Source organism: Thermobia domestica, chromosome 7 (assembly GCF_964235325.1).
Source record: "Thermobia domestica chromosome 7, izTheDome1.hap1.1, whole genome shotgun sequence".
NCBI lineage: Eukaryota > Metazoa > Arthropoda > Insecta > Zygentoma > Lepismatidae > Thermobia > Thermobia domestica.
In genome coordinates this window covers 263,474,368-263,546,456 of record NC_137460.1, presented here as the reverse complement: position 1 = coordinate 263,546,456, position 72,089 = coordinate 263,474,368, and the positions used below count along the sequence as shown (strand labels likewise).

At 35.9% G+C, this 72,089-nt stretch overlaps 1 protein-coding gene across 2 annotated transcripts; it reads right to left on the bottom strand.

The window, feature by feature from the left end:
• Positions 1 to 28,214: 28,214 nt before the first annotated feature.
• Positions 28,215 to 66,080, bottom strand: LOC145690878 (uncharacterized). 2 transcript variants are annotated; one of them, XM_081766278.1, is made up of 2 exons: positions 65,526 to 66,080; positions 28,215 to 39,799 (listed from the first exon to the last, which is right to left on the bottom strand). In XM_081766278.1, the coding sequence occupies exons 1-2, from the start codon at positions 65,888 to 65,890 to the stop codon at positions 38,542 to 38,544; spliced, it is 1,623 nt and encodes a 540-aa protein (XP_081622404.1). In that variant the 5' UTR covers positions 65,891 to 66,080; the 3' UTR covers positions 28,215 to 38,541. The 2 variants fall into 2 exon arrangements, with proteins under 2 accessions (XP_081622404.1, XP_081622405.1); XM_081766279.1 differs by lacking the exon at positions 28,215 to 39,799 and adding an exon at positions 60,447 to 61,012.
• Between the last annotated feature and the right edge of the window lie 6,009 nt (positions 66,081 to 72,089).

Genomic DNA, 72,089 nt, shown 5'->3' with positions numbered 1-72,089 from the left:
TTTTCATTCATTCTGGGACTTGGCTGATTATGCAACACAAAACACCTACCTCATGCAAAATATGAGAATTCAGAATACGAAACGTTCCTACACAAAAGGACAATCTTCGAGGAGATCATTCACGTTTTCTTATAATTTGAAAATTAATGGTGTAGATGTTAGTGTGTGCAAGAAGGCCTTTCTTGCAGTTCATGGACTTCACCGCAGCAGAAAACGAATACAGCTACTTCAGGAACAAATCAAGGGTGGAAACATCACAGCCAAAAGTGATGGAAGGGGTAGGCATCACAACCGGCCAAATGCTTTTACAGAAGCCAGTTTGGAATCTGCAAGGAAGTTTATAACATCCATACCGAAATATGCCAGTCACTACAGCCGGAGCCAAAACGCGAACAAGCAGTACCTGGACTGCGATCTCACGATAAATTCTCTATATGAGACAAAGTATATTCCGTGGTGTGCATCTCAGCAGACAACGTCCATTAGTTCTGACAGATTCCGAAGGCTTTTTTGTGAGGAATTTTGTATAGGGTTTAAATTACCTAAGTCAGACACTTGTTCCTTTTGCGACTCGAATAAAATAAATTTGGATCATGCTAAATCTGTACATGACGAAAACGAAGCCAAACAGTTAGAAGCCAGTAGAGCGCTACACCTAGCTAGGGCAGAAGCCGCTAAGGAGAAACTCACCTATCTCTCACAGCTTGCTTCTTCAGATCCTACGAAATATCATGTAATCTGCGTTGATTTACAAAAGACCCTCCCAACTCCAAAATAAACGGTTGGTCCTGCTTTCTACAAAAGAAAACTCTGGAGTTATAATTTCGCAGTTCATTGATTGTGGCTCGGACATTGGCTTTATGTTTCTCTGGAGTGAAAATATAGCTAAACGCGGTTCCTCTGAAATTTCTAGTTGCATACTTAAATACATTATGGGAAATAACGTGCAAAGTGAAGAACTTCATATTATTAGTGACAATTGCAAAGGGCAAAATAAGAATTGGACCTTGATTGCCTTATATGAAGCACTGCTTCGGTGTGGACGATTTAAGAAAATTTTTCATCATTTTCCAGTCGTAGGCCACACACAACTGCCATGCGATCGTGATTTTGGCCGCATAGAACTGTACGCACGTAGGCATCACCCCATTGTGTATACAACAGATGAGTGGGCACATGTAATCAGCAGTGCCAACAGAAAGAAGAAATTTCATGTAACTCGCATGCAGCAAACCGACTTCAAGGATTTCACACCACTTGTGTCATCAATTTCCAAGAAAATAACCACAGACACCAAACAGCCTCTCAAGTTTTCAGATGCAGCCGTGTTTAAGATGGAATCAGCTACTCCCTATGTTTTGCATGTAAGCTATTCGTACCAGAAGGAAGCACCTGTATGGACTACGTGCAACCTAAAGAAACGAGGCCGCCCACAGCCAGAAGTGAACCTCAACGATTTGCCATGCAAGTACCAGGAAGGAATTCCTATAGATATCCGGAAATACTCTGATCTAATGTCTTTGTTGGAATGGATCCCCCCAATATACCATACTTTTTATCGTAGCCTTGTTCCGACGGAAGTAGCTGGAGAAGAGTGTGTAGAAATGTTGGATGGACTTGATGATTGATGCATAAGAAGGGTCAACCTTGGTTGAATTCAATGTAATTTGTGACCTGCAATAATATGCCACTATTTCATGTCAGCGCTAAGAGCATTGTGACTGACTTACATATTCATTAAACTTGTAAAGTATTTAGTTTTCCTTACATACTTCAGTTTGATTTTTCATTATTATGTATATTTTTTGTTCACAATATAATTCTTGTGCATTTATGTTAGTTGTTATCCCACAGAACTGACTCCTAAAATTCTGATGCAATAAGGAGCTAACCAACAATGAGTAATATTGAATTACAAAAAGAACAAATTCAACCTCTTTTCATTTTAATTGTACATAATTGTATGTCTTTATATAAACTAGAAACTTTAGTGAAGCTTTTCGAATGAACTGCACAACATAAAATAATAATTCCGATTTATGGATTTTTTCAAACTTTCAAAAGCTATTATCTCGGAAACAATTTTTTGAGGGTTAGCTCCTTATTGCACCGAGCCCTTCAATTAATTTCCTGGGTTAAAATTAAATTTTCGGGAAAATGGCATATCAATTATTTATATACTCGTTAATACGAATCGAATGATACCCATCTCGTCCCTGTCGACAACTCGTCCCTATTGCTCAAAGTTCCGAATTTTTATTAGTTCCTCGGATTAAAATTGGATTTTCGGGAAAATGGCATATCAATTATTTATATACTCGCTAATACGAATCGAATGATACACATCACGTCCCTGTCGACAACTCGTCCCCATTTCTCAAAGTACCGAATTTTTATTAATTTTCCGAATTAAAATTGAACTTTGGGAAAATGGCATATCAATTTTTTAACTACTCGTTAATATGAATCGAACAATACCCATCTCGTCTCTGTCGACAACTGATCCCCATTGCCCAAAATCCTGAATTTTAATTAATTTCCTGAGTTAAAATTGAATTTTCGGAAATATTGCATATCAATTATTGATCTACTCGTTAATAATAATCTAATGAACCCATCTCGTCCCTGTCGACAACTGGTCCCCATTGCTCAAAATCCCGAATTTTTGCTAATTTCCCGGGTTAAAATTGGATTTTCGGGAAAATGGCATATCAATTATTTATATACTCGCTAATACGAATCGAATGATACACATCTCGTCCCTGTCGACAACTCGTCCCTATTGCTCAAAGTCCCGAATTGTTATCAGTTCGTCGGGTTAAAATTGGATATTCTGGAAAATGGCATATCAATTATTGATCTACTCGTTAAAACCAATTGAACGATACCCATCTCGTCCCTGTCGACAACTGGTCCCCATTGCCAAAAATCCGTAATTTTTATTAATTTCCCGGGTTAAAATTGGATTTTCGGGAAAATGGCATATCAATTATTGATCTACTCGTTAATACGAATCGAATGATACCTATCTAATCCCTGTCGACTACTGCTCCCCATTGCCCAAAATCCCGAATTTTTACTAATTTTTCGGGTTAAAAGTGGATTTTCAGGCAAATGGTATATCAATTAATGATCTACTGGTTAATACGAATCGAATGATACCCATCTCGTTCCTGTCGACAACTGGTCTCCATTCCCAAAATCCCGAATTATTAATTTCCCGGGTTAAAATTGGATTTTTGAAAAAAATTGCATATCAATTATTGATCTACTTGTTATACGAATTGAATGATTATTATCTCGTCGCTGTCGACAACTGGTCGCCATTGCCCAAAATCGCAAAATTTTATTATTTTCCCGAGTTAAAATTGCATTTTCGGGAAAATGGCATATCAATTATTGATCTACTGATTAATACAAATCGAATAATACCCATCTCGTCCCTGTCGACAACTGGTCCACATTGCCCAAGATCCGCAATTTTTATAAATTTTCCGGTTAAAATTGGATTTTCGGGAAAATGGCATATCAATTATTGATCTACTGGCTAATACGAATCGAACGATACTCATCTCGACTCTATCGAAAATTGGTCGTCACTCCCGAAAATGCTAAATTTTTATTAATTTCCCGGTTTGAATTAAATTTTCGGGAAAATGGCATTTCAATTGTTGATATACTCTTTAATACGAATCGAATGATTCCCATCTCGTCCCTGTCGGCAACAGGTTCCCATTGCTCAGACTCGAATTTTTATTAATTCCCAGGTTTAAAATTGGATATTCCGAAAAATGGCATATCAATTATTGATCTACTCGTTAATGCGAATTGAATGAAACCCATCTCGTCCCTGTCTACAAATAATCCCCATTTCCCATAATCCCGAAATGTTATTAATTTCCCGGGTTAAATTGGATTTTCGGGAAAATGGCATATCAATTATTGATCTACTCGTTAATACGAGTCGAATGGTACCCATCTCTTCCCTGTCGACAACTGGTCTCCATTGCCGAAAATCCGGAATTTTTATTAATTTCCCGGGTTAAAATTGGATTTTCGGGATAATGGCATATCAATTATTGATCTACTCATTAATACAAAACGAAGGATACTCATCTCGGATCTGTCGACAACTCGTCCCTATTGCTCAAAGTCCCGAATTTTTATCAGTTCGTCGGTTTAAAATTGGATTTTCTGGAAAATGGCATATCAATTATTGATCTACTCGTTAATACCAATTGAACGATACAAATCTCGTCCCTGTCGACAACTGGTCCACATTGTCCAAAATCCGGATATTTTATTATTTTCCCGGGTTAAAATTGAATTTTCGGAAAAATGGCATATCAATTATTGATCTACTAGTTAATACGAATCGAATAATACCTATCTCGTCCCTGTCGACTACTGGCCCCCATTGCCCAAAATCCCGAATTTTTACTAATTTTTCGGGTTAAAGTGGATTTTCAGGAAAATGGTATATCAATTAATGATCTACTGGTTAATACAAATCGAATGATTCCCATCTCGTCCATGTCGAAAACTTGTCCCCACTGCCCAAAATCCCGAAGTTTAATTAATTTCCCGGGTTAAAATTAAATTTTCGGGAAAATGGCATATCAATTATTTATATACTCGTTAATACGAATCGAATGATACCCATCTCGTCCCTGTCGACAACTCGTCCCTATTGCTCAAAGTTCCGAATTTTTATTAGTTCCTCGGATTAAAATGGGATTTTCGGGAAAATGGCATATCAATTATTGATCTACTTATTAATACGAATCGAATGATTCCCATCTCGTCCCTGTCGACAACAGGTTCCCATTGCTCAGTCTCGAATTTTTATTAATTCCCAGGTTTAATATTAGATATTCCGAAAAATGACATATCAATTATTGATCTACTCGTTAATGCGAATTGAATGAAACCCATCTCGATCCTGTCTACAACTGGTTCCACTCCCCGAAATCCGGAATTTGTATTATTTTCCCAGATTAAAATTGGATTTTCTGCAAAACGGCATATCAATTATTTATTTACTCGTTAATTCGAATCGAATGATACCCATCTTGTCCCTGTCAACAACTGGTCCCCATTTCCCATAATCCCGAAATGTTATTAATTTCCCGGGTTAAATTGGATTTTCGGGAAAATGGCATATCAATTATTGATCTACTGGCTAATACGAATCGAATGATACTCATCTCGACTCTATCGAAAACAGGTCGTCACGCCCGAAAATGCTCAATTTTTATTAATTTTCCCGGGTTGAAATTAAATTTTAGGAAAAGTGGCATTTCAATTGTTGGTATACTCTTTAATACGAATCGAATGATTCCCATCTCGTCCCTGTCGACAACAGGTTCCCATTGCTCAGTCTCGAATTTTTATTAATTCCCAGGTTTAATATTAGATATTCCGAAAAATGGCATATCAATTATTGATCTACTCGTTAATGCGAATTGAATGAAACCCATCTCGTCCCTGTCTACAACTGGTTCCATTCCCCGAAATCCGGAATTTGTATTATTTTCCCAGATTAAAATTGGATTTTCTGCAAAACGGCATATCAATTATTTATTTACTCGTTAATTCGAATCGAATGATACCCATCTTGTCCCTGTCAACAACTGGTCTCCATTTCCCATAATCCCGAAATGTTATTAATTTCCCGGGTTAAATTGGATTTTCGGGAAAATGGCATATCAATTATTGATCTACTCGTTAATACGAGTCGAATGGTACCCATCTCTTCCCTGTCGACAACTGGTCTCCATTGCCGAAAATCCGGAATTTTTATTAATTTCCCGGGTTAAAATTGGATTTTCGGGATAATGTCATATCAATTATTGATCTACTCATTAATACAAAACGAATGATACCCATCTCGTCTCTGTCGACAACTCGTCCCTATTGCTCAAAGTCCCGAATTTTTATCAGTTCGTCGGGTTAAAATTGGATTTTCTGGAAAATGGCATATCAATTATTGATCTACTCGTTAATACCAATTGAACGATACCTATCTCGTCCCTGTCGGCAACTGGTCCACATTGTCCAAAATCCGGATATTGTATTATTTTCCCGGGTTAAAATTGAATTTTCGGGAAAATGGCATATCAATTATTGATCTACTCGTTAATACAAATCGAATAATACCTATCTCGTCCCTATCGACTACTGGCCCCCATTGCCCAAAAATCCCGAATTTTTACTAATATTTCGGGTTAAAGTGGATTTTCAGGAAAATGGTATGTCAATTAATGATCTACTGGTTAATAAAATTCGAATGATTCCCATCTCGTCCATGTCGAAAACTTGTCCCCACTGCCCAAAATCCCGAAGTTTAATTAATTTCCCGGGTTAAAATTAAATTTTCGGGAAAATGGCATATCAATTATTTATATACTCGTTAATACGAATCGAATGATACCCATCTCGTCTCTGTCGACAACGGGTCATCATTGCCCAAAATCATGAATTTTTATTAATTTCCTGAGATAAAATTGAATTTTCGGAAATATTGCATATCAATTATTGATCTGCTCGTTAATACGAATCTATTGAACCCATCTCGTCCCTGTCGACAACAGGTCCCCATTGCTCAAAATCCCCAATTTTTATTAATTTCCCGGGATAAAATTGGATTTTCGGGAAAAGGGCATATCAATTATTCATCTACTCGCTAATACGAATCGAATGATACCCATCTCGTCTCTGTCGACAACTGGTCCCCATTTCCCATAATTTTGAAATGTTATTAATTTCCCGGGTTAAATTGGATTTTCGGGAAAATGGCATATCAATTATTCATCTACTCGTTAATACGAATCGAATGATACGCATCCCGTCCCTGTCGACAATTGGTCCCCATTGCCCAAAATCCCGAGTTTTTATTAATTTCCGGGTTAAAATTGGATTTTCTGGAAAATGGCATATCAATTATTGATTTACTCGTTAATACCAATTGAACGATACCCATCTCGTCCCTGTCGGCAACTGGTCCACATTGTCCAAAATCCGGATATTGTATTATTTTCCCGGGTTAAAATTGAATTTTCGGGAAAATGGTATATCAATTATTGATCTACTCGTTAATACGAATCGAATAATACCTATCTCGTCCCTGTCGACTTCTAGCAACCATTGCCCAAAATCCCGAATTTTTACTAATTTTTCGGGTTAAAATTGGATTTTCAGGAAAATGGCATATCAATTAATGATCTACTCGCTAATACAAATCGAATGATTCCCATCTCGTCCATGTCGACAACTTGTCCCCACTGCCCAAAATCCCGAATTTTTATAAATTTCCCGGGTTAAAATTAAATTTTCGGGAAAAGAGTATATCAGTTATTTATATACTCGTTAATACGAATCGAATGATACCCATCTCGTCCCTGTCGACAACTCGTCCCTATTGCTCAAAGTTCCGAATTTTTATTAGTTCCTCGGATTAAAATTGGATTTTCGGGAAAGTGGCATATCAATTATTGATCTACTCGTTAGTACGAATCGAATGACACCCATCTCGTATCTGTCGACAACAGGTCTCCATTGCCCTAAATCCCGAATTTTTATTAATTTCCCGGGTTAAAATTTAATTTTCAGGAAAAAGGCATATCAATTATTGATCTACTGGTTAATACGAATCAAATGATACCCATCTCGTTCCTGTCGACAACTGGTCTCCATTCCCAAAATCCCGAATTATTAATTTCCCAGATTAAAATTGGATTTTTGAAAAAAAATTGCATATCAATTATTGATCTACTTATTATACGAATCGAATAATACCCATCTCGTCCCTGTCGACAACTGGTCCACATTGCCCAAAATTCGGAATTTTTATAACTTTCCCGGGTTAAAATTGGATTTTCGAGAAAATGGCATATCAATTATTGATCTACTGCCTAATACTAATCGAACGATACTCATCTCGACTCTATCGAAAACTGGTCGTACTCCCGAAAATGCCAAATTTTTATTAATTTCCCGGGTTGAAATTAAATTTTCGGGAAAATGGCATTTCAATTGTTGACATACTCTTTAATACGAATCGAATGATTCCCATCGCGTCCCTATCGACAACAGGTTCCCATTGCTCAGTCTCGAATTTTTTTAAATTCCCAGGTTTAAAATTGGATATTCCGAAAAATGGCATATCAATTATTGATCTACTCGTTAATACGAATTGAATGAAACCCATCTCGTCTCTGTCGACAGCTGGTCATCATTGCCCAAAATCATGAATTTTTATTAATTTCCTGAGTTAAAATTGAATTTTTTGAAATATTGCATATCAATTATTGATCTACTCGTTAATACGAATCTAATGAACCCATCTCGTCCCTGTCGACAACAGGTCCCCATTGCTAAAAATCCCGAATTTTTATTAATTTCCCGTGTTAAAATTGGAATTTGGGGAAAAGGGCATATCAATTATTTAACTACTCGTTAATACGAATCGAATGATACCCATCTCGTCCCTGTCGACAACTGGTCCCCATTTCCCATAATCGTGAAATGCTATTAATTTCCCGGGTTAAATTGGATTTTCGGGAAAATGGCATATCAATTATTGATCTACTCGTTAATACGAGTCGAATGGTACCCATCTCTTCCCTGTCGACAACTGCTCCCCATTTCCGAAAATCCGGATTTTTTATTAACTTCCCGGGTTAAAATTGGATTTTCGGGATAATGGCATATCAATTATTGATCTACTCGTTAATACCAATTGAACGTTACCCATCTCGTCCCTGTCGGAAACTGGTCCACATTGTCCAAAATCCGGATATTGTATTATTTTCCTGGGTTAAAATTGAATTTTTGGGGAAAATGGCATATCAATTATTGATCTACTCGTTAATACGAATCGAATAATACCTATCTCGTCCCTGTCGACTACTGGTCCCCATTGCCCAAAATCCCGAATTTTTACTAATTTTTCGGGTTAAAATTGGATTTTCAGGAAAATGGCATATCAATTAATGATCTACTCGCTAATACGAATCGAATGGTTCCCAGCTCGTCCATGTCGACAACTTGTCCCCACTGCCCAAAATCCCGAATTTTTATTAATTTCCCGGGTTAGAATTAAATTTTCGGGGAAATGGCATATGAATTATTTATATACTCGCTAATACGAATCGAATGATACCCATCTCGTCCGTGTCGACAACTCGTCCCTATTGCTCAAAAATCCCGAATTTTTTCAGTTCGTCGGGTTAAAATTGGATTTTCTGTAAAATGGCTTATCAATTATTGATCTACTCGTTAATACCAATTGGACGATACCCATCTCGTCCCTGTCGGCAACTTGTCCACATTGTCCAAAATCCGGATATTGTATTATTTTCCCGGGTTAAAAATGAAATTTCGGGAAAATGGCATATCAATTATTGATCTACTCGTTAATACGAATCGAATGATACTTATCTCGTCCCTGTCGACTACTGGTCCCCATTGCCCAAAATCCCGAATTTTTACTAATTTTTCGGGTTAAAAGTGGATTTTCAGGAAAATGGTATATCAATTAATTATCTACTCGCTAATACAAATCGAATGATTCCCATCTCGCCCATGTCGACAACTTGTCCCCACTGCCCAAAATCCCGAATTTTTATTAATTTCCCGGGTTAAAATTGCATTTTCAGGAAAGTGGCATATCAATTATTGATCTACTCGCTAACACGAATAAAATGACAGCCATCTCGTATCTGTCGACAACAGGTCCTCATTGCTCTAAAGCCCGTATTTTTATTAATTTCCCGGGTTAAAATTTAATTTTCAGGAAAAAGGCATATCAATTATTGATCTACTTGTTAATACGAATCGAATAATACCCATCTCGTCCCTGTCGGCAACTTGTCCACATTGTCCAAAATCCGGATATTGTATTATTTTTCCGGGTTAAAATTGAATTTTCGGGAAAATGGCATATCAATTATTGATCTACTCGTTAATACGAATAGAATAATACCTATGTCGTCCCTGTCGACTACTGGCCCCCATTGCCCAAAATCCCGAATTTTTACAAGTTTTTCGGGTTAAAGTGGATTTTCATAAAAATGGCATATCAATTAATGATCTACTCGCTAATACAAATCGAATGATTCCCATCTCGTCCCTTTCGACTACTTTTCCCCATTGCCGAAAATCCCGAGTTTTTACTAATTTTTCGGGTTAAAAGTGGATTTTCAGGAAAATGGTATATCAATAATGATCTACTGGTTAAAACAAATCGAATGATTCCCATCTCGTCCATGTCGAAAACTTGTCCCCACTGCCCAAAATCCCGAAGTTTAATTAATTTCCCGGGTTAAAATTAAATTTTCGGGAAAATGGCATATCAATTATTTATATACTCGTTAATACGAATCGAATGATACCTATCTCGTCCCGGTCGACAACTGGTCCACATTGCCCAAAATCAGGAATTTTTATAAATTTCCCAGGTTAAAATTGGATTTACGGGAAAATGGCATATCAATTATTGATCTACTGGCTAATACGAATCGAATGATACTCATCTCGACTCTATCGAAAACAGGTCGTCACTCCCGAAAATGCTCAATTTTTATTAATTTCCCCGGGTTGAAATTAAATTTTAGGAAAAATGGCACTTCAATTGTTGATATACTCTTTAATACGAATCGAATGATTCCCATCTCGTCCCTGTCGACAACAGGTTCCTATTGCTTAGTCTCGAACTTTTATTAATTCCCAGGTTTAAAATTAGATATTCCGAAAAATGGCATATCAATTATTGATTTACTCGTTAATGCGAATTGAATGAAACCCATCTTGTCCCTGTCTACAACTGGTTCCATTCCCCGAAATCCGGAATTTGTATTATTTTCCCAGATTAAAATTGGATTTTCTCCAAAACGGCATATCAATTATTTATTTACTCGTTAATTCGAATCGAATGATACCCATCTTGTCCCTATCGACAACTGGTCCCCATTTCTCAAAGTACCGAATTTTTTTTTAATTTTCCGAATTAAAATGGAACTTTGGGAAAATGGCATTTCAATTTTTGAACTACTCGTTAATACGAATCGAACAATATCCATCTCGTCTTTGTCGACAACTGGTCATCATTGTCCAAAATCATGAATTTTTATTAATTTCCTGAGTTAAAATTGAATTTTCGGAAATATTGCATATCAATTATTGATCTGCTCGTTAATACGAATCTAATGAACCCATCTCGTCCCTGTCGACAACAGGTCCCCATTGCTCAAAATCACGAATTTTTATTAATTTCCCGGGTTAAAATTGGATTTTCGGGAAAAGGGCATATCAATTATTCATCTGCTCGTTAATACGAATCTAATGAACCCATCTCGTCCCTGTCGACAACTCGTCCTTATTGCTCAAAGTCCCGAATTTTTATCAGTTCGCCGGTTAAAATTGGATTTTCTGGAAAATGGCATATCAATTATTGATCTACTCGTTAATACCAGTTGAACGATACCTATCTCGTCCCTGTCGGAAACTGGTTCGCATTGTCCAAAATCCGGATATTGTATTATTTTCCCGGGTTAAAATTGAATTTTCGGGAAAATGGCATATCAATTAATTATCTACTCACTAATACAAATCGGATGATTCCCATCTCGTCCGTGGCGACAACTTGTCCCCACTGCCCAAAATCCCGAATTTTTATTAATTTTCCGGGTTAAAATTTAATTTTCAGGAAAAAGGCATATCAATTATTGATATACTGGTTAATACGAATCAAATGATACCCATCTCGTTCCTGTCGACAACTGGTCTCCATTCCCAAAATCCCGAATTATTAATTTCCCAGATTAAAATTGGATTTTTGAAAAAAAAATGCATATCAATTATTGATCTACTTATTATACGAATCGAATAATACCCATCTCGTCCCTGTCGACAACTGGTCCACATTGCCCAAAATCCGGAATTTTTACAACTTTCCCGGGTTAAAATTGGATTTTCGGGAAAATGGCATATCAATTATTGATCTACTGGCTAATACTAATCGAACGATACTCATCTCGACTCTATCGAAAACTGGTCGTACTCCCGAAAATGCCAAATTTTTATTAATTTCCCGGGTTGAAATTAAATTTTCGGGAAAATGGCATTTCAATTGTTGAATTACTCTTTAATACGAATCGAATGATTCCCATCGCGTCCCTATCGACAACAGGTTCCCATTGCTCAGTCTCGAATTTTTATTAATTCCCAGGTTTAAAATTGGATATTCCGAAAAATGGCATATCAATTATTGATCTACTCGTTAATACGAATTGAATGAAACCCATCTCGTCTCTGTCGACAGCTGGTCATCATTGCCCAAAATCATGAATTTTTATTAATTTCCTGAGTTAAAATTGAATTTTTTGAAATATTGCATATCAATTATTGATCTACTCGTTAATACGAATCTAATGAACCCATCTCGTCCCTGTCGACAACAGGTCCCCATTGCTAAAAATCCCGAATTTTTATTAATTTCCCGTGTTAAAATTGGAATTTGGGGAAAAGGGCATATCAATTATTTAACTACTCGTTAATACGAATCGAATGATACCCATCTCGTCCCTGTCGACAACTGGTCCCCATTTCCCATAATCATGAAATGCTATTAATTTCCCGGGTTAAATTGGATTTTCGGGAAAATGGCATATCAATTATTGATCTACTCGTTAATACGAGTCGAATAGTACCCATCTCTTCCCTGTCGACAACTGCTCTCCATTTCCGAAAATCCGGAATTTTTATTAATTTCCCGGGTTAAAATTGGATTTTCGGGATAATGGCATATCAATTATTGATCTACTCCTTAGTACCAATTGAACGATACCCATCTCGTCCCTGTCGGAAACTGGTCCACATTGTCCAAAATCCGGATATTGTATTATTTTCCTTGGTTAAAATTGAATTTTCGGGAAAATGGCATATCAATTATTGATCTAGTCGTTAATACGAATCGAATAATACCTATCTCGTCCCTGTCGACTACTCGTCCCCATTGCACAAAATCCCGAATTTTTACTAATTTTTCGGGTTAAAATTGGATTTTCAGGAAAATGGCATATCAATTAATGATCTACTCGCTAATACAAATCGAATGATTCCCAGCTCGTCCATGTCGACAACATGTCCCCACTGATCGAAAATCCCGAATTTTTATTAATTTCCAGGGTTAGAATTAAATTTTCGGGGAAATGGCATATCAATTATTTATATACTCGCTAATACGAATCGAATGATACCCATCTCGTCCGTGTCGACAACTCGTCCCTATTGCTCAAAAATCCCGAATTTTTATCAGTTCGTCGGGTTAAAATTGGATTTTCTGTAAAATGGCTTATCAATTATTGATCTACTCGTTAATACCAATTGGACGATACCCATCTCGTCCCTGTCGGCAACTGGTCCACATTGTCCAAAATCCGGATATTGTATTATTTTCCCGGGTTAAAAATGAAATTTCGGGAAAATGGCATATCAATTATTGATCTACTCGTTAATATGAATCGAATGATACTTATCTCGTCCCTGTCGACTACTGGTCCCCATTGCCCAAAATCCCGAATTTTTACTAATTTTTCGGGTTAAAAGTGGATTTTCAGGAAAATGGTATATCAATTAATTATCTACTCGCTAATACAAATCGAATGATTCCCATCTCGCCCATGTCGACAACTTGTCCCCACTGCCCAAAATCCCGAATTTTTATTAATTTTCCGGGTTAAAATTGCATTTTTAGGAAAGTGGCATATCAATTATTGATCTACTCGCTAACAGGAATAAAATGAAAGCCATCTCGTATCTGTCGACAACAGGTCCTCGTTGCTCTAAATCCCGTATTTTTATTAATTTCTCGGGTTAAAATTTAATTTTCAGGAAAAAGGCATATCAATTATTGATCTACTTGTTAATACGAATCGAATAATACCCATCTCGTCCCTGTCGACAACTGGTCTCCATTCCCAAAATCCCGAATTATTAATTTCCCGGGTTAAAATTGGATTTTCAGGAAAAAGGCATATCAATTATTGATCTACTTGTTAATACGAATCGAATGATTCTCATCTCGTCCCTGTCGACAACTGGTCCCCATTGCCCAAAATCCCGAAATTTTATTATTTTTCCGAGTTAAAATTTGATTTTCGGGAAAATGGCATATCAATTACTGATCTACTGGTTAATACGAATCGAATAATTCCCATCTCGTCTCTGTCGACAACTCGTCCCTATTGCTCAAAGTCCCGAATTTTTATCAGTTCGTCGGGTTGAAATTGGATTTTCTGGAAAATGCCATATCAATTATTGATCTACTCGTTAATACCAATTGAACGATACCCATCTCGTCCCTGTCGGCAACTGGTCCACATTGTCCAAAATCCGGATATTGTATTATTTTTCCGGGTTAAAATTGAATTTTCGGGAAAATGGCATAGCAATTATTGATCTACTCGATAATACGAATAGAATAATACCTATCTCGTCCCTGTCGACTACTGGCCCCCATTGCCCAAAATCCCGAATTTTTACAAGTTTTTCGGGTTAAAGTGGATTTTCATAAAAATGGCATATCAATTAATGATCTACTCGCTAATACAAATCGAATGATTCCCATCTCGTCCCTTTCGACTACTTTTCCCCATTGCCGAAAATCCCGAGTTTTTACTAATTTTTCGGGTTAAAATGGATTTTCAGGAAAATGGTATATCAATTAATGATCTACTGGTTAATACAAATCGAATGATTCCCATCTCGTCCATGTCGAAAACTTGTCCCCACTGCCCAAAATCCCGAAGTTTAATTAATTTCCCGGCTTAAAATTAAATTTTCGGGAAAATGGCATATGAATTATTTATATACTCGTTAATACGAATCGAATGATACCTATCTCGTCCCTGTCGACAACAGGTCTTAATTGCACTAAATCCCGAATTTTTATTAATTTCCCGGTTTAAAATTATATTTTAAGGAAAAAGTCATATAAATTATTGATCTACTGGTTAATACGAATCGAATGATACCCATCTCGTTCCTGTCGACAACTGGTCTCCATTCCCAAAATCCCGAAATATTAATTTCCCGGGTTAAAATTGGATTTTTGAAAAAAATTGCATATCAATTATTGATCTACTTGTTATACGAATCGAATGATTATTATCTCGTCCCTGTCGACAACTGGTCCCCATTGCCCAAAATCCCGAAATTTTATTATTTTCCCGCGTTAAATTTGGATTTTCGGGAAAATGGCATATCAATTATTGATCCACTTATTAATACGAATCGAGTAATACCCGTCTCGTCCCGGTTGACAACTGGTCCACATTGCCCAAAATCAGGAATTTTTATAAATTTCCCAGGTTAAAATTGGATATACGGGAAAATGGCATATCAATTATTGATCTACTGGCTAATACGAATCGAATGATACTCATCTCGACTCTATCGAAAACAGGTCGTCACTCCCGAAAATGCTCAATTTTTATTAATTTCCCCGGGTTGAAATTAAATTTTAGGAAAAATGGCATTTCAATTGTTGATATACTCTTTAATACGAATCGAATGATTCCCATCTCGTCCCTGTCGACAACAGGTTCCCATTGCTCAGTCTCGAACTTTTATTAATTCCCAGGTTTAAAATTAGATATTCCGAAAAATGGCATATCACTTATTGATTTACTCGTTAATGCGAATTGAATGAAACCCATCTTGTCCCTGTCTACAACTGGTTCCATTCCACGAAATCCGGAATTTGTATTATTTTCCCAGATTAAAATTGGATTTTCTCCAAAACGGCATATCAATTATTTATTTACTCGTTAATTCGATCGAATGATACCCATCTTGTCCCTATCGACAACTGGTCCCCATTTCTCAAAGTACCGAATTTTTATTAATTTTCCGAATTAAAATGGAACTTTGGGAAAATGGCATTTCAATTTTTGAACTACTCGTTAATACGAATCGAACAATACCCATATCGTCTTTGTCGACAACTGGTCATCATTGTCCAAAATCATGAATTTTTATTAATTTCCTGAGTTAAAATTGAATTTTCGGAAATATTGCATATCAATTATTGATCTGCTCGTTAATACGAATCTAATGAACCCATCTCGTCCCTGTCGACAACAGGTCCCCATTGCTCAAAATCACGAATTTTTATTAATTTCCCGGGTTAAAATTGGATTTTCGGGAAAAGGGCATATCAATTATTCATCTGCTCGTTAATACGAATCTAATGAACCCATCTCGTCCCTGTCGACAATTGGTCCCCATTGCCTAAAATCCCGAGTTTTTATTAATTTCCGGGTTAAAATTGGATTTTCGGGAAAATGGCATATCAATTATTGATCTACTCGTTAATACGAGTCGAATGGTACCCATCTCTTTCCTGTCGACAACTGGTCTCCATTGCCGAAAATCCGGAATTTTTATTAATTTTCCAGGTTAAGATTGTATTTTCGGGATAATGGCATATCAATTATTGATCTACTCATTAATAAAAAACGAATGATACCCATCTCGTCTCTGTCGACAACTCGTCCCTATTGCTCAAAGTCCCGAATTTTTATCAGTTCGCCGGTTAAAATTGGATTTTCTGGAAAATGGCATATCAATTATTGATCTACTCGTTAATACCAGTTGAACGATACCTATCTCGTCCCTGTCGGAAACGGGTCCGCATTGTCCAAAATCCGGATATTGTATTATTTTCCCGGGTTAAAATTGAATTTTCGGGAAAATGGCATATCAATTAATGGTCTACTCACTAATACAAATCGGATGATTCCCATCTCGTCCATGTCGACAACTTGTCCCCACTGCCCAAAATCCCGAATTTTTATTAATTTCCTGGGTTAAAATTAAATTTTCGGAAAAATGGCTTATCAATTATTTATATACTCGCCAATACGAATCGAATGATACCCATATCGTCCCTGTCGACAACTCGTCCCTATTGCTCAAAGTCCCGAATTTTTATCAGTTCGTCGGGTTAAAATTGGATTTTGTGGAAAATGGCATATCAATTGTTGATCTACTCGTTAATACCAATTGAACGATACCCATCTCGTCCCTGCCGACGACAGGTCCCCATTGCCAAAAATCCGTGATTTTTATTAAATTCCCGGGTTAAAATTGGATTTTCGGGAAAATGGCATACCAATTATTGATCTACTCGTTAATACGAATCGAATGATACCCATCTCGTCACTGTCGACAACTGGTCTCCATTGCCGAAAATCCGGAATTTTTTTAAGTTTTACGGGTAAAAATTGGATTTTCGGGATAATGGCATATCAATTATTGATCTACTCGTTAATACGAAACGAATGATACCCATCTCGTCCCTGTCGACAACTCGTCCTTATTGCTCAAAGTCCCGAATTTTTATCAGTTCGCCGGTTAAAATTGGATTTTCTGGAAAATGGCATATCAATTATTGATCTACTCGTTAATACCAGTTGAACGATACCTATCTCGTCCCTGTCGGAAACTGGTCCGCATTGTCCAAAATCCGGATATTGTATTATTTTCCCGGGTTAAAATTGAATTTTCAGGAAAATGGCATATCAATTAATGATCTACTCACTAATACAAATCGGATGATTCCCATCTCGTCCATGTCGACAACTTGTCCCCACTGCCCAAAATCCCGAATTTTTATTAATTTCCCGGGTTAAAATTAAATTTTCGGGAAAATGGCTTATCAATTATTTATATACTCGCCAATACGAATCGAATGATACCCATATCGTCCCTGTCGACAACTCGTCCCTATTGCTCAAAGTCCCGAATTTTTATCAGTTCGTCGGGTTAAAATTGGATTTTCTGGAAAATGGCATATCAATTATTGATCAACTCGTTAATACCAATTAAACGATACCCATCTCGTCCCTGTCGGCAACTGGTCCACATTGTCCAAAATCCGGATATTGTATTATTTTCCCGGGTTAAAATTGAATTTTCGGGAAAATGGCATATCAATTATTGATCTACTCGTTAATACGAATCGAATGATACCTATCTCGTCCCTGTAGGCTACTGGCCCCATTGCACAAAATCCCGAATTTTTACTAATTTTTCGGGTTAAAAGTGGATTTTCAGAAAAATGGTATATCAATTAATGATATACTCGCTAATACAAATCGAATGATTCCCATCTCGTCCATGTCGACAACTTGTCCCCACTGCACAAAATCTCGAATTTTTACTAATTTTTCGGGTTAAAGGTGGATTTTCGGGAAAATGCCATACCAATTATTGATCTTCTCGTTAATATGAATCGAATGATACCCATCTCGTCACTGTCGACAACAGGTCTCTATTGCGGAAAATCCGGAATTTTTATTAATTTCCCGGGTTAAAATTGGATTTTCGGGATAGTGGCATATCAATTATTGATCTACTCGTTAATACGAATCGAATGATACCCATCTCGTCCCTGTCGACAACTCGTTCCTATTGCTCAAAGTTCCGAATTTTTATTAGTTCCTCGGATTAAAATTGGATTTTCTGGAAAATTGCATATCAATTATTGATCTACTCGTTAATACAAATCGAATGATACCTATCTCGTCCCTGTCAACAACTGGTCCCCATTGCCCAAAATCCCGAATTTTTACTAATTTTTCGGGTTAAAATTGGATTTTCGAGAAAATGTCATATCAATTATTGATCTACTCGTTAATACGAATCGAATGACACCCATCTCGTATCTGTCGACAACAGGTCCCAATTGCCCTAAATCCTGAATTTTTATTAATTTCCCGGGCTAAAATTGAATTTTCAGGAAAAAGGCATATCAATTATTGATCTACTGGTTAATACCAATCGAATGATACCCATCTCGTTCCTGTCGACAACTGGTCTCCATTCCCAAAATCCCGAATTATTAATTTCCCGGGTTAAATTGGATTTTTGACAAAAATGCATATTAATTATTGATCTACTTGTTAATACGAATCGAATGATTATTATCTCGTAGCTGTCAACAACTGGTCCCCATTGCCCAAAATCCCAAAATATTATTATTTTCCCGAGTTAAAATTGGATTTTCGGGAAAATGGCATATCAATTATTGATCTACTGATTAATACGAATCGAATAATACCCATCTTGTCCCTGTCGACAACTGGTCCCCATTGCCCAAAACCCGGAATTTTTATAAATTTCCTGGGTTAAAATTAGATTTTTGGGAAAATGGCATATCAATTATTGATCTACTGGCTAATACGAATCGAACGATACTCATCTCGACTGTCGAAAACTGGTCGTCACTCCCGAAATTGCTCAATTTTTATTAATTTCCCGGGTTGAAATTAAATTTTCGGGAAAATGGCATTTCAATTGTTGATATACTCTTTTATACGAATCGAATGATTCCCATCTCGTCCCTGTCTACAACTGGTTCCATTCCCCGAAATCCGGAATTGGTATTATTTTCCCAGATTAAAATTGGATTTTCGGGAAAATGGCAAATCAATTATTAATCTACTAGTTGATACGATTTGAATGATACCCATCTCGTTTCTATCGACAACAGGTCCCCATTGCCCTAAATCCCGAATTTTTATTAGTTCCTCGGATTAAAATTGAATTTTCGGGAAAATGGCATATCAATTATATATCTACTCGTTAATACGAATCGAATGATACCTATCTCGTCCCTGTCGACTACTGGTCCCCATTGCCAAAATCCCGAATTTTTACTAATTTTTCGGGTTAAAATTGGATTTTCAGAAAAATGGCATATCAATAATGATCTACTCGCTAACACAAATCGAATGATTTCCATCTCGTCCATGTCGACAACTCTTCCCCACTGCCCAAAATCCCGAATTTTTATTAATTTCCTGGCTTAAAATTAAATTTTCGGGAAAATGGCATATCAATTATTTATATACTCGTTAATACGAATCGAATGATACCCATCTCGTCCCTGTCGACAACTCGTCCCTATTGCTCAAAGTTCCGAATTTTTATTAGTTCCTCGGATTAAAATTGGATTTTCTGGAAAATGGCAAATCAATTATTGATCTACTAGTTAATACGATTTGAATGACACCCATCTCGTTTCTATCGACAACAGGTCCCCATTGCCCTAAATCCCGATTTTTTATTAAATTCCCGGGTTAAAATTGGATTTTCAGGAAAATGGCATATCAATTAATGATCTACTCGCTAACGCAAATCGAATGATTCCCATCTCGTCCATGTCGACAACTTGTCCCCACTGCCCAAAATCCCGAATTTTTATTAATTTCCCGGGTTAAAATTAAATTTTCGGGAAAATGGCATATCAATTATTTATATACTCGTTAATACGAATCGAATGATACCCATCTCGTACCTGTCGACAACTCGTCCCTATTGCTCAAAGTTCCGAATTTTTATTAGTTCCTCGGATTAAAATTAGATTTTCTGGAAAATGGCACATCAATTATTAATCTACACGTTAATACGATTCGAATGACATCCATCTCGTATCTGTCGACAACAGGTCCCCATTGCCCTAAATCCCGAATTTTTATTAATTTCCCGGGTTAAAATTGAATTTTCAGGAAAAAGGCATATCAATTACTGATCTACTGGTTAATACAAATCGAACGATACCAATACCGTCCCTGTCGACAACAGGCCCCCATTGCCCAAAATCCGGAATTTTTATTAATTTCCCGGTTTAAAATTGGATTTTCAGGAAAATGGCATACCAATTATTGATCTACTTGTTATACAAATCGAATGATTATTATCCAGTCCCTGTCGACAACTGGTCCCCATTGCCCAAAATTCCGAAATTTTATTATTTTCCCGAATTAAAATTGCATTTTCGGGAAAATGGCATATCAATTATTGATCTACTGATTAATACGAATCGAATAATACACATCTCGTCCCTGTCTACAACTGGTTCCATTCCCCGAAATCCGGAATTTGTATTATTTTCCCAGATTAAAATTGGATTTTCTGGAAAACGGCATATCAATTATTTACTTACTCCTTAATACGAATCGAATGATACCCATCTTGTCCCTATCGACAACTAGTCCCCATTTCTCAAAGTACCAAATTTTTATTAATTTTCCGAATTAAAACTGAACTTTCGGAAAATGGCATATCAATTTTTGAACTACTCGTAAATACGAATCGAACAATACCCATCTCGTCTCTGTCGACAACTGGACATCATTGCCCAAAATCATGAATTATTAATTTCCTGAATTAAAATTGAATTTTCAGAAATATTGCATATCAATTATTTATATACTCGTTAATACGAATCGAATGATTCCCATCTCGTCCCTGTCGACAACTCGTCCCTATTCCTCAAAGTTCCGAATTTTTATTAGATCCTCGGATTAAAATTGAATTATCGGGAAAGTGGCATATCAATTATTGATCTACTCGTTATACGATTCGAATGACACCCATCTCGTATCTGTCGACAACAGGTCCCCATTGCCCTAAATCCCGAATTTTTATTAATTTCCAGGGTTAAAATTGAATTTTCAGGAAAAAGGCATATCAATTATTGATCTACTGGTTAATACAAAAAGAACGATACCAATCCCGTCCCTGTCGATAGCAGGCCCCCATTGCCCCAAGTCCGGAATTTTTATTAATTTCCCGGGTTAAAATTGAATTTTTGGGGAAAATGGCATACCAATTATTGATCTACTCGTTCATACGAATCGAATGATACCCATCTCGTCACTGTCGAAAACTGGTCTTCATTGTCCAAAATCCGGAATTTTTATTAATTTCCCGGGTTAAAATTGGATTTTCGGGAAAAGGGTATATCAATTATTGTTCTACTGGTTAATTTGAATCGAACGGTACCGATCTCGTCCCTGTCGACAACTGGTCCCCATTGCCAAAAATCCATATATTTTATTAATTTCCCGGATTAAAATTGGATTTTCGGGAAAATGGCGTACCAATTATTGATCTACTCGTTAATACCAATTGAACGATACCCATCACGTCCCTGTCGGCAACTGGTCCGTATTGTCCAAAATCCAGATATTGTATTACTTTCCCGGGATAAATTGGATTTTCAGGAAAATGGCATATCAATTATTGATCTACTCGTTAATACGAATCGAATGATACTTATCTCGTCCCTGTCGACTACTGCACCCCATTGCCCAAAATCCCGAATTTTTACTAATTTTTTAGGTTAAAATTGGATTTTCAGGAAAATGGCATATCATTTAATGATCTACTCGCTAATACAAATCGAATGATCCCCATCTCGTCCATGTCGACAACTTGTCCCCACTGCCCAAAATCCCGAATTTTTTATTAATTTCCCGGGTTAAAATTAAATTTTCTGGAAAATGGCATATCAGTTATTTATATACTCGTTAATACGAATCGAATGATACCCATCTCGTACCTGTCGACAACTCGTCCCTTTTGCTCAAAGTTTCGAATTTTATTTAGTTCCTCGGATTAAAATTGGATTTTCGGGAAAATGGCGTATCAATTATTGATCTACTCGTTAATACGAATCGAATGACACCCATCTCGTATCTGTCGACAACAGGTCCCCATTGCCCTAAATCCCGAATTTTTATTAATTTCCCGGGTTAAAATTGAATTTTCAGGAAAAAGGCATATCAATTATTGATCTACTGGTTAATACGAATCGAACGATACCCATCTCGTTCCTGTCGAAAACTGGTATTCATTCCCAAAATCCCGAATTATTAATTTCCCGGGTTAAAATTGGATTTTCGGAAAAATTGCATATCAATTATTGTTCTACTTGTGAATACGAATCGAATGATTTCCATCTCGTCTCTGTCGACAACTGGTACCCATTGTTCAGTCCCGAATTTTTATTAATTCCCAGGTGTAAAATTGGATATTCCGGAAAATGGCATATCAATTATTGATCTACTCGTTAATACCAATTGAACGATACCCATCTCGTCCCTGTCGGAAACTGGTCCACATTGTCCAATATCCGGATATTGTATTATTTTCCCGGGTTAAAATTGAATTTTCGGGAAAATGGCATACCATTTATTGGTCCACTGGTTAATGCGAATCGAACGATACCGATCTCGTCCCTGTCGACAACTGGTCCCCATTACCAAAAATCCTGAATTTTTTTTAATTTTCCGGGTTAAAATTGGATTTTCTGGATAATGGCATATCAATTATTGATCTACTCGTTAATAAGAAACGAATGATACCCATCTCGTCCCTTTCGGCAACTGGTTCACATTGTCCAAAATCCGGATATTGTATTATTTTCCCGGGTTAAAATAGAATTTTCGGGAAAATGGCATATCAATTATTGATCTACTCGCTAATACGAATCGAATGATACCTATCTCGTCTCTGTCGACTACTGGTCCCCAATGCCCAAAATCACGAATTTTTACTAATTTTTCGGGTTAAAATGGGATTTTCAGGAAAATGGCATATCAATTAATGATCTACTCGCTAACACAAATCGAATGATTCCCATCTCGTCCATGTCGACAACTTGTCCCTACTGCCCAAAATCCCCAATTTTTATTAATTTCCCGCGTTAAAATAGAATTTTCGGGAAAATGGCTTATCAATTGTTTATATACTCGTTAATACGAATCGAATGATACCCATATCGTCCCTGTCGACAACTCGTCCCTATTGCTCAAAGTTCCGAATTTTTATTAGTTCCTCGGATTAAAATTGGATTTTCTGGAAAATGGCATATCAATTATTTATCTACTCGTTAATACGAATCGAATGAAACCCATGTCGTCCTTTTCGACAACTGGTCCCCATTGCCAAATATCCTGAATTTTTATTAATTTCCCGGGTTAAGATTGAATTTTCGGGAAAAGAGCATATCAATTATTTATCTACTCGTTAATACGAATCGAATGATAACACTCTCGTCCCTGTCGACTACTGGTCCCAATTGCTCAGTCACGAATTTTTATTAATTCCCCGGGTTAAAACTGGGTTTTTGGGGAAAATGTCATATCAATTATTGACTTACTCGTTAATACGAATTGCATGAAACCCATTTCGTCCCTGTCGGCAACTTGTCCCAATTGCCAAAAATCCCGAATTTTAATTAATTTCCTTGGTTAAAATTGAATTTTCGGAAAAATGGCATATCAATTATTTATCTACTCGTTAATACGAATCGAATGATACCCATCTCGTCCTTTTCGACAACAAACCCCCATTGCCAAAAATCCGGAATTTTTTATTATTTTCCCGGGTTAAAATTGGATTTTCGGGAAAATGGCATACCAATTATTGATCTACTCGTTAATACGAATCGAATGATACCCCTCTCGTTACTGCCGACAACTGGTCTCCATTGCCCAAAATCCGGAATTTTTATTAATTTCCCGGGTTAAAATTGGATTTTCGGGAAAATGGCATATTAATTGTTGTTCTACTCGTTAATACAAATCGAACGATACCAATCCCGTCCCTGTCGACAACAGGCCCTCATTGCCAAAAATCCGGAATTTTTATTAATTTCCCGGGTTAAAATTGGATTTTTGGAAAATGGCATACCAATTATTGATCTACTCGTTAATACGAATCGAATGATAAACATCTCGTCACTGTCGACAACTGGTCTCCATTGCCCAAAATCCGGAATTTTTATTAATTTTCCGGGTTAAAATTGGATTTTCGGGAAAATGGCATATCAATTGTTGCTCTACTGGTCAATACGAATCGAACGATACTGATCTTGTCCCTGTCGACAACTGGTCCCCATTGCCAAAAATCCGGAATTATTATTAATTTCTTTGGTTAAAATTGGATTTTCCGGAGAATGGCATATCAATTATTGATCCAATCGTTAATACGAATCGAATGATACCCATCTCGTTCCTGTCGACAACTGGTCTCCATTCAGAAAATCCCGAATTTTTAATAATTTCCCGGGTTAAAAATGAATTTTCAGGAAAATGGCATATCAATTATTGATCTACTTGTTAATACGAATCGAATGATTCCCATCTCGTCTCTGTCGACAACTGGTCCTCAGTGCCCAAAATCTCGAATTTTTATTAACTTCCTTGGATAAAGTTGGATTTTCGGGAAAATGGCATATCAATTATTTATCTACTCGTTAATGCAAATCGAAGGATACCCATCTCGTCTCTGTCGACAACTGGTCCTCATTGCTGAAAGTCCCGAATTTTTATTAATTTCCTGGGTTAAGATTGAATATTTGGGAAAATGGCATAACAATTATTGATCTACTCGTTAATACGAATCGAATGATACCCATCTCGTCCCTTTCGGCAACTGGTTGACATTGTCGAAAATACGGATATTGTATTATTTTCCCGGGTTAAAATTGAATTTTCGGGAAAATGGCATATCAATTATTGATCTACTCGTTAATACGAATCGAATGATACCTATCTCGTCCCTGTCGACAACTGGTCCCCATTGCCCAAATTCCCGAATGTTTATTAATTTCCCGGGTTAAAATTGAATTTTCAGGAGAAAGGCATATGAATTATTGATCTACTGGATAATACGAATCGAAACGATACCAATCTCGTCCCTGTCGACACCAGGCCCCCATTGCCCAAAATCCGGAATTTTTATTAATTTCCCGGGTTAAAATTGGATTTTCAGGAAAACGGCATATCAATTATTGATCTACTCGTTAATACGAATTGAATGATACCCATCTCGTCCCTGTCGACAACTGGTCCCCATTGCCCAAAATCCGGAATTTTTATTAATTTCCCGGGTTAAAATTGAATTTTCTGAAAATGGCATATCAATTAATGATCTACTCGTTAGTACAAATCGAATGATACCTATCTCGTCCCTGTCGACAACTGGTCCCTATTGCCCAAAATCCCGAATTTTTACTAATTTTTCGGGTTAAAATTGGAATTTCGGGAAAATGGCATATCAATTATTGATCTACTCGTTAATACGAATCGAATGACGCTCATCTCGTATCTGTCGACAACAGGTCCCCATTGCCCAAAATCCCGAATTTTTATTAATTTCCCGGTTTAAAATTGAATTTTCAGGAAAAAGGCATATCAATTATTGATCTACTGGTTAATACGAATCGAATGATAAGCATCTCGTCCCTGTCGACAAATGGTCCCCATTGCCCAAAATCCGGAATTTTTATTAATTTCCCGGTTTAAAATTGTATTTTCGGGAAAATGGCATATCAATTATTGATCTACTCGTTAATACCCATCTCGTCCCTGTCGACAACTGGTCCCCATTGCCCAATATCCCGAATTTTTATTAATTCCTCGGGTTAAAACTGGATTTATGGGGAAAATGGCATATCAATTATTGACTTACTCCTTAACACGAATTGCATGAAACCCATTTCGTCCCTGTCGGCAACTTGTCCCCATTGCCCAAAATCCCGAATTTTTATTAATTTCCCGGGTTAAAATTGGATTTTCGGGGAAATTGCATTTAAATTATTGATCTACTGACTAATACGAATCGAATGATACCGTGATATTGATATTCGTGATCTACTCGTTAATACGAATCGAATGATATCCATCTCGTCCCTGTCAACAACTGGTCCCCATTGCCCAAAATCCGGAATTTTTATTAATTTCCCGGTTTAAAATTGTATTTTCGGGAAAATGGCATATCATCTATTGATCTACTCGTTAATACCCATCTCGTCCCTGTCGACAACTGGTCCCCATTGCCCAATATTCCGAATTTTTATTAATTTCCCTGGTTAAAATTGAATTTTCGGCAAAATCGCATATAAATTATTGATCTACTCGTTAATACGAATTGAATGAAACCCATGTCGTCGCTGTCCACAACTGGACCCCATTGACCAAAATCCTGAATTTTTTTAATTTCCCGGCTTAAAATTGAATTTTCGGAAAAATGGCATATCAATTATTTATCTACTCTTTAATACGAATCGAATGATAACCATCTCGTCCTTGTCGACAACTTGTCCTCATTGCTCAGTCCCGAATTTTTATTAATTCCCCGGGTTAAAATTGGATTTTCGGGATAATGGCATATCAATTTTTGATCTATTCGTTAGTACTAATCAAATGGTACCCATCTCGTCCCTGTCGACAACTGGTCCCCATTGTTAAAAATCCGGAATTATTATTAATTTCCCGGGTTAAAATTGTATTTTCGGGAAAATGGCATATCAATTATTGATCTACTCGTTAATATGAATCGAATGATACCCATCTCGTTCCTGTCGACAACTGGTCCCCATCGCTCAAAGTCCCGAATTTTTATTAATTTCACGTGTTAAAATTGGATTTTCGGGAAAATGGCATATCAATTATTGATCTACTCGTTAATACGAATGGAATGATATTCATCTCGTCTTTGACGACAACTGGTCTCCATTGCCCAAAATCCTGAATTTTTATTAATTTCACGTGTTAAAATTGGATTTTCGGGAAAATGCCATATCAATTATTGATCTACTCGTTAATACGAATCGAATGATAGCCATCTCGTCTTTGTCGACAACTGGTCCCCATTGCTCAGTCCCGAATTTTTATTAATTATCCGGGTTAAAATTGGATTTTTGGGGAAAATGGCATATCAATTATTCATCTACTCGTTAATACGAATCGAATGATATCCATTTCGTCCCTGTCGACAACTGGTCCCCATTGCCCAAAATCCCGAATTTTTATTAATTTCCCGGGTTAAAATTGGATTTTCGGGAAAATGGCATATCAATTATTGATCTACTCGTTAATACGAATCGAATGATACCCATCTCGTCCCTGTCGACAACTGGTCCCCATTTCCCAAGTCGTCTCGAATAAGGCATAATGAATCAATAGTTCATCAATTTTAAGTCACGAGCCCCAGTTCATTGCGTTTTCACTTTCCACTTCTATCAATCTTGATTCTTCCATTTTCTGACAGTCCTTCCATATTTCTGTCCAAGCACTTTCATTTCACTCTAATCCACTAAGAGTTCCGTGTCTAAAATATGTTTGTAAATACCATTAGTATGTCTGATGAAGCCAAGCTGTTAGTTGGAGAACTGTTACACTTTTTGACTTTTAAATAAAGCGTATTTGCTTTGTTCAGCTATTATTTTATTTTATCCCGAACACATTGATGTCTGAAGGTTTGACGGTAAGGTAAAACATGTGCCTTAAATTTTAACAATGGTAAAAGTAATCAAGCCAATGCAATAATAAAAATAAATAAATTTTGTAACGGAGAAATTAAAGGTGTAATATATTTTGACAATACATTTTAATTAAAAATTACGCAAAACATGAATATCACTGGAAAGCTTCCACAACGTTTACCACAAAAATGCAGTATTATAAAGTGAACCACTAAGCAAAACGCTCATTATTTAATAGTTTATCTTGACTAAATTAATGTTTATGAATTATGAAGAAAGAACAAGAAGTTTTCTTTCCTAATGTGATGTTCACTATCATTTTTCAAAGTTTTTTTTTCTATAATTATATAGAAGTATGTTGTTCCTAACACTAATATTATACTAAATATATGCCGAGAATTTTTTTCCAGAAGTTTTACAACTATAATTTAGATCAATACACAACATATCATATGAAGAGGGTGAATTTAGAGTCAAAGTTTGTAGAGAACTCTTTTGGGAAGTTTGTCGTAGAAACGTTGTTGGTAATTCTTCACTATTAACAACATAGTGCTAAATAGCATACATGTTCTTTTTTTTTTTTTTTTTTTGTCATTTGCGAAATATCTCGCGTTGCCGATACTGGAGAAGTTACAGAAGTAAACGCTTTGAAATCAAGTACTTTGGATTGTAGTTTTGCAGTAGGAAGCTGTGGACATGGTGCAGAGAACGATAAGCCGGTAGGAGTGAGAGTCAGAGCTCGAGATGCTATGTGCATTTGTATGCTTCCTAAATGGTGGTGAACTCGTTGATGATGCTTGGTGGTTGCCACTGATTGGAGAATGAGAACTCTGAGAAATTGGTTCAGTGTATGCTCTCTCTCGTCGATTTCTCCGCTTCTCATTTATCTTCAAAGGATACGTAAAAGACTGTCCATCGTCAATTATCATATGGGATAAAATAACCGAACTGAAGCAATATCCAAAACTATGAGATGAGATCAGTATAAGAATGAAAATGGTCATAATGATGATCAAAAATTATACTACTTGTATACTCCAGCTAGCTTCCGCTCGTGAAAGCTCTCAATTTGAAGCAACCTGTCGCCTGTTAATGTGTCATCACCACCGTGCGCCAACACGAGTGCAATAAACATAGCCTAGACTTGGCAAATAGGCCTCACTACATGTAATCCAGCTGGGAAAGTTTGCGAATGCACTACTTTTTACCGGTCAGTCAAAATGGCTAGTAACTTATGAGCAGGTTACGCCCTTTCTGTAACGTGAGTGCTGAAAAGGAATTTACGTGCAAAGTGTAAGTGGTGGTCTGTGTTCTATGGAAATTTTACCATTATACGATATAACATCTAACAAAAAAATAAAAAAGAAAATTAAAAAAATTGGGCCTACAGAACTTTTATCCTTAGCATTATGAAAGGAGTAAACATATATAGCACACAACTTAATATAAACAGATTGATTCAATATAAATACAATACAAATAGAGAAAATGAAAAATTTGTAAAGTGATAACGAGGATGGAGAATGATGGGAGCTGGGAAGCACCAGATAACTCATGAGTATTTTAGTGTGACAAATGAATGTGTCTTCTGTGTAGGGCCATCTCTATGTGATTATGGGAACTGGGGAAACCAAACAAAGTAGAAAGTGATTACTGTGCAGGATATGATGCATGCAAGAGTGGAAGATGCTAATGAATAAAATAATCAGATATAACCTTCAGCCCCAGATTAGCCCCATTTCGTGACTTTTTTTTTAATTATTTGTGAAGAACTGCAATAACAGTTTTCTTAATTGGTATGTTAGCAATTTTGGATGAGGCACTTGTCTGTTTCCAGGGAAGATTTAGATTTCGTATGTATATGCCCAAAAGACCTGATAATATATGGGAATAGAATTTTTAGTTTTGTTGGGGAAACATTATACTACACAACATGGAAGTGTATGTGGGGACACAACCAGAAGGTCCGTTCCAGATAGATAACAAACCTGAGGAAGTAGTGAAGAGATTGTGTTAACCGATTTATGGTTCATCTAGCAACATGACCTTTGACAATAATCGGTTTACAAGCTGCAACTTGGTTAAGTCAATGGAATGGGACAATAAGTTACCAATTATAGGGACAAATCGTAAAAACAAGGAAGAGTTGTCCCCCGCATTTGTGAATGCCAAAAAGAGAAAAGAATACAGGAGTGTGTTTGGTTTTCATTAGAACTGCACCATTGTCTCCTACGTACCTAAGAAAAATCGGTGTGTAGTGCTGATTTCAAGTATGCATAATCACAACAAATTAGATGAGAGTACCGGAGATAAGAGGACGTCAAAGATCGTCACACTTTGCAATGAAACTAAAGTTGGGCTGGACACAGTAGACCCGATACGTACTGAATATGACGAAGACAGAAACACTAGACGATGCCCGATGGCGTTATTTTATCACTTCTTAAATGTAGAAGCGATGAATGGTAATGTTATATACTCAGCGAAAAGAGCGAATAAATTCTAGGGGCGAAAATACCTAAAGGAACTGGGAAAAGTGTGATTGAAAGACAGAGCACTGAATAAATGAAATCCCACAGAGCTTCGAAAATCGGAGGCAAGGTTTTCTGGATTGATTCTAGAAGAAGATTCTCCTGTACCTCCTCAACTAGGAAAACGAGGACATTGTTACATGTGTAAACACAGTAAGAGCAGATACTTTTGCCAGAAGTGCTGTAAGTGGATTTACCTAAGTCATGCAAAAAAAAAAAAAAAAAAAATGTGTGTGGAGACTGCTGGAGAATTAAAACGTAAATTTCCCTATGTGTAATAAATACACCGCTATTAGGAGAAATACTGATTTACTTCTTTCTAGTTAAAAATATTTTATTTTGAGTGCCGGTATGTAGGCAAAAAAATAGTCACATAGTTATCGAGCTTATTATAACAAGGAAAATATTGCTTCAATGAAATGAATGTATAGTTTCGCTTAAATTGTGCCCACCGTCTGGTGTTTGTATTTAATATTGTAAATATAATAAAAATTTAAACTCTAGTTCACATCTTATCAGGCAAAACTGTTTTTGGGTCCAGGAGGCAAAATGTTGCCGTTCATGAATTTTTTTTTCACATTACCACTGTAGGGTTAAGAACGGTGAATCTCACGCGGGCAAAGTGTACTAACAAAGTGTAAACATTAGGGATAAGGGGTATGCTAATAGCGATTTGGTGTGGGGTCTAAAGTGAGATACAAGATACTGCATGAATAAAGGATGTTGAGTTTTGAAGCGTTTGTTGATATAGGTGAAATTTAGTTTTCGATATAGTACTGTAATATGGGGAAAGTTATGTGTTGGTAGAGCTCCAGAGTGGGACTAGGTAATCGGACAAGGAAACCTATGTGGAAAACTTATGGTTAGAAGATCAAAAGTTTTTGATAGATTTTGGATGATGCGGCTAAACACCGTAAATCTGTATGTTAAGTTTGGCACTAAGAAAACTTTCAAAGTACTTAGGATCGTCTATGAATAAAGCTCAAAAAGATGGCATCAAACCGTAGAAAAGTTAAAGTTCGTGCTCCTGTTTCGGGAAAAATATTTGTGGTTTCTCTGTGCTTATCATTTCCATTGTGAACCCAGTAGTAAGCTTACGGCTAGGGTCTGCGTTTGACAGTATCTCCAGCTGGAAATGCATTGAAATACCGTTATCTCTTATTGCTACATAACACTCAATTAACATAATTTACAATGTTCAACACAGATGGCAAGAAAAGAATGAGAGTGACTTGGACAACGTGATCCCACGCTAGAGAAGTGCTCCATATTCTCTGTTTAATATGGTGATGTACAGAAGAATGCAGATCAAAAGTGCAGGGAACAGAAAACCACATTTAAGGTATACTACCAAAATTACACTTAGCATTAAAAACAATTTTAGACTTTGCTATGAATATTAGTTTTTTGCCGGAATATGGCTGTTTAGTGGTGAGTGAAACGTGATCGAAAGAATCGGTAATGAGCAGTGCAATGCCGTTTCTCATTCAATTGTCTATATAGATAAACGATCGCAAGATAATAGGGGCGGAGTGTTCGTAGTATTAAAATAATGGGGCAGCAGAGCACAGAATCATCTTGTACGTGAGTGTGAAATTATTTGAGCTAAGGTAAGTATGTCCAAAAACACAAATTTCGTCGGGTGTTTTTGCAGACCATATAGAAACAGTCCTCAAAATTTACTTGAAACACGCAACGAATCAATTCCAGTTGCCATTAGAAGGTGACAAATTTACTCATTTTGGTGACTATAACTTGGGCTTAGATATGGATCGACAGTAAACATGGGATATCATCAGACCCTTTGTCGACAATTCTATTCAAGGACTCGATTTGGGATAGTACAATATTCATAACGCGCGTAAAAATAACAGCTTAGGTTATGTCTTCTGTATATTTCCAACAGAATGTGTCATCTCATATACAGAGTTGCTTCTCCCAGACCGCGAGTTCCCCGTTCCATATGTTACTCCCGAAACCAGAAGCCAGCAATCCAACTCAAAAAGAAAGTTTGTGCCTGACTGAAGGAAGGCATTTTTGGGTGAAATTTGAAAAAAAAATACAGGTGTTACAATGAACACTTTTACTAGATGGAACAATAGACGAGACAGTGGGTTATTTCTCCGATGTTTTTGATGCAACAATAATAAATACTTTGTACTTTTTAAAAAAGTAAAATCAATGAAATTTCCAACAAGGCACGGCGAACAGAGTTGCCACACATTCCGAAATAAGAAAAAAGCTTTGGGAATTGTGGCGTGCCATTTCCAAATGAACACATATTCTTCAAAGAATTTCTGATATAGGAAAAAAGCTATTGAGATGCAGCGAATACCTAAACTATATTTTTTTTAAAAAAAATCAGACACCAGCATCAACAACACCAAACTATTTCGGTCTTAGGTCTAAAACTTCTAGCATACATCTAGTAAGGTACAATGATGCATCAGGGGCGGATGTTGAAGGAAAAACAGAAAATTTTAATGAGTTATTTTGTAATAAATTCTAAACTGCATAATCAACGTACTTCGCTGTTCGATCCGTTTGCTCGTCCATTTTATCTCATTTGTCTATCACTTCTGCACTTTTATTTTCTCTCCGGCCTGAGAGCCTCTGGCCAGGACAACATAAGCAAAACCTTTCTGCGTTCGACGTCATCTATTATTTCTTTTCCGCTTTCGCTCATTTTTCATAGATCCGTCAGGGAAACCTGTTTTCCCTGTTCTTGGAAAACAGCCCGTTTCTCTCCCATTCATAAATCTGGATTAGAAAGTTATGTCTCATTCTGAAGCAATATCTCGCTACCCTGAAACATATGAATCCTCTACGAGAAAATTATCGAAGACATTACTTCCGGTTCAGTACAATGTCAAAGTTGGTATTGAGGTTGGATGGCCCATCTGCCATCAGAGGTAGCCAAAACGTGATTTTTTTTTTTGGTTCACATTTACATACAATGTAAGTAAATCTTTTATTACGTTTCAGTCGCTGTTTCATTTTTAACATCGCTAACATCAAAAATAATACAAGAAGACCACATCTGTATCAGTTAGCATTAGAACTAATAAATGAAAACCTGAAAGCTCGTTCTGAAATCTCAACTTTGAAAAAAAATTTGCTGCTGTTCTAGGCACAATATACACTCTGTAAAGAAAAAATAGCGACACTCGCTCGGATATAGTTTTCACAACATACATTAACCAATAAGAGTTTTTACATGAATTACTGATAATATCACAATGCATATTCTTAATGAGCAGTTCATTCTTAATACTTGCGCCGCAGTTTCAGGTTTTTTATATGCATATAATGAATTTATATGCATATATTAGTAGCTATGTGTGTTTTCAGCAAAAACGGCTGTGGGAAGAATTATACATAAAAGTATGAAAAATCAACAATAACAGCACAAAACAAAACAAAATATTTCTTAAGAGTAAGACATATTGTGTATGAACATTGAGAGATACAATACATCAAACTTGATTTCGTATGTGGACCATGAACTCTAGGAATTGCAAGGGAATCGTCGAGACCTTTTGGTGACAAAGCTATTGCAAAATGCAACCTTGATTTCATGGAATCACTCCCGGATTATCTGTTCCGTGAGTTTCATTCTATCCGAGATAGTTGTCTATTGAGTCTTCTGCTCATATCGACCCGAACTTTACAATTGGATTCATTTCAGGTCAGTTTGGAGGCCACATGAGTCTTTGAATAGTCATATTCTTGCACCACGTATTAACGATTTTCGTTCATTGACATGAAGCATTTACGTCCTGGAAAATTAAGTAGTCCATATCTTCTTCAGGAAAGTTATCTTTAGCTGTTTGAAGAATTTTACGTACCAGAATTTGAAGACATTTTTGTACATCAAATGACTCTTCACATTTATCCATTGTTCTGACGTCTTTGACAGTGAAGCAAACCCATACCCTCACTCAGTAACTGAATATTTGCACCTCTTAAACAAAATCCGTATCATGTTTCTCGCTCATTCACATCCACAACTTCACACCACTATCCTTTCCAACTATTCTAAATCTTTTTCAACGGAGAAAACTACATCCTTCCAGTTGTCATAAGTTCAAGTAGCATATCGACTCATAAACGTACGTGTTGAAGTCTTCAGTGTTTTTGTTAGTTTCGAATTTCCAGGCGTTTTTTTCTTCGTAATATCCTCCTCATACAGTTAGCACAATTCAGTCGTACGACTGACTGCAGTTCCAAGATCAAAATGATTTTTGGGGAAGTCATTCCTTAAATCTGCAGTGCCATTGATTTTATATGGCGATCAGCTCTGGGTGATGCTTTCTTTTTTCTATTACACTGTTGACGAAGGGATGATTTCTTATACTATTTTTGCTTGTTAATTACTCTTTCCGCCGTCGAATGGTAAATTCTGAGTATTCCAGCCATCTCCCTTAGAGATGTAACTTAGCTGTGCAAAGCAAGAAGTATGCATTGTTTACGTGACGACAAGTCACATTTCTTACCAATCATACTTGTTTACAGTTCACATGTAGCAACAATTTCATACAAAAACAACACTGCACAACAACAATATTGCCACTTGACACTGCTCAAACAATTAAAAATCATAGAACAATCACAAAATGCTAATTACCTGGGCTTACACATCACAAATGTAGTGCAGAATTCTCACTCCAATAACTTACTAGACGCTTTGAGGTGCCATCTGGAGAGAATATTACTGATACATAAATAATTAGTAAGCGCTATTGTACACCATAGGTGTCACAGATAATGGAAATGAATTATTACACTTATAATTTCCTTCTATTCCTCCTCTAGCCGGCTGCAACTATGGTTTTCTGTGTAAGTTACCTTGAGAATTGAGGTGTCGCTATTTTTTCTTTACAGAGTGTAGAAAGCAAAATACCGATGATGAACCAGTCTAACATATCCGAATAGATACCTGCTACATCTCCTGGTCAAGACAAAACACAACTCGCCTTGAATGTAATGATTGTGGAGAAAACGTGTTCAGAAGGCAGTCAACAATTACTACTACTTGCAATACATGCCAGCAATCTCAGAAAGAGGGCAGTGACATGGAGGTTGATTTATTTTGAACTCGCCTGGCATCTACATATTGTGGAAAAACATGTGCAAAAAGCACTCAATGATTACTGCTGCCTGCAATAAATATCAACATTATCACAGCTAGCTCAGTGACATGGATGTTGATTAGGTTAGATTCTGTTCTTTTGTGTTTTGTTCAGTGTGTTCACTCATACAGTGTTGTAACTTAATTTAAAGCAAAAGTATACTTTTGGTCAACAATGATTTGTTTTAATTTACTAAACCTAAATGCTCCAAAACATACACTTTGCATCATGCACAATGCTGAAATATGTGATTATTCGATGGCGGCCGAATTGACGTCATCGCGAGTGGAAACGTGAATTGGCAGTACGTGAGCGGATGAAGGTTAAAGAACGTGATATTTAACTAACTTTCTCGCAAACTTTTCACAACTAAGATGTTTCGCATTTGTATATTTATCACGTGTGTAATTTGACTATACCATTTTATATACAAACTTTTTTTTCAGTAAATCGTTTCACATATCTTGATATATCTTATGGACTTTATGTAAACGGTTTTCACAATTATGCATAGTCATCTCTTACCTGTATGAAATAGCATGTTTCCCCAAAATTGAACTTCGACTATACCAATCTTCATAGTCTTGACACGAGCAGTTCCTCTCCATGTGTATTAATATATCTGTTGCAAAATATAAACTTATTAAGTCGTTTCTACACACTTGGAACGCTTTAGTTTTTAATATGTTTTCTCCTGCGTGTTTTAACATATGCATTGCAAAATGTGAGCTCCATATAAATCTTCTTTTCAACTGTGTGTATTCATGTGTGAGAGATTTTCATCTGTGTACTAAAATGTCCTGCCAAACTTAAAAATACACAAAATACTTTTCTAAACTCGTCATATGTGTGGCTTTCTACTTACGTATATTAAAATTTGTCTTGCCAAGCTTGAAGGCGAATAAAATGAGGCAGTAGAATCAGAAGCTGCTAGCTCGTTATTGCTAGATTTTACAGGATCGCGCTTTAAACCTTATACAAATGTGTTGACATACAGTTATATTAACAAATGGAATAAAATTTTGTATGCTGTTTCTTTTCGACACGTGTGGCGTTTTCTTACAATACCAGATACGCACAAGGTAAGGAGAAGGCTTTTGAATAGAATTTAAAACGGGCGAAAAGTTGGTAAGTCAGTAAGTCAGTCAACAGATTCTGAGTACACAATGAAGAATAGGTAATGAATACGAAACATAGCTATGAACTTTATTTTTAACAACCCAGATGCATATTCACTTTACATCATCATCCCGCGCTTTAGAAACGACAGTAGAGTAGAAAATACTGTGCAACGAAGTTCTGGTACACAAACTCATTCCGAACATACACCACGAATTCCGTTAAAGTCAATAACACTTTAGATAGGAATGACATTAAGGTCGCTTTAAAATCGAAGACGTTAACAACTGGACTGAAATCATGTTCACTATTATTAGTGAGTCTTCTTTTGACACATACAACCTTAATACGATTTTTGCGTGAAGTTCGTCTGATCAGTTTAACCCATGTGGAAGAAAGGACGACTTGATATTTTGATCGCTTCTTTTCTTCAATTTGCCAGTTTCCGCAAATCAGCATGAAAAAATGTCTTGGGAAATACAGGGTGCGGCACGTAAAACCGGCCCGTCGTAATATTCTGGTATATTTTGTTTTTGCCAACACTTAAATAATCTACCTTCCTACCAAGAGATGGCGTGTCGAGGTCGGGTCGACTTACGTGACCTGCAGCAGTCACGTGCAGCCGCAGCCAGTGAAACTTGTCGAAACCAGTTGAGAAAAAGGCCTCGTTGTGTTAAGCTCGGTGAGTGTCATTGTGTGATAATGCCGTATTCGATACCCGAGCGTGTTGCCATTAATGAAGGGTTCACTCTCACTGGATTTTTGTGAAAACAAAGAATTTGTTTCGGGAAAAATTTCCAGGACGTTCTGTGCCAGCAAAAAGCACCATACAGGAATTGATTGAAAAATGGCGGCGTACAGGATCGGTTCAAAATGCTCCCAGGAACAGACGACCATCTTAAATGCCGAATTAAAGATGCAGGTGGAGGAGATAATGACAAGAAGTCCTCGAAAATGAACCAGGAGGTTGAGTCAACAGGTTCATACGAGTGAGAGAAGCTGCAGACGTGTTTTAAGGGGACTGAAGTTAAAACCGTACCGGATAAGTGCTGTGCAAGAACTGAAGGAGCCTGACCTGCAGAAGAGGGTGCATTTCTGTTCATGGCTGTTGAGCAATGTCACCAGAACATGTGTTTCAAAACACTTTCCGTTACAAAGTGGAGGTATGTCATTTGAAATACTTATTATTTCCTTTAATATTATTGTAAACCTCTTTTGAAGGACACTAATCGTGAACTTATCATTTTTCAGAACTTAACATCTTGTGAGTGCGTCAAATCTTTGTATATCCTATGTATAGTTACATGTCTTGCCAAACCTGATACCAAACTATATCTTATTCAACACCGTTTGCATGCTTGGTTATTGAAATGTTTTAATATTGCCACTTGCCAAATGCGAAATGCCTGTAAATATTTTTCTACACTCTCCGTACGTGTGGTTATTGTCCTGTGTGAATTAACATGTGATTTACTATATGTGAACCTTGAGTAAATGCAACATTTGCTCTGTGGTCTTTTACTTTGTTACTGAAATGTCTTTTAAGTTTGAGCGTAGACTTTACACTTTTCCACATTTTTTCGCGTATGGCGTTTTCTTCCTGTGGGTCAAGACGTATTAACATTGAATAAATTCAATTCCAGCGAACTTGCACGTGTGATGCTTTTCTCCTGTGGATTAACATATGTCTAGTCAAATGCGAACGTTGATTAAATGCCCTACCACACTCTCGGCATGTGTGATGCTTTTCTCCTGTGTGGATTAATATGTGCGTAACCAAATTTGAGCGGAAATTAAATGACTTACCACACTCTTGGCATGTGTAATGCTTTTCTCCTGAGTGGATTGATATGTGCTTAACCAAATTTGAACGTAGACTAAATGACTTACCACACTCTTCGCATGTGTGATGCTTTTCTCCTGAGTGGATTGATATGTGCTTAACCAAATTTGAGCGTAGATTAAATGACCTACCACACTCTTGGCATGTGTGATGTTTTTTGTGGATTAGCATGTGCTTAACCAAACTTGAGCGTTGACTAAATGACTTGCCACACTCTTGGCAAGTCTGATTGTTTTCTCCTGTGTGGATTAACATGTGCGTAACCAAATGTGAACGTCGATTAAATGACTTACCACACTCTTGGCATGTGTGATGCTTTTCTCCTGTGTGGATTAGCATGTGCGTAACCAAACTTGAGCGTCGACCAAATGATTTGCCACACTCTTGGCATGTGTGATTTTTTTCTCCTGTGTGGATTAACATGTGCGTAACCAAATGTGAACGTTGATTAAATGACTTACCACACTCTTGGCATGTGTGATGCTTTTCTCCTGTGTGGATTAGCATGTGCGTAACCAAACTTGAGCGTCGACTAAATGACTTGCCACATTCTTGGCATGTGTGATTTTTTTCTCCTGTGTGGATTAACATGTGCGTAACCAAATGTGAACGTTGATTAAATGACTTACCACACTCTTGGCATGTGTGATTTTTTTCTCCTAAGTGGATTGATATGTGCTTAACCAAATCTGACCGTCGTTTACATGACTTACCACATTCTTGGCAAATGTGATGTTTTTCTCCTGTATGGATTAACGTGTGTTTAGCCAAACTTAAACATACACGTAATTTCTTTCCACATACTCCGCAGATGTGGGATTTCTCACTTGTATGCAAAAACTTACCCCTTGACATATTTGAGCTTTCACTAAGGCGTTCATCAGTGTCTTGGTACGTATGACGCTTTCCACTTTCCTGTGTCAGCATATGTCTTGACAAACGCGATCGATGAAAACCTTTGCCAAACTGCATCGAAGTATGAGATTCCTGATCTGAATGAGAAATATACGTATTCTCTTCTCCGTGGGAAGCATATACGTTATCGGGCCTGTAAGATATTCAACAAACAACGAAATGTGATTGGAGGTAATGATTAAGTAGCAACAACAAAAAAAAAAGTCATCATTGGCTATATTTCATGATAAAATTAACCTCAATTTGCTTTATTACATGAAATATTGTAGAAATATCAACTGGAGTACCATTGAGAAGTCTCCATATCTTTCTACTTTCAAAATAAGAGCCTGTAGCTTTTTCAATATATCAAATTGAACAATCATTTGTATCGTGGCGGTCATAGGTCATTGACCATGTAATGGTGACTGCTTTGAAACAAATGGAGAGTACGAGAAGTAAATGTCATATCTGTAGCTTCGTCTGGAGAAAAAATAAATTTTTGATCCAAGGGTTTAAGAACAACTCAACTTATTAATAAAAACTCTACCGAAGATTATTCACTTATATTATCATAAAAGGAACACGCAAGTCGTTTTGAAAAAAACAAAAAAGTAACATACAACTTTCCAAGCTGAGGCAGAGAAACTTAACGTAACCAGACTAAAGATGAATCGTTTAAGCGTAGTGATCGTGGTTCAGTGGTCTAGACGCTTGACCGGTAAACTGGAGGTTCTTCCACCGAATACACGTCGAGCAACTTTTTTTCTCTAATTTAGGAATTTTGACCGATTGATCGGCAGACAGACTTTATTACATTCAAATATTTGAATACTCGTATATTCAATACTTGAACTATCCAATTTTCAGGAATAATACTAGTAATAATAATAATTATCTCGTGAAATATTTAAACAATAAAAAATTATTAAGGCACAGGTCATACCATTACAAGCAGAAACGTGATACTAGAAAAAAAATATTTCGGTTTTCTGTAATGCTGCCCATGAAAAACGAATTTCTTATCTCCATTCTAAAACAAACCGAACAAAATCGGGATGAGGCTTAACATTTTAATTCGAGTTGGGACAAGAGACAAGGCTAACTCACAATATATTCACGCTTTAAAGATGAGAATCGAAACGAGATGAACAGTATCGTAAACATTGCTCGTCTCATCTCAATTCTCGAAAGGGTAGGGTATATGCCACTCTTTAGGTAACAATTGCTCTCTAGACTGAATTATATATATTATTTTCTTACTTTGTATTATGGTCTATATATATATATATATATATATATATATATATATATATATATATATATATATATATATATATATTAGCAAAGCTTATATAGTTACATCTGCAAACTCGACATGTTAGTTTATTATAACCCTTAGTGTTCAATGATATTCAGTTGTTTTTATTACAGTTATTTTCCTGAAATCGTGCAATACAATATTTTCTACAGGAAACTTTAGCGGAAAGCTTTCGATTAAATTTGAGTAGCTGCAGAAATGTCTCAGGAAGGTACGGAACCCCTTCTCCGAATCCCCTACGTTTAAGTAAGTTTTGCCAAATTTCAGGGCAACTTTAAAACTTTTAATACCATTATCATTATTATTATTTTCATTATTACTGAACTGTTGTAAATTTAATGGTTGAACCTGTTTCACCCAACTCCCGTTTAGTGAGTACTGTGCTGAACAAACACCGTGTGTATTGGTTTTCTCCGTGTTCCGCTTCCTTTTTGGAATATTTCTTTCATTCTCATCAACGACTTCTTCTGTAGCTTATCCGGCATAACCATTAGTTAAAATATTTTCTTACGGCTCTTGTGAATTCAGAATCCCTACTTTCTACACCAAATATGTCTGGAAACTTTCCGTTATAACATTTTGCTAGTTGTAGGGACGTATGGAGAAGGTATGTCCTGATGGTCCTGACACTTCTCCCCAAGCCCGACTATTTTGTAACTTTTGGCTAAGGCTACCGGCGATTTTACAGGCTTTAATAATATGTGTCCTCGTATGGAATTTCCTATCTATATTATTATTATTATTATTTTTATTATTATTATTATTGTTATTGTCAATATGACTGAATATTTGATACCTCAATATTACGTCCTACTGCAATGCAAATAAGCATACTGAAATTACGAAAATGAAAATAAATTCCTTTGACCCTCTATAAGGAGGTATTGAGTTATAAGAGATACTACAAGAGAGTTATAAGAGAGGAAAAAGGTGTCAGCTACTTGACAATAAGAAATTCGAAACTTCGGATGCCTTAAAAGAAGCTAAGTAGGATTTGTCTTCATCACGATACTCTTTCTAAGTAACACCCTTTATTTGGGTAAAAGATGTTGGATTATGGATGCGTTATATTGAAATATCATCAAAATATACAATTGAAATAGTTACTATTTATAAATTTTCTTGAACAAATATATGGAACGTGTTGAAAATGGAAAAGGAAAATATTATTATTGTTTCTAGTATGAGTAGAAGAACAGTTAGTAACAATTCAGGCAATTTTATGACTCATAGGTCTGAAGGATGACCCATTTATATTCATGAATTGTTTTTGAAACAAGCGAAGTTTTCAGACAGTAGGAATCGAGATTGTGACGTAATGAAATTAGTATTTCCTGTGAAAAACGTCATTTCAACTCTAACTTGTAAGAACAAGAGAAATTGACAATCTTTCATTTTATTATACATCAGAAATATTAACATTCTAAATTATATTTTTTTCTGAATATCCTCGGAGAGAATCGAAACGCGGACCCCTAACACACACAGCAAATGCTCAAGCCACTACCCTAAGAACGCTCTTTTAATTAAGATTTGCGAGTTTCTCTTTTATGTAAGAGTTTCTATGTAGCGAATTGCAAACGTGCTATTAACATATGAATCACTGATTTTAGTCAAGATAACATAGTGTAGTCCAGAGAATTCAACATTAAATTTTAAAAAGACCCAAAGTATCTCCGTAACTTATCTCTATTATATTCGGTTATTCTTGTTTTACAGATGTTTCCAATAACCGTGAACGACAGGGACACGAACACAGATACATCGAGGTCATTTAATATTTAAAAGTCTTTCCAATCGGGAATCGAGAGTGAGACTCCGCATAATAAACAATCTGATGTGTGGGGTGCCTGGTTCGTTCCCAAGGCAAGTAAGGTTGAGACGGACATCGTGCTTGTGGGTTATCTCGGGATACTCCGACTTTGTCATTCCAAGAATTCGTCCATCATAATTCACTTGCTTTAATCATAGTCTTCCTTAACCTAACAGGCATAATAGTTGGACATTAAAGGATTTAATTTTCGAACTGTTAACTCAAACCAATCCGAATCGAAAAAGTTGTATTTTCTATTGGTCATTAACGTTTTCTACGAAAATTATGTAGAAAAAGTCACGGCGAATCGTAATTCTATTCAAAAATGAAACTGCAGACTAGTAATACCTAAATCTAAAATGTAACCATTACATATCCTTTGGAACTTTTCCAAAATCTGCATGGATATTCCGGAAAGTGCCACTGTTGGAGTTGTTCGTTGAATCGGTGGGTCAAAAGCATATGACCCACTGCGACCAACCACCACCACCATGACACACTACGACCCACCACTCACCATGAACCACTGCGATCATGACCCAGAAGTATAATTCTTCTGCACAGGAAACTACAGATATGAAAGGTTTAATTCTCATAAGCTGCATTTGTTTCAAAGCAGTCGCCATTACCTGGTCAAAGACTTAAGTCCGTCACGATATCAGAGTTAACCTGGTACATACCAAAATACTTATTTTGTGCTATATGGAATAAACATTTCATTATTATAAGTGAAAATAGAGACGAGTGTCACTAACTTTACTTATATATCATTACTTTTTGTGTCAGAGAATTTAAAAATCGGAAGAGATTTTTTCAATTGCAGCTACAAGAAACTGACACTATCTTTACAAAGAAACAAAGGAACGATATAATAACTTTTAAAATATTGCAGAAGATACGTGATTTCCTTATGTATACCAATTTCAAATTGCGATTTTATATAGTCTGATACCTTGAGATAGTAAAATTTTGCGTATATTGATACGTAGGTACGTAGTTACATCTGATACATTATTATTAAATAAATACTTTTGACAAGCATAATGGTTTCAATTTCTTGTAATTTCAATCTACTTATTTGAAATACATGATATAACGATTCCAGAGTTCCACGATAAGGTAATATGGACAACCGTTAAAACCTTCGTTACTCTTAGATTATTACTAGTGCTTTTATGTTTGTGCTCTAAACATGGAATTTAAATTTATCATAACCCGGTGTAATGTCATTCGCAGAAATCGAAATATATACTGCGTTTGGAATGATACTATTACACGGCTTTTGCAAACAATCCCCTCGAGTGTTATTAGCATCGTGAAACACTCTAGTCATTGTTGTTTTTTTACGCTAAAAGTAAATAGGGCGTGCGAAGATAAATGCTACACTCTGAATACCGAAATATTAAAGAAATATGTTATGCACCACATTATAAAATACAAGGAGCTGAACTATTTAAAATGAATAATTTAATATGTTGAGCGTCTACATTTAAGTGGCATTTTATTACGTTACGTTCACTCAAATGGGGATTAAATTCGTACGTCAACTCTTATAATCTAAGTGGTCTCTCCTGTTAGAGAAAGGACAGTTGGCACAATAGCTTTTTCAGTTTTAAAAAAGTGTCGCGTGCAGCAGTGTTTTCGGAATTACAACGTTCAAGAGTGAGAAGACGAACAATCTGCATATTATACCTCAGTACAAAAAATTTGACATCAACCTAATCTGGTATTAACTACACAAATGGCTGAATCCATTGAAATTAAATTTTACATGTCTGCCATTAACCAGACATGTATGATGTATCTCATTTAGAAAACTTGTTATTTTTTTTACGTTACTGTCTCTAGAATGAACATCCTACGAGTAAGAGAAAAGCTATAAATGTTACACTAAAAGCAGAGTACCTGATTAGTGGATTATGCTTTGGAGGTGAAAATTGTCATGAAACGTCTTTACTCTATACCAGTGAGCAAGTTATCTACGACTTACGGGATAAAAACGGACAATTTTGCGCAGATTTCATAATACATAAATTTACCATATGATATAAAATGAATATATAATGTACAGAACTTCGTCACGCATTGCCTGATGCACTCAAGTGATCACAATGTTGCTAGCATAAAAAATGTAGAAAACTACGTTTTTAAGGGGATATTGTGACATTAAGCTGTAAACTTCAAATCAACTTATAGACTTCTTTAGATGTTTTAACAATAGCATCGTCAAAAACAGCAAAAGGCTTGTAGTATACGACTTACAAAAATTTACTGCGAAACAAAGTATTTTCATTATTTCTCTTTCAAACAATGCCTTTATCATTTCCGAACGATCTTTTTTACTTATATGGAGAAATATATCTACTTATTTGGTCTAGGAATTAATTCGTGCGGTTGGTACGCACACATTGAAGCTGTAGTACAAACACAAAATACATAAATACCTTAAGAAAAATATTGTCCATCGCTAGCCACCACTTTCGCCCATCTGTCAGGCAATGTACGGATTCCGTGGCGAAAGAAGTTCTCATCCTTGGAAGCGATCCAGCCAGAGACCCACGTTTCGATATCTTCTGAAGAAGTAAACCGCTGTCCAATCAAATCGTTGTTCATGCAATCGAACAAGTAGTAGTCCGAAGGAGCAACGTCTGGTGAATACGGCGGGTGGGGTAAAACTTCCCATCCGACATTTTCTAAATAGGTTTTGACCGGTTTTGCGACATGTGGGCGAGCGTTATCATGTTGAACAAAAAGTTTATCATGTCTGTTCTCCCATTCTGGTCGTGTTCTGGCCAGAGCTTGCTTCAAACGCATTAATTGTCGTCGTAACGTTCTCCATTCATAGTTTCACCCGGTTGCAGCAGCTCATAGTACACCACACCTTACATATCCCACCATATGCACAGCATAACCTTTGCACAGTGAATATCTCGTTTTGGTTGTGATGGACCTGGTTCACCTGGTTTCACCCAGGCCTTTTTTCGTTTAGGGTTCTCGTAGTGGATCCACTTCTCATCACCCGTAATAATTCGATGCAGAAACCCCTTTCTGCTCTGTCGTTGAAGCAGCAATTCGCAAATGGTTTTTCGTCTTTCAACGTCTCTGTCTTTCAATTCATGTGGAACACAATGTGACATCTTTTGCATCATTCCCATGGCTTTCAAGCGTTTGGAGACTGTTGTTTGATCAACGCCTAATGCTGCTGCAAGTTGTTCCTGCGTTTGACACGAATCCTGCTCGAGCAATGCTGTCAATTCTTCGTCTTGAAATTTTTTTGGCTGTCCAGCTCGCTCTTGGTCTGCCAAGCCGAAATCACCACTTCTAAACCGTGCAAACCACTTCTGACACGTTCGCTCAGCTAGAGCATGGTCACCATACACTTCCACCAAAATACGATGACTTTCAGTCGCACTTTTCTGCATGTTAAAGTACTGCAGCAGGACACACCGCAAAAACACTTTATCAGGCACAAATTGCGCAATGTTCACTTAACTACAAACTGGTGTTGTTGACGCTTTAATCCACTGCCCTATACTACGAACGATACGCGATGACAGGGGTTTGCAACACATGTGTGGATACACGGAACTGTGGGACGCTCCGTTCGTTGCGCCATCTCTTGTCCACCCGCACGAATTAATTCCTAGACCAAATACTTCTTTGGGAAAAATATCGAAGAATCACTACTTCTTCCTCGATAATTCACATTAATAGTTCCTGTTTCATTCAAGCGTTACTACAACACAATACTCAGGGAAGAACACTTACGGACATTCTTCACTAAGTATATCTACATACATTTAACGGCATCATACATATATACCTTCTTTAAAAACAGTTGGAGGAATGAAATTACGTAACACTATATGACTACTGTGTAACGAACACTGGACATATATAAACACAACGTAAAAACAACAAAATAATAATAATTAACATTTGAAACAAATTTTCAAGAAAATCTTTTCCCGACTTTGCCATCGCATTTCGAAAAAAGTATACATTTTATTTATACCATTTCAGTCAAAATATGTTTTCTTCGCATAAATGGGTCTTGAAACTAGCTCACATCTCATTAAAGTACGAGTTAAGATCAAGTTCCTGTACAAATCCTGAAGCAGGGACAATAAGCATATGCTTGGTTCTGGTTGTATTTACTGTACTATGTGTGAGATTTCAAAGTTGAAGTTAAGAATTGGCTTTCTGTACACTTTTTTTTTTTTTTTTTTGCAGAGGTAGCACCCTCATGATCAGGTGTTTGTTTCGCTGGTTTAAAGTACAACATACTGAACATACGTTCGCGAAATTGTGAATGAAGGCTGAAAGAGTAACTTAAATGCAAAAAGCGTGATCTTCATTTGAAGTTTTCATAGTAATTTTCAATGTGTAATTTTAGCAGTAATAGCTTAAAAAATAAAATATGTATTTCACTTTAAATTTTAGTATACATTCAAGAATATACGAAACTCGATCGCCCAGTGAATAACCAAACCCTAAGTCCTACACCTCATAAATTTAACTTCTCGACTGGGTATCATCCTACACTAAACCATGCAAACTTGGATCATTATAGCCCATTCTTAGAGTATCGTATCCTATAATATTATCTTTTCGTTTTTGACACAACAAAATGTCACAAAAGTTTTACAATTCACAAGCATAGTGACGCAAGCGACGTGACCCGCCTATCGTAGACATATCGATTTCATTATTTGTGTAAAAATGTGATGTCTCCTTATTGTAAATGTAAACTAAATATATAGCACGTAAAATTTCTTTTCGTTCATCTCACGCTAAGTAAGTTATTCATAATTTAACGTCTTTTTTCCTGATTGTTAATAACCATCTGTAACCCTTTCAGCCCTGACCTACACAATTGTGCAGGTAGGTACAATCACCAACATATAGAATACCGGCCGAACATTATGTTTACACTAAGGTAACTATAATGAACAAGTTCAAAAAGTTACAAAATTCGTAAAATATCTGCGTTTATGAAACACTGATACGGTGTTAGTGGAAATTCTGGAATAACCAACGTAGATGTCGGAACGGTACGATCTTGTAGTGGTTATAACATACATCATAGGCTCTAAAACGAACAAATAACAGCATTGCCTAGTACTAAAATAATATTTGAAATCAGGAAAAGGTTAAAATTCTTGCCACTGGAAAGAAAATGTGAAGGTGGCACATTTTTATTAACTATTCACATCAATAAAAGTATCAACCTGGTGGGGTTTATTAAACACTTTATACAATACCCAAATAACAAGTGAATATCGTTTCACAGTCGACTTCCAAAATATATTCGAATTCAATATTCAAACATGAGGTAGTACATCTGTAACAATTTGTCCCCATATATTAAGAAGATCGAAGAAGGAATCTGTTCCTTGAACGCTGGATCTATCTAAAATATGTATTACTAGTTATTCATTACTCTTTCACTTCTATAAAGATAAATGTTGCAAAAACTTGTTAATTTGAAGCACTTCTAATTTGAATAGAAAGTTAAGGAAGAAGACAGAACGTATCGTTGGGACGCTGACTCGATCGCAGAAAAGCTGCTCGACAGCTTATACAGTTTTTCTATATGAAAATCAGATAACAGGATTACTAATCACTTACAAAACAACAGCTGCTACATACCTGTTACCATTTTCGTTTTATAGCGATAAATACTGAAACCGGAGACGGATAATTTTAACCACGTCCAGTTTGAATTGAATTTACACGGAAAAAATGAACATACTATTTGAATGCAGAATCGATTACAAGAAATTGCAACGTGATAGATTTTTAGCACTCTTCTTCTAAGAAAATAAGTAATGAAATTGGATATAATAGTGAATTTGAACTACTTTCCTATTTGACATGTATACAGTTAAAAAAAAAAATTAGCCGTGATATTACGCTAGATTCGACACCAGTTTTGGAATATCTGTTCTAAAATAGTGTTAAAATGTGTTCGTGTCTACATAAAACGATTAGCTTTAACACTGATACTTTCTACATTTTATCATAATAATGATCCGTAGGTTATTTTTGAAGAGAAAAACTGATTTGACAATGCGTGTACGTGCAGAAAACTGATGCCACCGGCACTAACAGTGAGTAAAAGGTTTGGCCGCATAGCACACACTGGCAGTAAATTTCGGAATAAAGAAAAAATAATGCATTGCTGTGTCAAAAAACTGTGCTTTGGCATGGTTCTATATTTTCTTCAAATATATCCTTACTTGTTAAATAATTATTAACTTATTAAATAAATATTAACAAATGTGAACATATAGGAATCCATTTTGAAGTAAAAATAGGAAACTGTAAGTATATATAACGAAACCTGGTTTAACAAACCCTAAACCATGAACACATGGTCTAAGATAACGTACGTGAAGTGCAAGAAAAGAAATATTAATAATATATGTGAACATATAAATACATATTTAGAATGAAAATGTTTCAACTTCCGTGATTTGAACCCACGCTCATTTATTCCAGACAGCAACGCGTTAACCATCTGACAACAGAATCAACCTAGGAAATTTTGGTTTTTCCGTTTTATTTACTGTGCAAAAATGCAAAATTAATTCAAGATGTAATTTGTTTCGTACAAAAATTGAGTACTATACATAGCATAACACCAGAAAGACGTTTCGGCTATCACGACCTGAGGCTCATTTTTTGGAATTTAAAAGAAATAGCACAATGTTAAGTTTGAACTTTATTAACCAAGCCTCGTATTTGGGGGAGCAATCTTGAAACATTTTTCAATACTTTGGTATTTTGTACACTTGTGTTAGTAAGCCCAACTCCGGTCTTACGGCCATATATGCTCAACAAACAGGGACATTGATCACGTGAGTGCTCCATTTCTGGTGACTGTTTCCTTATATCTGAATTTCGGGACAATCACCCTGCACCTACGCACTGTTATAACTAAAAGACAATAGGACGATAATTTCGGTCCCGATGCTAGGAGTGAAAATCGGGAATTTTCCCGGCTGACCATATATGAGCTTTGGTTTGCTATAAGAACCTTCAGTGCTTTGCACGGACGCCTGGTCGTCGCTGGGAAAGGCACCCACGAAGACGAGTGGGGTGCACTGTTGTAAAGTAAACACACGTTATACTCTTATTAGTGCTCCACTTGTACGGATTCAGCTTCGCAAGCTAAACCGCCCTTTGCATGCGCGAGAGCCATTTTTTTTAGTTTATCATCAGTGATTGTACGATATTTGCATACGCTTTCGTGTAAAATATTTTTTCAAATATTGTGCAAAAATCAGCAGTGAAGTGACTAGTAGAAATGTTTTAGCACCTTAACATTCGATTGTAATTTCAGTACTGTGTGACAATTTTTGGCTCCAAATCACTGAAAAGGTCGCAATAATTGTGCCGGCTTGGACGATCGCTTATTACTATCAGCAGAAAACTCCAGAGGACTCTTGGGATTATCCGGCGTGGAACGTCTCAGATCATTATAACTGCAACGCCCCTGAAGGAGTTGACCGGTCGAAGATTATTGTAAGTAAAATCTTAATTTTTCAATTGTGCCACACAGCCACCTGTATTAAAAGAAAAAGTAAGATGAAGGTGGAAATAAAGAAGTCGAAACGGCCGTAAACATATCCAGTAAAAGCTACTTGTTCATTTGTAATCTTTTGATGTTCTTTTACTTTGTATGAATTACATGCAGTATTATTAGATTTTGCATACAGTTTAACAAGGTTTTGTGATTTGCACCGCAAATTAATTTTAGTTTTTTAATATCTGAGCTTAATTTGATAATTTGCTCACTTTTCCATTTTTACGATATCTACGCTTTGTCTACCGTTCTCCCTAGCTTCGGTTTATGATAAAACGTAGGTACGGAAGAAATCTTGATTTGCGGTAGCAAAGCTGGGATAAACGGAATAAACTAGTGACAGGGAGAGAAAGGGATGTGTAAACTTTTGGGAAAAAGGTGAAAATCAATATGAGCGTTATGATTAAATTTACAAAATTCTAACAACGAGAAGAAACACGATTTCACGGCCACAGAAATAACCCATGCAGTCAAAAGAAAGAAATAGAAGTGTAACGTATTTGACAAAAGCTAGCCTCCACTAACCACTGGTCAATAAAATTTAAGACATTTAGAAGAAATGCAAAAACAAAATATTAATAACAAAACAATGTGTTTTGAGAGTAAAATATAGCTTGTATCAGGCGATATTTGAACGCGTGTTATTTCAAAAAATAACACGACATAGTTCTGATGTATTCCTGCGAGAGCTTGCACATATGATTTTCGAAGTAAGATTTACACTGCACGAACATTAACTAACAAAGCTACGAAATGTAATTCCCGCATGGATTATTGGTGAGGACACATCTTTCTGGCTTCGTAGATTTATGAAATCAACTTTCTAATCATCCTTAAGGAAGTAGTGTAAATATCGCAAATTTGGGAGATCACTCTTTAAATCATCGGTTCTTTCCTGTTCCCCCCAACCATAGGTAGGTGGGCAACATGGAAATTATCAAATATGATTAACATGTTACTGCATGGTAGACCAAACGACGGAATAGCCTATCCGCCATGGGTTTACGCTCCCTACAAGCAACGACTTTTGTGTCAAATATAATGAAATGCCACATGATCGATTTTCTGAAGTTTGATCCCTCAGATATAAAACAATCAATCTATGTGACTACTCTATCTTTGAATTATACTATATTCAACTTTCCAATTTGGAATCCATGCTTAAATTTGTACAGGTTTAAATATTTGATTTTGTAGCTATATTTTCCACATTTCAAGTTGGCAGTATTGTTATCCTGGATGTGTAGGCCTGAATCAGAAATATTCGATTAAAATTTTATATGCAAACGTACAAGTTATAAAACTGCCTTCTGCCAATTTTAATCACTCACTACGGTACCTCTGATTCGAGCAGGTGTTTCCAAACCTAGTAATTTATTGTGAAATAGCTATCATTTCGCTGCGGGTTTTTTTCTTTTTTTTCTTTGGAAGAAGAAGGTAAGATGAATATTGTGTAGAAGCTGTACCGCATACTGTATGAATAGTGTATAGAAGCTGTACCGTATAAAAGATGAAAAGAGTAGTTAACAACCTTATCTCTCAAGAGTTGTGTTTTTTTGAGATTCCTGAAGGCAATGGTTTCATGGTAAATTCAAGATGAAAACATAATAGTGACTGGAGAAAGGTAAGATCATTATGTCGTTTCATTAAGTTTCTGGTTTCAAGTTTGTTAAAGTTGAGATCTGCGCTTAAATAGAATTACTATTGATGCGAATACAGTTATTATTCCTCTGGACATTCCTGACTGGGTATAAACTATTCATTTTCACTCCGTTTGCTTGTTTGGAAATAGTTCCGTAGGTGTGCTAATGATGACACTAGGAAAGTAGTACCCAAATCATGTGCTGTCATGTGATATTATTGCCTCCTTGCATACACTTTCGATATTTCGTGACTTTTTACGTCACACCCAGCTAAAATATAAATTAATCATTTAACAAATTGTTCATTACCATAAACAAGTAATAAAAATATCATTTATGTTACCTTCACGATTCTCATACTACTTGGAGACAAAATAGAAAATATCTGTGTTGCAAGTGCTATGTTGCTACTTACTATAGTATCCTATGAAATTTGAGCTGTCTGCAAGTCCTAATCGAACAAATGTCAAACATGCTATACTTTGCTGGTAAATTGTCAGTATTTTGAGAACCTGCAATCTCAAAACAAACATCGAAGAAATCTCAGCCTTCCAGTTTTTTTCAACAACTGGTAATACTACTTGAAATGTAAAATTTAACTAATTTTTAAGGTTTCTCTCGTGAACTTCCTGATTTTGTATGAAATATTTCAGCGTTTATAGCTTCAAGTGCAAAAATATGGAACTCTTTAAAAAGGCAGTATGAAGTATGATAAAAGCTATCAATACACACAAGTACTGACAAAATGGTAGAAAACTCATATCTTGGTGGAATTCAATCGAAAATAGTGTGAAAAACTTTTAAAAATCGAGAAAAAGTGCAAATTAAAGAAAGGGAAATATACTTGGAAACACAAAATATATCAAAAATTTGATTCACAAGTAAACAATAAACCATTAGCTCCATAACTTTCTCGTCATTCTTGGTTCCACGTACTCTCACGTTCCTGCACTTTTGATTAGATAATGGAATATATTCCCCCGTGTAAGAAATATAATAAAAGTGAACAAAAGTTTTTTAAAAGCAGTTTATATCTTTCACTCATAAAACCTTGGATTCATAGCCATCATTGTGCTTTCCTAATGTAAACCTGCAATCCAGAATGAAATTCAGCTTAGACAGTGTAGTTTTCTATGCTACTAAAATATTTTGTTCGAAAGGCGGGATGTACTTAGTAATTTCGTATTTACGATTATATTTTTAATCTGGACTGTACAGGGCTAATTTATAAATAAATAAGTAACGCTTCGCTGGCATTTTATGAGTACATCTCATTAACCCACAATGAAATTTGACTTAACATCGTTCTGAAATAAATTTAAATAATAACGATGATGTCAGGCTACAGGAATTCTATATAGAAGAACGAAAAGTCCACTATAAAATACAGTTTTCAAATGTACTGCGAGAACATTATCTGATAAAATGCTGCTGCCCCTTAACAAAAATTAAAAAACTAACGTTACTCAGAAATCGATTAGTAGTCATAATGAACACCTCCCTTTAAAGGAAAACTAAAAAGAAGAAGCCGACGTTGGGCACATTTTTAAAGGTAATAAGATTCTATTTTGTCAAAAAACATACTTTGCATAGTTATTTTGTATTGACAAATCTATTCTTAATCTTCTATTCCAAAGCTTTTCTTAAATAAGGAACACAAAATCCTGCGGGACTTGTATCTAGGGCCATTCTCACTTGTCCAAAATCAAAAGCAGAGTAACAAAATTTATTTCACTCAAATAATAAGAAAATCTTGATCTTAAATTACATTCTCTGCAACTAGAAGCAAAATAACTTTCAATAGCTGATAAATTTCGCAAGATGTTTCAAACAGATTGGTTGGAAAATTTTACAAAGTTTGTACCTGGGATATTCTTAAATTTGTCTATATTCTAAAATAAGATCTCAATTCATTTCACTCGCCTAAAAGAAATGAAACGGTCTCAAATTATACCATCCGCAGAGTAGGAGCCGTTCTGAGCCCCAAATTTAAAAGAAGTTTAATGCTACGATCAAAATTTCTTTCATTGTTTGTCAGTACGGAGATTAATACTTCCTTCTTCACTAAAAGAAATACTCACGAGTTTCTTGCCTCTTATACTAGGAATAGCAGTATGTCAAATATATACCTCTACGATAGGCTCAGAGCACCGCCAAAAAAAAAAAAATCGAATTGGAAAGCGCTTGAATTAGAACGAATTGAAACTTTCTTTGTAATTTCCAAATAAGATATTCTTAAAATTTCTAAATTGTAGAAAGCACAAACTCCTAATTTGTAACACATAACTACTAAAAATGAAAATAAATAAATTATTTATTCCGTAAAGTTGGTTGTAGAATAGCTGCAAGTAAAAGGTAAAATCCAAAACAAGGAAATCCGAAGTCAGTAAAATACTTCCATTCCTTCTTGAAATATTATCAAACGTGCGGTTGGTAATAATACTTTTTCCGCTTCTCAACACAAAGGATATAATTTGAAAGGGTGTTATCCGTAAAAACTGAGGGAAACACATTTGTTGCTATAAGATACAACATAAAACATACAATTATGTCCGTAGGTAACAGAAACTAAAAATTATCCTTTTCTATTTTTTTATCTACTCTAAATTTTCATTTCTCATTTACGCGCTCTGAGGGACTAAGTTGGAGGTGTTTCACTTCAAATCACGTTATCGCTACCCGATGAGTCAAATAATTAGTTATCATAGTCTACAATCTACGAAGGGATAATAATATCCTAGGCAAGAGCTATACAATTATACACAACCGTTTTATTTGTAACATGTTTAGAATTTGGATCTATTCATGGCGTGAGTTCTTCTTTTCACCACAGGGGTTATAATTTGAAATGACTCCATTTAAAAGACAAGTGAAATGACTAAAATTTTTGAGGGACTTACAGAAAGAATGGGCCTAGATATGAATCACAAACAATTTCTTACTTTTTTATTTGAGACCCGGAATATTCCCGGGTTTCCTCCCTGGCCTAAAAAATCCCGGAAAGGAATTTATTTCCATTTCTTTATCTTCCAAATTATAAGAGCAATATGACTAATTACTTTATTTTAAAATAATAGGAATTACTTCTAAATTTTAAAGAATTTGGACGTTAAAAAATTTAAAATTATTTGACTGTACTTTATATAACTAACAATGATTTTCTTAAATTCCATTTCCATTTGAACTAAAAGTAGGGTAATTGTTTAATATAGGGGCCAAAAACTAGCAAAACGTAGGACAATTTACGGAACAAATGAGTTGATAGTGATGTACAAGTACTCAAGAAAGTACCGAACACAATTTTACTAGGGGGTAGGGGATTTTCACGAACCGTAAGTGTAAGAGGAAGTGATTTATATGAGAAAAGAAAGTGAATTGCTGGTAACGAAGATAGAAAACAACGTGCCCTGCGGGGCTCTATCACGCCTTCACTGGCTACGCTCGTTCGGCAATGCTGTCTGAATTTAATGTTGGTAACGTAATTTAACATATGAAACCATTAAAAAACCGCATCAGTATAGAATATCGTAAAAAGTAGGCGCATATGCTGGTCCACCAAATATAAACAATAGCCAAAATAGCAAAGTGCTAAATTACAAATGATGAAAAGGAACCATTTTATAAGTAATTTAGAATTACGTAGAAATAGAGATGTAGCACTATTAAAAACTTTGAAACAGTGTTAGTAATAGAGGTCGGTCTGTCTCCTATCTCTGGCTTGAATTTTTGAAGAGGTACTCGGACTTCACTTACATGTACATTAAAGCATGACATTTCGAGAAATGGGCAGGAAGAGAAGTCGTGTGACAATATTACATGCAAAATTATAAAGATAAGAATTTTTCTTGCAAATATTGCGAACGTACATATTTATGCCCAAATGTTGAAAAAAATTGTGGGACATGTGTCTTCTGGCAGTTACCCAACCTAATTTCTTTATAACTTGTAAAAATTTAATATGTTTATATGAGTGGTAGAGTAAGGTTCGAAAATCCACTTACATGTAGACTTAAATCTTTTAGTGATTTAAAAGTATGCAGACTTACTATACCATTCTTGAAACATATTTTCTTTCGTAGAACATATTGTAAATAAATATCCATTTATGCGTACTCTCTAAATATAATAAAATATTAATAAAATAACATAACATCGTTCAGAATATACATTTTAAAGACTCCTCTGGGGACAACTTTAATAATATACTTTGATACAAAAACGAATTTAACTTTGAACTTATATATAGAAACAGATGCACTTTTATTTGTGATTGTTCATAAATTCCCGGAAAATTCCCATTTTGGGGAATCTTCCCGGGAATATTCCCGAGAAATATCTTCCTGGGAATTTACCCACCACTAGTCTTGTCATTTTCTCGTCATAGGACAGTTTGTGCATAAGACCTTCGCCGTTGATCGAATTGCTAGTGCGTGCCATTTGTGTACGTGGTCCCGAGTTCGATTCCCGACGTAAAAGTGCTAAAAATTAATTTTACAATCAGTTACTTTAATTAATAACCCGTCATCACCGCAGAAGTTGGAGAAAAAAAAGAGACAAAATCTAATATGCCAATAGTTTCGAGTAGCATGTTCTTAATTACAGTAGAGTCTCGTTAATTCGAACTTGGATAATTCGAACAGAAGTCCATTCCCCTTGAGAACTGTATTGAAAACAATAGTAAAAAAATCGTGAATAAATCGAACTTTTGAACCTATGTTTTGGGTAATTCGAAGTAAATGCAGTTGAAAATTTTTAATGTTGGACAGATGTAAACAGAGAAATACAGTTTTAACGTGTTTTCAGTTATCCAGATGTAGCCATAGTGAAGAGAAATACAAAAGATAAATAGAAAATCTATGTGATGATGAAGATAAAGGTGAGTTGGGGAAGAAGTAAAGATAGAGAACGTGTGCCAATCTCGTCTTGTTTCAGAATTGGTTGAAAATTTAAGGTGAGTTATCGATAAAGTCAACCGAATGTTATTAATATCGTATTCCACGCAATACATGAAATTCAAGATTCATTAACCGTACAAAAACAATCAAATTTAAGCAAATACGGTTTACCACCTCTTAAAAGTGAGAACAGAATATTCAAATTGTTACTGGTGATTAACTGTTTGGGCTATTCAACGTATGTTCTAGTGTTGTACGTAAATATATTTCCCATTGTACACGTAGTTTGAATTATGTGGAGTCAATGTCTTAACACAAATAATAAGCTTTAAAGGTAAAGTCTACACCATATGAATATGTTTTTGATGCACAGTACTGTGGTTTGTTTGTTGTTATAGTATATGTGAAAATGAATGTTCTTGGATAATTCGAAGTTTTCTCGTGTCCCCTTGGACTTCGACTTAAAAATGAGTCCACTGTATATGATATTCTAGTTAAATTCTGAATTGCAAAAGAAATTACTATCAGTATAGAATATGCATTGTAGGAGAGCTGCAAAGTGGTACTATTCTATTTTTATTGAAGACACGGTGGCTGAGTGGTAAAGCTCTGCTAGTTCGTTTACCATCCGTCAAGCGGATTTTGTAGTTGAAGAACAAAAACGTGTACCTGGGTTTTCGCGGTATTCTGCCGTTTCCTTCCACTTTTCTTACTCTACCTTTCATTCATTGCTGTCATCACCGTCTGCCTTGGTGCATAATTAAGTAACAATAAAGTAGAAGTAATAAAAACTAGAACCCCTTCTTCTTAATATAAAAAATGATTAGCCCACTGGCCGGATTCGGGCTTAAAAAGCATGAATCACATCTGGCCTGAGTAGTAAATTTTTAAATATACAACCATTCTTCTCGGGCCTAAATTTGTAAATATGCTTTACAACGACACTTATTGGACAGTTCTTTCTGGAAAACTTACAAAGCACAACTGCATAATTAAACTTCCAATTGCTGTAAAAAAAATACAACTTTCAACAATACAATACAATACAAAAAATACAACTTTCTTTGTAGTTTCCAGCTAAAGAAATTCTTACAACTTTCTAAATTGGAGAAAGCACAAACTCCTAACTTGTTACACTAAACTCCTAAATATGAAAAGAAATATATTATTTATTCAGTAGAATTAGTTGTAGAATAGTTGCAAGTAAAAGGTACAAATCTGAAACCAGTTAGGAAAATATTTCCAATCCTTATTCTTGAAATATTATCAAACTGGTTATTGGTAATAACAGTTTTTTCGCTTCTCAAAACAAAAGATATAATTTGAAACTGTCTTATCGGTAATAACTGAGAAAAAAAAATTGTTGCTATATGAGACAATATAAAACATACAATTATGTCCGTAGATAACAGAAACTAAAATTATCCTTTTCTTTTTTCTTTCTTTTTTTTACCTACTCTAAATTTTGACTTTTCATTTACGCGCTCTGAGGACCTAAGGTGGTGGTGGTTCACTTCAAATCACGTTATCGCAACCAGATGAGTGAAATAATTAGTGATTATTTTCTACAATCTAGGAAGATATAATAATATCCTACGTAAGAGCTATACAATTATACCCGATGCCATTTTCGATTTCGAGTGTTGGATATTTTAAAGATTATTATAAATATTTTCATATATAACTGGAATCATTATGTATTGTCCACGATTGCTCAATAGGTTGATTATTAATATATATATATATATATATATATATATATATATATATATATATATATTTGTTGTTTTGTTTAAGTTTTCTTAAACAAATGATACACATTAGGATTTTTTTCCGCAGTATTAGGTAAAACTACATATTATAGTACTGTACAAACTTGTATTTTACCATGCGTTAGGCGAAATAGCACAAGGTTCAGAAAAAAAAATGTGCATCCAAAAAATTTTGAAATAAGAAACTGATAATAATAAATAAGAGGAGCAACAATCTTGCGATTTTAATATCATTTGCGGTACATTTCTAACTCCTTATCATAATTATAATAATAAATATTATTATAAAAATTAAACAAAATAAATACCAATGAGCAACACCTACTCCGCTAGAAGACTATGGATTCGATAGTGATAGCGGCCCTATTTTATCATTTTCTCATCTCTACTCTTCCTAATATTTTGGGGTCTTTCACATCTATAGTACCCTACTCCATAATGTTAGTTATAAGTGTATATTAACTAGCACTTATAAATTAGTATACGAATCGAGCTTCATCCTCCTAACGTCATGACAGGGAAAGAGAAAGAGTAAGTTAATAACATTTTTAACACTTCCTTTTCCCCAGTTAAGGTAAATCAAATAATGATATATAACCTACCGTTTAATCAAAACTATGATGTCTTGCAAAAAACCATGTTAAAGTACCATAAGACGGGTTACTTTACACATCGGGCGTTACTTTGCACAAAATTTGAAAAGAGATTCAAAGTACTCTGTCGGTAAAACCATGAACAGTAGAGAGGAAGTTTCAACTGCCACCGTAAAATAGAACATGTAACTGTATTTCAGCTTTAATGTTTGCGGTTAAATTCAGGTCAAATTACCGGGAAAGTTTGTTCTAGTAGAGGTAAAGGCTGATAAAGGATGTAAAGGCACTCTAAAGGATAATAAAATTTAACAGATAACATCTGTAAGAATTTCCGTCGAAGTTAAATTAGTCTCGTAGAATATTACCATGTATAATGGGACTTGGATGCAGTAGTTGAAATTGAAATGTGAAACGTTTTAAAATCATAAAAAACGTAAAACTGAGAGAAGGCGTTTAAGCCTGTACTAGGGGTTAATTTGCACCAGTGCAAAATACCGCTTAGATAGGAAACTGTTACCACTGGAGCCCCCTGTGTTTTAAATTTAGGTAAATTTCCTATTTAGGTAGATGCTGGAATGAATTGCTTGTTAGAAAACAAATTATGAACAGTGGCAGATCCAGCAAAGTAGTATGAGAGGGGCTTCATTTAAAAAGACTTTTTTTCTTTTTTTTTTTAAGAAATCACTAGACTTTTGGGGACTGGGCTTGCAGCTTATACACGTAGGAATTACTAGCAATAGATTTTTAGGCGAATCTTTACTTTGACTCAAACAGTGACTGCAACGATTTATCTGATCCGGTGTCGGGAGCAGTTTAGGAATGATTCCCAAAATGCTCCAGTTTGCTCCCAGAACCGGATCAGTTGAATCGGTTATAGTTACTGTCCGAGTCAAAATAATGTACAATGTTAGGAATTATACTATAAAAACAAGGGCCAAATTTTACTAAAAACCATTCTTAATCAATCCAGGTGAAGTGGTGACTATCAATATTGACATCAATATGGGGACTACCAACCCACCCACACCCTACTCAAGTACAATAAAAAATTCCGAAAAAAATAATATTCAGTCAGACCACTACTATAAAGCTAACGTAAGAAGGAAAAAAAAATAAAGAAAACATTCATCACTAATTATAAATCAGTGAAGCATGATGGGGAAAAATAAATTATATTTCACCAAGATGATGGAACAACCAGCAGCAAAGCAAATACATTGGTAAATACACAAATGCAAAGCAAATTAAGAATAAAAATAATATCAATTAAAAAACGAAAGCACTCGCCGTTTCGCCATATCAGAACACTCATAAAAAATGAACTCATAGTTTCTGATTCCCGAAAAACTAAGATAGCAGCAACACATGCGCAATACTCAACTGCACATTACTGAAAATGTTCCTTTCTGCACAGACGTCGATTTATTAAAGCGAGCAAACTTGTTATTATGACAAATAAGAGTAACCAATAAACGCCCACTTTTACCATACGTCGGGAATATCTTCAGTGTTCGACCACAATCATCACAGGTTTTCTCTAACTCAATTGAAGCACGGTGGTGAAAGACGATATGTGTTAATATCCGAATTTAATACGAACATATTTTAAAACGCCAAGTTCAAATTCTTTGTATTAAATTCATGTTACGGTGTCTCAATCGCACTTGCTAACTCGATCGTCGCCATGAAACGAAAATTCAATTACCCACTCACCGCATTCCACCAGCAACAGCACACACCTACAAGTAGACAGAACATGTGACGTCACAGTAACAAACTGCCATATGACTGTACAGAGACACTTAATGCGAAAAATATGAACTACCACCAATCACTGAACTAAGACGTTACACCAAAAACACGAACAATTCCAAGTGACTCACGCAGAAACAGTTCCAGGAAGTGACTAAACCTGTAAGAACCGATTAAAGTCACTGTTTGAATCTAATTGCAGGCTTGCCAGTAAAAAAAAAAAAAATCTTGCAATTTTGGGTGGGTTTCAGCCTGAAAGTTACAAACCCCGTAAATCTTAAACTGATAAGTGTTCGGATCACATTCTTGGACAAAGGACCAAATCAAATCATCTTTCAAAAATGATTTTTTTTTTCGTTAGTTGGCATTTTTTTGGGACATATATTAAACTATTAGAATGTGGTTCCATAGTCGGTACCAGAAAATACATAATTTCCTTTACAAATATCGATAATTCAAACTAAGTACTGATTATGTACCATCATTATCAATATCAAAGAGGGTGGAAAAAAAATCATGATTTAAAAAAAAATCATTTTTGTTGATTTTGTTGATTTAAATCGATTTCTTTTAATTCAAATCTTTCTCCTCGTATAATACAACTCGCGAACTAAAGAAAAAACATTAGGAATTAGTTTTAAATGTTAATTATGCTATTTAAGTGAAAGTATTGGGGTTGAATTTGGAATTAATCCCCAACCGTTAACCTATTTCAATCCCAAACAATGTTTTTCCAACATTAAGGAAAAACTAAACCAACATTCATCTACATGACACTTTTTTTTTTCTCACGAAAGTTACTGATATTTCGCAGGGGCATATTTAAAAACTGGAACTAGCTAGCGGCACGAAATACATATAAAAAACAAATTTCGCCTAAAATTAAATAATGTCATATGGAACCCAGAGTTTCAATGCCACGTTTACAAAAGCTATTCATTGACTTCTAGCCTTAGCGAATTGGATCCACTTTCTACTTCGTATTTCTATTTCTGCGAGTTGCATCTTAATACTGTCCTCCCATCTGCGCCTAGGTCTTCCTAATTATCTTTTTCCGATTGGTTTTCCAGTTAGGACTTTAAAAGCGTTCCTACTTCCTTCCATCCTGGCCATATCCTGTTCACTGAAGCCACCTAGACTTGATGAAATTAACAATGTTTGGTAAACCGTATAAATTATGTAGTTCTTCGTTATGAAGTTTCCGCCATTCCCCATTCACGTTCCTTTTGGGTCCGAATATTCGTCTCAGGATCTTGTTCTCAAGTACTTTCAGTGTAAGCTCTTCCCTCGAAGCGACCATGTTCCGCAACCATACAGAGCAACAGGTATTATTATCATTTTATATACAGTATTTTAAGCTTTAAATTTCTCGTCAAAATTCGCGACGACAGAAGATTTTGAACTGATTAACAACAAGAATTCCCTGCTTTTAGTCGACATTTAAGTTCTTCGTGAATATGGTTTAGGTCGGTTAATATTAATCCTAGATATCTGAAAGTGTCCACTTTATTAAAAGTATTATTCGATATTTTAACGCATCCAAAATTTGCCGAATTATGATCCCGAGGAACTTCTATGTATTTAGCACATAAATTTCGCTCAGTTTTAATTTTTTTAGGAGGGGGGATCGGACCCCTTTATATGCGCACCTATTATCTGAAAATAAACAAAAAGACGTGGACACAATAGAATTTTCGGCTTAAATGTCCGTGGTGATTTCCCCGTAAGAATAGTCAACGATTTAAAAACCTTATGTTACGAGAAGAAAAAAGCAGGATTCATCTGTTATCCGTTCAAAACGGGATTTTCCCTAATTATCCTTTGCATGATACTCGTTTTCATACTGTGCTTGCACAAATTTGGGTCTCATTGTATTATGATTATTATCTTCCATAACCGAAATAACAGAACAAAAACGGAATTTTATTTATATTCACTTTAAATTAATTTATTTCGGATTTAGATTTATATCAACGATTTTTATTTAAAAAAATCAAGTGATTTAAATCTTGATTAAAATCGTGATTTAAATCAGACTGATTTAAATCAATCCACCCTGATATCAATGTTAATAAAATGCATGCAGTTTTGTGTAGAGTGTAAATGTGTTTTGTGTAGAGTGACCACCCAATACAAAAACGTAAAATACTTTTTTGTATGTTGTTGAAAGTAACCACACCTATGAAATACTTCACATTTCAATTTCAACAATTGCATCAAAGTCCAATTATACGCGCTAGTATTTTGGGAAGATACTAGCGCGTATAATTCCCCCGGGAAGATTCCCACTTTACCAATATTCTGCGTAATGCCCTAATCTGCACAGCAATCTTCTTTTTACTGGCCATCTAGCGCATGCTCGTTAGAGTTGTTTGTACATAGATTCATAATACACGTACGTCTACTAAGCCCGTAAAGTGATCCTATATTGAGAAATGGAGGTGAACCTCTACAATTAATGAACATCCATTGTTGGTAAAAATATTCTTTATTTTTTATTTTGCTAATGTCTTTCTAAGCCCTCCAGAGAAATGAGGCTAGACCTATTTGAACTAAATCCTGAGTAAAATTACAAACTTCCATAGTTCTTGTTCCAATATAATACATTCCACGTTTAATTTGGAAAATTTTAGGATGAATATTATTCTCGCGATTTTTTATTTTACAAAAGTCTCTATATAAATAAAACAATATCGTCGAGTACCTATATTTTAAATATGTGCAACAATTAGCGAGTAATGTATAATCAATAATAAAAGAATCAATTTTTTATCAAGATATAAACTACATAAGACTTGTTGAGTAGTGATGGGTAAATTCCCTGGAATATATTTCTCGGGAATATTCCCGGGAAGATTCCCAAAATGGGAGTTTATTTACAATCAGAAACAAAATTGCATTCTATTACTATATTATGATTTCAAAGTTGAATTAATTTTTTTATCACAGCATATTATTACTGTTGTCCACAGAGGATTCTTTAAAATATATATATATTCTGAACGGTACATGTTACTTTCTTATCACCTTATTATTTTTAGAGAGTACGCATAAATGTATATTTATGTACAATATGTTCTATCAATTATTGTAAATATGTGTGAAAAAATTCTATAGTAAGACCTAATACTTTTAAACCACTAAACAGTTTAAATTTATATCTAAATGGATTTGCTCAACTTGACTCTATTCTTGATATTATAAACACATTAAATTTTTAAACGTTATAAACCAATTACATTGGGTAAATGCTAAAAGATACATGTCTCACCAATTTATCAACTTTTGCGCATACAGATTTATATTCACAAAACTTTCAAAATACTTACTTATCTTTATATTTTAGCACCTAACATTGCCATACACGACCTTTCATTCTACCTATTTCTCGAAATTCCATACCTTAATTCACATGTAAAATTTTTCCGGGTACCTCTTCAAAAATTCGAGTCAGAGGGAGGAGACTGACCAACGTCTTTTACTAATTGTGGTTCAGGATTTATTAATAGTACTTCATCTCTATTTCTACATAATTCTAAATTACTTTACAAAATGATTCCTTTTCTTCATTTGTAAATTAGTACTTTGCTAATTTTGGCTGTTCTTTAGCTTTGGAGGCAAGCTTTTGCACCTACGTTTTTGCGCTATTCTAATCCGATGCGGTTGTTTTATGATTCCATACGTTAAATTACGTTACCAACATTAAATTCAGACAGCATTGCAGAGCGAGCGTTAGAGAATGAACGCGTATTAGAGCCCCGCATGGCACGTTGTTTTCTATCTTCGTTACCAACAAATCATTTTCTTTTCTCACATATATCACTTCCACTTACCTTTCCGTTTTGTATAAATCCCCTACTGCCCTAAAAAAAATGTGTTCGACACTTTCTTGACTACTTGAACATCACTATCAACTTATTTCTTCCGTAAATCATCCTACTTTTTGCTTGTTTTGACCACCCAATACTAAAGAATTACCTTACTTTTAAGTGCAAAGAGAAATGGAACTAAAAAAAAAAAATCATATTATTAGTTATATAAAGTACCGTCAAATAATTTATAAATTTTTTAACCTCCAAATTCTTTAACACCCAGAAATAAATCATAATATATTAAAATAAAGTAATTAGTCATATGGTTCTTATAATTTGGAAGAGAAAGTAAACAAATGGAAATAAATTCCTTCCCGGGAATTTATACGCCAGGGAAAGCCCGGGAATATTCCCACTTTTAAATTCCTTCCCTCTGGCCATCACTATATCTTGAAAAAAAAAAAATATTCCTATATATCTTGACAAAAAATCGATTCCTTATTATTTGTATACAGCTAGTGTATGTGTGCCACGCCATTCCCAAATTGTGGATTACTAACTTACGTTCGAGATATCTCCCATATCTAAATATTTCTTGTGAAGCATTTCTTTTAACCAACTATTTTCCGAACCCATGTAACCGTATTATCAATCTGAGCCAATTAGTATATGAAAAGATGAACATTACCTTTCTGGCCGAACTGAATTTAAATTTTTTGTGGTTAATTGTTGGGAGTCATTAGAGTACGACGCGCAAGTCTCGTGAACCACTATTTTTCGTAGCGTTTCTATATTACTTTCAAATGCAGGATCATCTTCTACTGTTAATTCTGATTTCACCCTATCAACGTTTAGTTTCACATCCAAAGAACACATAGCTGTATCCTTGTCCATTGCTTGCTCTCCTTCCGTTGTAGACAATATTAACTCTTTGTTGTCAGTCATCAGTTCGTATGTCCACCCTTTCCCTTCTAGTGGATCTTCCTGAGGTAAGTCATAAATAGTTTCTTCTTTACACATCAATTCCAACTTAAGAGACGCCTCACCAGCCATTGTGAATTGAAATATAATAAGAATTAAACACTGGTCTTATACTTCCCTTATGTTTTTTTGCCAGTTAATGAAATGATTTACGAGAACTTTCAGAAAAGTAACTTTATTTGTCTAATCTTCTTCTGCGGTTGCGTATTTCTTCCGTAGAGTGATTCTAGGTTACTAGAATTAATAAGGTTGGGATATATCGGTAAAGGGACGCTGATTGGCTGGTAACACGACGTCACTGCAAGAGCAGCTAGGAGGACGACAAAGTGTAGAGGAGCAGACAAGCGAAGCGCGCAGCCACAAGCAACACAATTCAGATGTTTGCACAGAAAATAAAGACTAATAAATAATTTTAAATAATAATTTTACGTACCTTTCTCTGCTTAGTTGTTTGTTGTAAGCCTCACTGTGGCTGAGGCGTGCCTAGCCGAGATTTTCTTCTATGGGCATTTGTTGATTTTAGAATTTTATTTCTATTATTCATGTATTTTATGCGAATGAACATCCTAGTTCTTACATATATCTCAATTAATTGTTCATTCACACCAGGATACTTTTCACTTATTTTCGCGATTAGTCTTTTTTACAATGTTTTTCTTTCACCGGACATTGTGCGGGTACCATTAATGTCATTAAAAATAAGTTCAAAACCCTTCATTTTTGACATCCATTCCTCTGATGGAACGAGGAGACAGAAACTCGATCCCGCCTTCAGATGCTGTACCGAGAAAGGGAAGAAGTGCATCTCTAATATCCATTTCATAAAGATAGGCCCCAGATTTTGTGGTGCTGCCGTGACGTTCAGTCAAAACTTATATTGCATTGTCGTACCTCGTTGGAATGGCTGAAATGTTGTCTTTTTAATATTTAAGACAAAAATTTTTTTTTGTACTATGCAGTGAGAAAAAAATGTGTAATGAAATGAAAAAGTGTGTATTTTCTCGTACTTTTTTGGTAGATCAATGTTTATAGGACTATATCTCAGAAGAAAGATCACGTGAAATAATTTCCTGTGTACAATATGTAGATGCATCTATTAACTGTAAGTTGTGAAAAGTTCACTTTTCATCACTTGATACTTTTTGTGTAATTAAAACAAATGTACAACGCTCTGATCTCCTTCACCATGGTAGGTAGAGAAACGTACAAAACACTGTTCGAAAATTTGGAAGTTTAGTGTTCCAAATATTTGAAACTATTAACAAAAAAAGGTTTAGTTGCTAGAGTATTTATTTTTTTAATTTAACATGTTCTCTGCGTTAAACGGTGTGCCATGTTGCAGCCCAATCTTTAAATTCCCCGCGCTTATATGAAGAAACAGTATACAGTAAGTGGAAGTGCGGCAACGCTGTCGTGCAGTGTTGTCGCGTTCAGGAAGCTTGTAGCGCAAAGCTTACTTCATAAGAATGTAATAGGAAAAAGTATTTATTATAACCTTTTACAACATCATAAAAATAACAATAATGCATTACACATCTCAATTTAATCGAAATAAAACGTTGAAGTAAAACATCCAAAAACTCATCTATTAATCTATTTACTTCATTCACTTTCGTAATGGAATTGTTGACTTATTGCTGCTCATGTATACTTATTAGCAATGGCTCCATTTCTCCCTCAAGATCTATCAGTATAGACACTTTCCAGCTTACGAACATATTAAAGGGTAAAAAGAAATGTATCCTTGGCAGCTGCGATCAATTCCCCTGCCGAATGTATACACAACAACACAGAATGGGTCCTTTGTTTTCTTTCAACTAAAGAAAACTATGCAATGTGTAGGTGACGTGGGCTGTATTTGCTTCTAATCACGTTGCACTGATTACGTCTTCAACACTTCCCTTCGGTTGGTAGGCGTCAATAACTTAGACATGCACTTACGCCATATGCGTTCATTTCAATTAGACGGACAAATGGGAATGTATATTTTCCTTTGTATATGTCGTGCTTTTTGTTTAATATATATATATTTATATCAGCTAATGCTTATGACAACAAACACTATTCGAAGCTTTCTTGCACCCACTGGAAAACGTGAAGTATATTAATATTTATTTGCATATTTGTTATTGTAGACTTCCCATAATGCCCACCGACTACGATTTTACAAAATTTGAGAAATAAATTTCACTTTTTATTTAGTGGTAAATTTGAAGGTATTTTGTTATACTACCATTAAAAAACCCATATACATCATATTACGAATCAATCATTATAGAACAATCTCATGTGTGACACGCAGCAGTGGTACCAATCTTAGAAAGTTTCACTAACACACTTTTTTCCTTTTTCTTTTTTAACTGATTTTGTGAGTAATGGTGCATTCAGTATATAGGTACAACAAGATATTTTTCTTTCTTTCTTTCTTTCTTTTTCTTTTTCTTTTTTTTTGTTTCTAGTTTCCGGCGTAAGCATGTTTATACTACCAGGTAAACTTTCGTGTGTACGTATGCTAGTGTGTGTGTGTGTGTGGCGCGGGTATATGAAGTATTAATTGGGATCGCGTAGTGAACTTATCGATATTAGTACGTACATACAAACGGCTGTTCCTTCACACAATAACTTTGGACGAATTCGAATTTTTAAATTCTGCTTTTTGCAATAAATAAGTAGAGTGATTCCTCTCGAGGGAGTTCCCCTAAATGGTAGCCCCTACCATGTCCAATTGAATCACAAATTGCCGCAATGGTTTGTACTTCGTTTGTACAGAAATGTGCAGGCGAAATGTAGGTTCGCACACAATTAGGGGCGCCGCCAGTACGAAAACAAATTGGGGGCTGTCTAAGTGGTAGCCCCACACTAACATGTCCAATTCAATCACAAATTGTCGCAATTTTTGCACTTCATTTGTACAGAAATGGGGAGGCGAAATGTTTGTTTGAACAAAATTTGGGGCGCCGCCAGAACGAAAACAAATTGGAGGCTGTCTGATTGGTAGCTCCCCCACCATGTCCAATTGAATCACAAATTGTCGCAATCGTTTGTACTTCGTTTGAACCAGAAATATGCAGGCTAAATATTTGTTTGTACATAAGTAAGGGCGCCGCCAGTACGAAAACAAAGTCGGGGACAGTCTAACGGGTAGCCCCCCACCAACATGCCCTATTCAACCACAAATTATCGGAATCGTTTGCACTTCGTTTGTACAGAAATGAGCAGGCAAAATTTTCGTTTGTACACAATTAGGGGCGCCGCCAGAAAAGAAAAAAATGGGGTCTGTCTAAGTGGTAGCACCCCACCATGTCCAATTCAAGCACAAATTTTCGCAATCGTTTATACTTCGTTTGTACAGAAATGTGCAGGCAAAATGTTTATTAGTACACAATTAGGGGCGCCGCCAGAATGAAAACAAAGTGGGGTCTGTCTAAGAGGTAGCCCCCGACCGTGTACAATTCAATCACAAATTGTCGCAATCTTTTGTTCGTCGTTTGTACAGAAATGTGCAGGCGAAATTTTCACTTGTACACAATGAATCGCGCCTCCAAAATGAAAACATAGTGTGGGCTGTCTAAGTTGTAGCGAACCATTAACATGTCCAATTCAATCACAAACTGTCGCTATCGTTTATACTTCGTTTGTAGAGAAATATGCAGGCAAAATTTTCTTTTGTACACAATTAGAGGCGCCGCCAGAACGAAAACCAAGTGGTGGCTCTCTAAGTGGTAGCTCCAGACCATGTCCAATTCAATCACAAATTGTCCCAAACGTTTGTACGTCGTTTGTGCAGAAGTGTGTAGGCGAAATGTTTGTTTGTACACAATTACAGGCGCCGCCAGAACGAAAACAAAGTGGTAGGGCTGTCTACATGGAAGCCCCCTACCATGCCTAATTAAATCACGAATTGTCGCACTCCTATGTACGTCGCTTGTACAGAAATGTGCAGGTAAATTTTTCGTTTGTAGACAATTAGGGGCGCCGCCACAACGAAAATAAAGTGGGGGCTGTCTAAGCGGGAGCCCCCCACCAGCATGTTCTATTCAATCACAAATTATAGCAATCGTTTGTACTTCGTTTATACAGAAATATGCAGGCGATATGTTTGAAAAAAATTAGGGGCGCCGCAAGTACGAAAACAAATTGGGGGCTGTCTAAGTGGTAGCCCCCACTAACATGTCCAATTCAATCACAAATTGTCGCAATGTTTTGTACTAGTTTTGTACAAAAATGTGCAGGCGAAATGTTTATTTGTACACAATTAGGGACGCCGCCAGAAGGAAAACAAAGTGGGGGACTGTCTAAGTGGTAGCCCCCCCCCCACCATGTCCAATTCAATCAAAAATTCTCGCAATCTTTTGTACGTCGTTTATACAGAAACGGGCATGTGAAATGTTTGTTTGTACATAATTAGGGGCGCCACCAGAACGAAAACAATGTGGGGGCTGTCTAAGTGGTAGCCCCCGACCATGGCCAATTCAATTACAAATTGTCGCAATCGTTTGTACGTCGTTTGTACAGAAATATGCAGGCGAAATGTTGTTTTGTACACAATTGGAGGCGACGCCAGAAAGAAAAATTATGTGGGTCTGTCTAAATGGTACCCCGTCCATCATGTCCAATTCAATCACAAATTGTCGTAATCGTTTGTACATCGTTTGTACAGAAATATGCAGGCAAAATGTTTGTTTTTACACAATTAAAGGCGCCGCCAGAACGAAAACAAAATCGGAGCTGTCTAAGTGGTAGCCCCCGACCATGGCCAATTCAATTACAAATTGTCGCAATCGTTTGTACGTCGTTGGTACAGAAATATACAGGCGAAATGTTGTTTGAACAAAATTAGGGGCGCCGCCAGTACGAAAACAAATTGGGGGCTGTCTAAGTGGTAGCCCCCCACTAACATGTCCAATTCAATCACAAATTGTCGCAACGTTTTATACTAGTTTTGTACAAAAATGTACAGGCTAAATTTTTGTTTGTAAATAGTTAAGGGCGCCGCCAGAACGAAAACAATGTCGGGAACTGTCTAACTGGTAGCCCCCGACCAACATGTCCTATTCAATCACAAATTTTCGCAATCGTTTGTACTTCGTTTGTACAGAAATATGCAGGCGAAATTTTCGTTTGTACACAGTAGTAATTGCATGATCTGACCTAACTTTTGATTATCCAATTTGAGGCCACTATGGACCATAGTCAATGAATCAGAGATGCTTTGGCCCGGGATTACGTCACCTATTGAAATTTTGCTTATGCTTAATCAGTTATCATACACGCTGGTGAGTAGTAATTGCGATACCTGAGGACACTTTTGACCCCTGGGTCCCTGTCTCAGGACCCATGGTCCCTGGCCCGAAGTCAATGACCTAGGGGTACATAGGATCACCCCCTCTAGATTCTGGCAGGGGTACCTTGGCCCACCCCCTAAATTTTGGCAGTTGTACATAGGACCACCCCCTTAAATTTTCGAAATTGCTAAATCTAAAAATCTGGTGTGGTAGCCTAGGACCATAGTATGTACCTCTATTAGTATTGGGTTTCTATCCTGTTCCCTTTCATGGGTAAAAAATTGCCAAAAATTCAAATTTCGGAGGATTTGACCTAATTTATCCCCTTGGATGAGGTGTTATTACCTTATATAGTTATATGGGTGTATACAGGTGTCCATTGCCTTTCATAAGACATGGGTATATTAATGCACCCATTGAAAATTTTGGGAGGGGTACCTTGGCCCACCCCTTAAATTTTGGAAATTGCCCAATTTAAACATTTGGTATTATAGTACAAGACCCTAATATGTATTATGATAAATTTGGATGGTCCACCTCGTTCCCTTTTAGGGGTACCAAATTGCCAAAATATAAACGTAAGCAATACGTAGTACCACGTGTTTGGTTTTTGACCTAATTTATCCCCTTGGATGAGGTCCTATTACCTTATATGTTTATATGAGCGTATACAGGAGTCTAATACCTTTCATAAGACTTGGTTATATTGGTGCACCCCTTTAAAAATTTGGGAGGGGTACCTTGGCCCACCCCTTCAATTTTAGAAATTGCCCAATTTAAACCATTGGTATAATAGTATGGAATCCTAGTATGTATCACTATAAATTTGGGTGGTCCACCTCGTTCCCTTTCATGGGTACACAATTTCCAAATTTTAGTACAACCACGTGTTTGGTCTTTTGACCTAATTTATCACCTTTGATGAGGTGTTATTATCCTATATCGTTATATGGGCGTATACAGGGGTTCATTACCTTTCATAAGAC

Bases quoted from the DNA above. Each gene is read 5' to 3' on its own strand.
- LOC145690878 (XM_081766278.1), bottom strand. From the start codon at position 65,890: ATGGCTGGTGAGGCGTCTCTTAAGTTGGAATTGATGTGTAAAGAAGAA. The intron at 39,800-65,525 runs GTAATGTTCATC...AATATCTTACAG, and splicing joins AATTCAGTTCGGCCAGAAAG to GCCCGATAACGTATATGCTT.